The sequence below is a fragment of the Mixophyes fleayi genome, chromosome 7 (assembly GCF_038048845.1).
Source record: "Mixophyes fleayi isolate aMixFle1 chromosome 7, aMixFle1.hap1, whole genome shotgun sequence".
NCBI lineage: Eukaryota > Metazoa > Chordata > Amphibia > Anura > Limnodynastidae > Mixophyes > Mixophyes fleayi.
Window position 1 is genome coordinate 90,733,456 of NC_134408.1, and position 72,089 is coordinate 90,805,544.

A 72,089-nucleotide genomic window follows, 5' to 3' on the forward strand; every position below is an offset into this window, starting at 1 on the left:
CTATTGAAGAGGCAATGGAGGAAAAACCTTGAATGAAGCGTCTGTAATAGTTTGCAAATCCTAAGAAACGTTGAATTGCTCTGAGGGTAGTTGGCTGGGGCCAAAGTAGCACTGCATTAACTTTCTCCGGATCCATCTCTAGACCTACTCCAGACACAATATATCCCAAGAATGGAATCTGGGATAATTCAAAGGAACATTTTTCTAACTTGCAGAATAGCAAATTCCTCCGGAGTCTAGAAAGGACTTCTGCCACATGTTGATGATGAGAAGAAAGATCCTGAGAGAAAATTAATATATCGTCCAGGTAGACAACGACACAAACGTACAACAAGTCCCGGAAGATCTTATTCACGAATCCCTGGAAGACAGCTGGGGTGTTACACAACCCAAAAGGCATAACTAGATATTCATAGTGTCCATCCCTGGTGTTAAACGCTGTCTTTCATTCGTCTCCAGCCTTGATCCGGATTAAGTTATAGGCGCCAAGGAGATCAAGTTTGGTGAATAACCGGGCTCCCTTAATGCGGTCAAAGAGCTCGGTAATTAGCGGGATAGGGTACCGATTTTTAATGGTTATAGCATTAAGCCCACGATAGTCTATACAGGGTCGTAATGACCCATCTTTCTTTTTAACAAAAAAGAACCCCGCTCCAGCGGGAGAGATGGATGGTTGGATAAATCCACGATGGAGATTCTCCTTGATATAATCAGACATAGCCTGAGTCTCTGGTAGCGAGAGAGGGTATACACGGCCCCTAGGAGGGTTCTTGCCATGCTGTAAGTCTATCGGACAATCCCACGCCCGATGGGACGGAAGGCGTTCTGACTGGGCATACTGTGGAGGAAGGCCCAGCGGGCAGGGTGTTATAGAAGATTTATTTACTTTGAGTGGAACAACTTGAGTCAGACATTTATGACGACAATCCGGGCCCCAGGACTTAACCTGAGGAGTGTTCCAGTAAATCTGTGGAGAATGGAGTTGAAGCCATGGAAGGCCAAGTACAATGGGACTAGTGGTAAAAGGAAGGATCAGTAAAGAAATTTTCTCTTGATGTAAGGCTCCGATTTGAAGGGTCAAAGGAGTCGTACATTGAGTGATAAGTCCATTAATTATTCGTGAACCATCTATAGCGGTGACAGCAATAGCTGCTTTTAAAGGAATCACTGGTAGGGACCACTGATTCACTAGGGAACTAGAAATAAAATTTCCAGCAGCACCAGAGTCCAGAAGTGCTTGAGACATAAATGACTTTGTAGAAGTGGAAACAGTAACATCAAAAGTACAAACTTTAGAATCCATAGAACATGGAGAGGATTCCAGAGACCCTAACCTTACCTCTCCAGAACCGGTTAGGACCTGGCATTTCCCGACTTTCTGGGACATGAGTTCAGCATGTGAGTAGAGTCAGCGCAATAGATGCAGAGTCTATTTTTCACTCGTCGCTCCCTCTCCTCAGATGTTAGTTTAGAACGTCCTACCTCCATGGGTTCTACTGGAGGTGGGAGAAGACGAACTTGAGATGCTGGGCGAACGGACCCTTTAGAAGAACTTACTCTTTTGGAATCTCTCTCACGAAATCTCATGTCTACTCTGTGGCACAGAGAAATCAAATCGTCCAAGGAGGAGGGTAACTCTTGTGAGGTCAGTGCGTCTTTGATCTTGTCAGCAAGACCCTGCCAGAAGGCAGCTATCAGCGCCTCACTGTTCCATTGGAGTTCAGAGGCAAGTATCCGAAATTGAATTACGTACTGGGCCACTGAACGGGATCCTTGGCGTAGTCGGAGAATACTGGAGACCGCAGAGTTAACACGACCAGGTTCGTCAAAAATTAACCAGGTGCTGCAGCATCTCCATAGCTGTTGGTTCCAATCCTGGGTCTGTCATGGCCTGATCTTACTGTCACGGGCACTAGGAGTTCTACCCAGGATTCACCAGATGATAATGCTTACCAGAGGGGCGGATTGCACAGCGATCCTCTGGGCAGCAGGGTGAATAGTTGGAACTCTATACAACAACTGGTGGAGAAGGAATGTCAATGTAGTAGATAAGAGTCAGCGACTTGCAGCTATAGTGGTAGGAAAGTCAGCGACTTGCAGCTATATTGGTAGGAAAGTCAGCGACTTGCAGCTATAGTGGTAGGTAGCGGGGAGAGTCAGTGGTCTGCGGATAGCAAGTTGTACCACTGCTGTGATGGGAAGACTTGTCCAGGTGCAGGTAGGTAGAGTAACAGCAAATAGTCTGTAGCTGTATGTATACAGCAGTTGAGCTGAGAAGCTTGTCCAGGTGCAGATAAGTAGAGTAACAGCAAATAGTCTATAGCTGTATGTATACAGCAGTTGAGGTGAGAAGCTTGTCCAGGAGCAGATAAGTAGAGTAATCCAGCAGGAAGCTGAAGACACGGGCAGGACACAGGAAACACCTTCAGAGACTCACAGGAAGTGAGATTCAAGATCAGGCAATGATACAAAGAGCACAGGTGCCTTAAATAGGAAGAGGTGATTGATCCACCAATTAGATTTAAAGCAAGGTCATAAGAGTTCAGGGATTCTGCACATGTGCAATCCGATCAAGATGGCGGGCGGCCGCGGCTCAGGACAGGCACCGGCAGAAAGGAGAGAGAACCACGCACAAGGGCAGAGGCACTCACGGTCCGGTGAGTGACAGGTGGCCTGGATTGAAGAAGGATGTGGTTTCTTTAATTTCTGCTTGTGTGGTCTGTTCCCAGACCAAAGTTCCTAGAACCCAACTCCTGCCACTGTCTATTCTTCATAAGCCTTGGTCTCACATTTCAATGGCTTTTGAGGTGGACCTCCTTGAGTTTCGTGGGTGCAATACAATACAGGTAGTTGTCGACCGATTCAGCAAACAAGCCCACTTTGTTCCACTTTCTCGGCTTCCCAATGCCAAAGCTCTTTCAAATCTATTAGTGAGGCACATCGTCAGACTGCACGGTATTCCAGAGGACATCATTTCTGAAAGAGGCCCACAGTTCATCACTGCCTTCTGGAAAAATTGTTGCCTTTCCCTTGGCATTAATATCAGTTTGCCCTCTGGATATTAACCTCAATCTGATGGTCAAACGGAAAGGGTGAATCAGTCCATGGAACAATATTTGCGTTGCTATATCTCTAAAATGCTTCCGGTGTTTCCCCTTTCTACTGTAATATGGGGTTCCATCCTCGTTGCAATTCGATTTCTCAAGTTCCAAGTTCAGATACACCTAACCCTAGATCTCCTGCCCATCATCTCAGGGCAATCTGGAGAAAGGTCCATTCTGCTCTTCACGCTGCCTCCATTACCTCCAAATGATTCGCTGACTGACATTGTATCCCGTGGTCATTTAAAGTCGGAGATCGTGTTTGGTTATCCATATCAAATTAAGACAGCCATCTCTAAAATTCGGGCCTCGTACATCGGGCCATTCAAGATCATCAAAAGAATCAATCAAGTAGCTTTTCGATTGGAGTTGCCCAAATCCTTGAGGATTCCGTCAACATTTCATTGTTTGCTGTTCAAACCAGATATATTTTCCTCCAGGTTCTCACCCCGTGTCCAGACCAAACCTCCCCCAATTATGGTCGAAGGAGAACCTGAGTTCGAAATAGAGAAGCTAAGCTTAGAAGAGGCCTGCTGCATTCCCTGGTACACTGGAAAGGTTTTGGCCCAGTGCTGATATCCATACGGATAGGCTCAAGTTTGACTTTTTTATAGAGTTTCCCAAGAAACCAGGTTTTAGGGGTTTCCTAACCCCTCGTCAAGGAGGGGGTACTGTTATGACTCGCCGGGCTCTCTGTCAGAGTAACTAGATAGATAGATAGGTAGATAGATAGTTAGTTAGGGATAGGTAGGTAGTTTGGTAGGTATTAGATAGCCACTTAGGTGTTTAGATAGGTAGTTAGTATAGTTCTTAGATAGATTACGTAGATTAGTTTAGGCAGATCAGATAGGCAGATAAATTAGCTAGATAAATTAGATAGGTCTTAGATATGGTCAGTAAGGTATGTTCTATTTCAGAATCTGCCCTCATTCAGGCTGTCATTAATATGTAATGCCTTACCTGGCCAGCCTGTTTCTCTGAGCTCACTCACCTGGCTCCTCATTATCACCTACAGCCCATTGGCTCTGCTCTCCTAAAATAACACAGGTCGGCAAAAAAAAATTTTGGACAGCTGTTTTGGTCTAGTTGACTGATTCTTACGTTTTTGGTGCACGGAATCCAGAAATGACAGCCGTTTTGTCCTGGGACGTCAGGTTTTTGAACAAATGGGTGGTCATCGTTTAAAAAAATCTTAACGCAAATATTTTATTTACATGAAAAATATTAACTCATTTGCACAGGTGACGACAAAATGAACACCACACTCAAGTAGATTGCTTGTGAAATCGTCTTTTTTTAAACTCTAGACTTCTTTTTGAGCTTTTCCTCTTGTAGGTGGCTTCCGGAAGATCCCTGTACAACATCCAGCAGTAGTCAGCCATCATCGTAACACTGCATTTCCCTTGATACCTTCTTTCCATTTCTTTTATATCTTGATGGAAACGTTCTCCCTGCTCTTCACTCACTGCTCCCAAATTTTCAGGAAAATAGTCAAGGTGTAAGTTGAGAAAATGGACTTTTAAGCTCATGCAGCATCCAAGCTTGTGGAACGCTTTCAACATTGTTTCCACCATTTCCTTGTAATTTGGGTCCTTTTGGTTTCCCAAAAAGTTTTTTATGACCACAGTAAAGGCAACCCACGCTTCTTTTTGAGTTGGAGTCATTACACTGATGAAGTCTTTGTCGGATATGAGTTTTCTAATATCCGGGCCAACAAAAACCCCCTCTTTCAGTTTTGCCTACGTTAAACATGGAAACTTGGATCCCAAGTACTTAAAGGATTCGCTATCTTTGGGAAGTGCCTTAAATTGGTTCATTAATCCTAATTTTATATGAAGTGGTGGTAATAAAACCTTGTCAGGGGGTACCAATATATCTCTGAGAACATTCTTTTCACCAACAACTAGACTTCTTGATGGCCAATTTTTTTGCTTCCAGTGATTTTGTCGGTCTCTACTGTCCCATAAACATAGAAAACAAGGGTATTTGTGTACCCAGCCTGTTGTCCCAGCAGCATACACAATACTTTTAAATCCCCACATACCAACCAGTTTTGGTTTTGATAACCCATTTTTTTGAGTACCAACTCCAAGTTCTCATAAGTCTCCTTCAAGTACATCGAATGAGCAACAGGAATGGACGCATAACGGCCACCATTGTGAAGTAAAACTGCTTTTAAGCTTCTTTTGGATGAGTCAATGAAAAGCCTCCATTCAGAAGAATCATACTGAATGTGGAACTGAGTCATCAACCCCTCTAAATCAGAGCAAAACACCAAATTGCCCTCATGAAAAAAGTAAGATAGAAAGTCTTTTTCCCAATGTCTGTACCATGCAAAAGATGTACCTTCCATCAACAAATTTCTGCTTTTAAGTCTAGAACCAAATAATTCAGCAGATTGCTTAGGTAGATCTAGGTCTCTCACCAAATCATTGAGTTCCTCTTGTGAGAAAAGTTTTGGTTCGTCAACTTCAACATCTGAAGAACTTGATCCATCTTCAGGCTGAGGTACAGTTCCATTCTCATCAGGCCAATTGACTTCATCCAGGTTTGTAGGAGGGTCGGGCACAGGGACGTCTGGACCATGGGGAATGGGACGAATAGCAGAAGGAAGATTGGGATATGTGATGGTGCACTTCCACTTTGAATTGAAATAACAATCACTATGATTCTTTTGCTCGCGCCACATCATAGGAATTCCAAATCAAAAAGCTTTTAACTTGCCTTTTGACCAATTACGAAGATCTTCGACGCACCGCTTACATACTTTGTGAGGAGCCAAAACTTTATCTTGGTCACCAAGTTTTAATTTAAAATAAACTAAATAAACTTTCTTAACAAAATCCGTAACATTCAACTGCTGCTTTTTCACCATAGAAAACCAACAGAAACTGTCAGGCGAATTTACACACTTTCTTGGAGGCATTGCACTAATTTTGAACCACACAGAAAATAGCAGGATGACGACTGAAATGAAATACAAGATTGTGGAGGAATCGGAGAACAAGTTAATGCATGAAAGAACATGTCCGGGCGGGCCCTAGCAAGCACACTCAACAATGCAGTGATCACCATCAGGACCAATAAACATGTATTTTCATGTTTTTGGGAGCACTGGCAGTGAAAAGAAATTTGTTTTTCCATGTTCAGTTTTTTCCCCCCAAGTATGATGAATTTGAAATGTAGTGATTTCCAGCTACCTGTTTGACCAAGGCAAAAAAACCTGACGTCCCAGGAAAAAACAGTGGTCATTTTCGAATTCAACGCACCAAAAAACATAAGAATCAGATAAAATTATGAAAACAGCTTTTTGGTTGCAGACCTATGTAATCGGCTAATCCTCTGCAGGATTGCCAGTAATACGTTTACCATAGTGTTATGCTCCCTTGTGTTTTCCCTGTTACCTGTTCCTGTTGTTTCCTGCTGGCTTGTGGTATCCCCGTATACCAGATCGTTACCGTTCCTGCCTACTTTTCGTTGGATTTCCCTGTGTACCAACTTGACTCTGCTTTGACTCTTCTTCTATTTGAATTCTGCGTGTTTGGACCCTGCTTCTTCATTGACTATTCTACAATCTACTCACCAGTTTCAGTCAGCTATCTTCTGGACCCCGGACATGGCTCCGGCGTGATCTCCAGCTCCTCTGCTCATCCTAACCTGTATACAGAGACGCAGCCCCTGCAGCATTTCTGTGCTCTGATTTCTAAAAATCTCTCTCTGGCTCTGGACTCACCTTGCCACAGGTACCTTTTGATTGTTTACTTATATCACCGTGTGCCTGTAGTTGTAGTTACCCCTGGCAACTGCCTAGGAACTGTTTCCCTGAAATCTCCGGACTCTCACCGGTACTGTGGGTTGTAGTTACCCCTGGCAACTGTGTCTTTGTTTATTAGTGGCCACGAGTGATATATCAGTCTTGACACCATCCACTCGGTGTCTCTCCTGTCTCCCTCCTGCACTTCCTACTCTACGGCCTCGGTAACTCTATATAATGTATGAGCAGTGATAGTAAGTTACATACTTTTGATCAGCCACAAACAAGTGGGAAAATAAACGGTACTAGCTAGAATTAATTGAATGGAATGAGGGTTGAAACTTGATTGGAGTGGCTGGTAGCTTCGGCCACTAGTCCTCCCCACTATCAAAATCACTCCTATACTGCCCCTTAACCTGTCATCTTTTGAAATGTTTTTGACTTTTCTTGTGATGCGTTTGCAACGGGGAGACTGTTCTCGACCTTGAAAGGCAAAGCAAACAGTGAGACAGCAACCGAGAACGTTCGAAACACTGTCTCCTGAGGTGTTACACTTACTGTTATGATGTTGGACTGGGAAAGTAAGTTGTGGAACTAATTTCCTATGCTCAGGTTGTTTGACAGACAGGTACCAAATGTTGACGACCAGCATCACGTCCTTAGGGGTAGCAGAGAGACACTGGTACCCATTCCATCCACTGCAGAGGAGTCAACACCCGGAGAAGGTTCCAATTACACTCGTGAATCTGGTCTGGGAGACCCCGATTGCAGTTAACAACACCTGAGTCAAGGACTTTGCAAAGACAGTTGTCCAGCATGAAGTAGTAGTTTATCCTGTTTTTTTTCCCTGTCCCGTGTTTCTCTCATTCTCTTTTCAGGACAGTCAATTATTTAAATTGTGAACAAGTGACAGAGGCTGGTTCAGGTAGTGATATTGAGGATCTGGGGATGAAGTAGAAGCTGTTAGCACAATCAGTCCAGCCAATTATTCTATTCAATTCAGGGATAAAGGAAAATTTGGTAACCTTGGAGCTTGGAGACAATGTGAGGGGCTAGTGTCTGAGGAGTATTACGTCCGTAAGTACGATGACCCCATAGTTGAAGAGAGGTGCATTCAGCGATGCCAGTCCATTAATATTCAGATTTGAGCAGGCATCCCTGAGAATGATTATCATTTTTGGGTGGGTAAGGTTGTAGATCAAACTGAGTGCTGGTGTGGTCTCACGTGCCTTAGAGATTATATTGAGTAGGACTAGTTCTCTTTCCACTAAATATTCCTGAGGTACCCGAATTATGGGGTGGAAGGTCATTAGGGGAAAGGTAAGACTGCTAGGTCCCTTAGTTTGGAGTTGCTCAATATTCGGCAGGCTGATCACTGTTTCACGTACAAAAAAACTTGAGTAATAGGAGACTGGAAAGAACGAACAGACAATATCCCGCCCCACAAGTGTTGATGAAAAGAACTGTTGATATTATTAGAGTGTACATACTAACTCAGGTTGAAGGAGATCATAACTGACATTGTTGATAGACATAGGATGATGTTATTGGTGAACATGAAGGGCCTGATTCATTAATGATCTTAACTTGAGAAACTTCTTATTTCAGTCTCCTGGACAAAACCATGTTACAATGCAAGGGGTGCAAATTAGCATTCTGTTTTGCACATAAGTTAAATACTGACTGTTTTTTCATGTAACACACAAATACTTGATAGCTTATTTGTACACGGAAATTTTAAGTTGATATTTGTGTGCTACCTGAAAAAACAGTCAGTATTTAACGTATGTGCAAAACAGAATGCTAATTTGCACCCCTTGCATTGCAACATGGTTTTGTCCAGGAGACTGAAATAAGAAGTTTCTCAAGTTAAGATCCTTAATGAATCAGGCCAAAGTGTTTAAATGTTGTCTGAGCTAAAAGACATACTTTGGACAGATGAACATGTTAGGCATGAAGAACTGTTGTAGAATATTCTATATTATTGATGCATGTTCTATCTCACTCTTGAAGGGCATACAAGAGGCTATCTCCGAGCTCGAGAGCTATAGGTTCCATAATAAAAGAAAATTGTTTCTAGGATTGTGACTCTCTTTTATGGTAACCTGACTGAGCTCTACAGACAGTGTGGTCATACACAAAGGGGGACATACATTACAGAACAATTAAAAGTACATCTGAGATCCTGCAATAAAATCTTTAAGGTGATAGTTTTGTGTACTATCAAAGGGTGGAGATGTCAAAGTCGAATAATTGGATGAAAGAAAGTATATTGATTAATATTGTTTTACCGTGCCATTGTGATCAGTACGCCACATGTCATGGTGCAATTGCACGATAAATAATGCACGCATACACTCGCACTTACACATTCACTTGTATATAGTTAATTTTTATAATAGTTCCAATCCACAGTAGTTTATGTACAGATATTATTTGGTTTATAGTTAAATATTATAAGGTTATATGTACATGCTAGTGAGATCTAAGGTTCAGGTCACAGGAAACATATCATGTCTGGTATCATTCTAATCCCCCATTTATCCGCAGACGTCCGGTTCATTCACCGAAAGTATCGCACATTGCGTAGGCTAGTTATGGATGATAGGAAATAAATTATTAGAATGGTATTGTCTGTGTAATGCTAATAGACGAGTTTAAACTAGTTCTTGGCGGGAGGGTTAGTATTCATCTTCTGGAGAGGTGACCCTCACCCTTAGACAGTTAAGCACCACTCTTAGAGGTTGTCATTTGAACTGAACTATGGACTGCATTACACTGGACATTCCTGAAGCCTGAACCTATGGAAACTTGCCAAGTCATCTCTATTGTATTTACTGTAACACCAAATGTATATATATCGCTCCCTGAAATCAGCTTGCAGTCACTCTGACCACAGTCTTCAGGACTGAAAGACTGTACAGCTGGATCCAGCACAGCACAGCACCGTGCAGCATATGTATTGGCTGTACTTATTTATTGAACTGTTATTCTTTTTGAATTTGCTAAATAAATTACTTGTGTTTTGGAACCACACAAATCGCATAGACAATGGTTATTGGAAAACAATGAAATAACTTTAATACACTAGACAGTATGTGGTCAATTTAATCAAGCAGCCCTTTCATTCATTTCGAGGGAGGGAGACAAAAAAGAAAATAATTACTATGGACTGACCCAGTCTCCAACAACCTTGGTTGGAGGCTGGATTTCAAGGTACGTGGAGGACTGGACACTTACTACACAGGACCACTGGATCCAGAACATTGTGAGCAATGGGTACAAAAAATTATTTTAGACAGTGCCCAAAAACATGTTTTTGCAAAATCAAGGAGTCAAGAATCTATGGTGCAAACGGAAGCATTATGTAGACCTTTCACCATAGAGAGGGGAGAGGAGATGTTGAGAGCCACATACTTTGAATAATTGATTTTTAGGAAGTTTAGGAAACCAAATCAACAGATGCGATATGTTTTTTTTGCGATAAAACATGATTGTGGGAGCGTGCATACCTATGTAAACTTACTTCATATGCAATTTTTGTAATGATTTCACCAACAATTGAAAGCAGCCCATTCCTACGTACACACCTACACAATTTACCTTTAGATCTGTGATCTTCACCTTGCATAACCATCTGTTGAAAAGATTGTGACTCACACTACAGATATCTGTCTGCAATGCTGATCGTGAGTACGTACACACTTCCATTTTCCCAACATCATTCCATTAATTCCCTCCAGGGTACCTTGGTATCTTCTCAGGTTGCACCAGGCACGTCAGCAGCCTCAGTGGGCCCCACTGTAGCTGTGGCAGCCACTCCTTCAGGAAATGTACTTATTCATTCTCTGGAAAAGTACGGCGGGGATCCCAAGAACTGTTCCTGAATCAATGCACCATCCAGTTTGAGTTAGCTTCCGGGACTTTCTCATCTGAGAGATCCAAAGTGTCACATATGATTTTGCTTCTCATTGGACAGGTGCTCACCTGGGCTTCACCTCTCTGGCAATGTAATGACCCGATCCAGCTAAACTCTGCTTCCTTCATAGAAAACCATTCGGAAGATTTGTGATGAGCCCGGGCATGTTCCCTCTGCTGCCATCTTCTCTCAAACTAATACATTTCATATTTCAGTGTTAAAACCTCTGGTCCTTGAACAAATTCTTCAAGGAACCATCTGTTTCATCTATTAGGGCGGATGCAAGAGACAATTATGAAGTTAAGAAACTTTTGGATTTTCGAGGGGCCATGGAAAGCCGTAGTATCTGTTACGGCTAACGGTCTTAACATAAACCCGTAGAACCTGGTAGAGAGGTCTTCACCTATAGCAGCCACCTTTCCCGTAGAGCCTGTTATGCTCACAGGCACTCAGATGCCCCCAGGTCTTATACTCAAGGTTGTCACACGCCGGTCCCATAGTCAGGTCCCGGCTCTGTGACTTTCCCTTTAAGAACCATGATTCTGCTTGCTTCTCTTTCAGAGACATTACTTTCACAGTTGTTCCTAGCTACTGTAATCTGGACCACTCCCTAAACCTCATTGGTTCTGGAGCACTATATGAACCTCCCAAGGTTATTGGCTCAACTACCTCTCTGCTCGGCTGCCTGTATTCTTTACTGAACTACAATCAAGTTACCTTGTCATCTGTGATTCTATGTTTGGCACAGCTATTATTATTACTCTGCTGATTATTAGTTGCTGGACTGTTATTAAGAATATATTGCCAAGCTAGTTGCCAGTTCCGTTATTCAAGTTGTTTGCATTCAATCTTCATGCCGTTGCTATTGGTTACCAACTGAACTTCTTTTGTGATTTCATTGTATTTTGTGAACTGTCGTGTACTCAGCTTGCTGAGTTCTACATATCTTTCACTGTTGCTGTTATACCATCTACCAATATACTATATTGCAACGCTACTATTATCTTCTGTGTTTTGTTCAACCTCCACCATCCACTGCTAATAACATCCAAGTAGTGGCAAAACGGGATCCATAAAATATCCTTAGCTGTGACAGTAAGATCAGGCCACAATGTCTGATCCCCCGGTGGAGCCATCTGCAAGGGATATGCTACAGCATTTAATTCTTCGAGCTGAAAAATTGGAGGACACACTGGCTCTGGTGCTACGATGTCTTCACGCACTCACTGGTCGTCTGGATGCGTTGCCAACAAATCAACCACAGATGTCAGCCTCCCCTCCTGAGCAAGTTTCGGAACTTCAGGCCTTCCTTGTGACTTCCGGACAAATTTGATGGGGACCCTAAAATGTGGTGGGTTTTCTCAATCAGTTTGAGCTTCAATCACAAAATTTTCCCACTGATAGGTCTAAAGAGGCATATGTGGTTTCTCTACTGAATGGGAAAGCCTTAGCCTGGGCATCCCCACTCTGGGAGAGGAATGATCCACTTCTCTCTGATTATGCATCTTTTCTTTTGATGTTCCGTCGCATCTTCGATGAACCTGGTCGACTCTCCTCTGCATCCATGGCTATACTCCGTTTGCGACAAGGGAATCTGTCAGTGGCTCAATATGTCATTGAATTTCGCATATTATCCTCTGAATTATCTTGGAAGGATGAAGCACTGGTGGCCGCATTTTGGCAGGGGTTATCTGACCGTGTTAAAAATGCTTTAGCCTCTTATGAACTTCCTACGAATTTGGATGCGGTCATCTCATTGTGTAACAAAGTGGATTTATGTTTCAGAGAGAGAGCTATAGAGGAAGAGATAGCTCGCCGCCCAATCTATAGGCCAGTTCTGCACTCTGTGTCACTTTCTTCAATTCCTGATGAGCCTATGCAAATTGGGAGATCTCGATTGACCCCAAAGGAACGTGGCAGAAGACGTCGGGACAAGTTATGCATTTATTGTGGTGACTCTGGTCACTTTCTAGATTCCTGTGGTAAAAGACCGGGAAAAGGTCAAACCCCGATCTGCTTTGGGAGAGTCAGATTGGAGCCTAGGGAAACCAATTCTCCTGTGGCTTGTAGCCTTTCTGTTTCCTTGATGTACAATTCCAAAAGTCATGCTACTCAAGCTTTGGTGGATTCTGGTGCGGCTGAGAACTTTATTTCACAGACTTTAGTTAATGAATGGTTAATTCCATCAGTTCCTTTGGAGGATCCTGTTGTCATCACAACCATCGATGGATCCCAGCTTTCTCAAGGGGTGGTTCATGCCCAGACCGAGCCACTTTGTCTTCATGTTGGTGCTTTACATTCTGAAAGTATTTCTTTTCTGATTTTACCTCGTACTGCTTTTCCAGTTGTCCTGGGCCTTTCATGGCTTAAATTACATTCTCCACAACTGGATTGGAAGACTTCTGAGATTCTGTCCTGGGGTCCTCATTGCCATTCTGGATGTCTGACCAAGGGGAAACCACTCCAGTCTCCTAGACTCCCTGCACCTTTGGAACCTTCTGCATTACCTTCTCAATATCAATCATCTGCTCCAGAGAGGGCCCTGTCCCTCCAGTCTGCTCCAGAGAGGGCCCTGTCCCTCCAGTCTGCTCCAGAGAGGTCCCTGTCCCTCCAGTCTGCCAGGCGGTTCAGCCCGAGTTGCCAGTCCATGCGGTTCAGCCCAAGTTGCCAGTCCATGCGGTTCAGCCCGAGATGCCAGTCCATGCGGTTCAGCCCGAGTTGCCACTCTATGCGGTTCAGCCCGAGTTACCACTTGGTGCTGTCTGCTCTGTGGCTCCTCACAGTGCTGTCTGCTCTGCGGCTCCTCACAGTGCTGTCTGCTCTGCGGCTCCTCACAATGCTGTCTGTTCTGCGGCTCCTCACAGTCCTGTCTGCTCTGCGGCTCCTCACAGTGCTGTCTGCTCCTCACTGTGCTGTCTGCTCTGAGGCCGTAATTCTTCCTCAACAATCTCCTACTAATCATTACAGTTTGGATCCTAAGTGCCTACAGATGTCTATGGTTATTCCATCTTCTCCTGCTGCAGAACTTGTTCAGAATTTTTCAGATACTTGGAATCCAGTTATATCTCAGCTTAAGAAGACTTCTATTCTATATAAGTCAGCGACTGACAGGAGACATAGAGCCGTATCTGTTCTTAAAGTGAGTGACAGAGTTTGGTTGTCCACTCGGAACATTCATCGTAAAGTCCCTTCTAGGAGGTTCGCCCCTCGATTCATCGGACCGTATAAAGTTTTGAGGTCATCGCTAAGAGACATTACTTTCACAGGTGTTCCTAGCTACTGTGATCTGGACCACTCCCTAAACCTCATTGGTCCTGGAGCACTATATGAACCTCCCAAGGTTATTGGCTCAACTACCTCTCTGCTCTACTGCCTATATTCTTTACTGAACTACAATCAAGTTACCTTGTTCTCTGTGATTCTATGTTTGGCACAGCTATTATTATTACTCTGCTGATTATTAGTTGCTGGACTGTTATTAAGAATATATTGCCAAGCTAGTTGCCAGTTCCGTTATTCAAGTTGTGTGCATTCAATCTTCATGCCGTTGCTTTTGGTTACCAACTGAACTTCTTTCGTGATTTCATTGTATTTTGTTAACTGTCGTGTACTCAGTTTGCTGAGTTGTACATATCTTTCACTGTTGCTGTTATACCATCTACCAATATACTATATTGCAACGCTACTATTATCTTCTGTGTTTTGTTAAACCTCCACCATCAACTGCTAATAACATCCAAGTAGTGGCAAAAGGGATCCATAAAATATCCTTAGCCGTGACAAAGGTAGTACAGGTATATGAGTGTACCGTAGTGCAGGGTAGCGGGGAGAAGAATCTAGCGTAGTCAGGAAACAGGCTGAGGTCATAGGTCAGAAGCAGGCAACGTGGTGTGGTACAGGCAAGATGTCAGGGCTGGCAGCGATCAAAGGAGGTCCGGGTCACAAGGCAAAAGGTCAGGGCAACAGGCAAGAATTAAAATCCAAACAAACAAGGGGTCATACACGGAAGTCCAATAGAGATATAGGTTCACACACAGCAGCAGACTAGGTACACAGTAAACTGGAACTATAACCGGCAGGGAGGCTAAGCCCTCCCTGCCTTATATACAACTACTGACCAATGGCAAGCAGGGGGGAAACCAGCCAATTAATAAGCCCCAGAAGGTGAATAATATAATTAATGATTCCCCAATGTTTTGCGCATGCGCCCGGCTGCCCCTAATGCCGGGACACGACGCTTTATACATAGAGTGTCCCGACCGTTGTTTAGGCTTCCTGCTGGGCACAGAGAGTGGCGCAGCCTGAGGCACCGCCGCGGCTCATAACAGTATCTGTTCGATTGAAGGGGTTATGGTCCGGAGGAGAGATCCTTGGTTAATGAGAAATATCTTAATGCTCTTTGCCTCTTTGTTAAATTCAAGAGAAAGAGATTCCAGGACACCATTCAGACGAAGAGGAAGAGATGGAGTACTGTCAGATGCCATCCCTGCATCTTCTCTCCTGGACAGGAACAGACGCCTCTCTCTAATGACCTGGTGCATCCTGTTGCTTAGCAGCTTTCTTTGGATGTCTCCCTTTGCTAGGCAATGGGACACAATCCCTCTCTTTGTGATATTACTGACTGCCGAGGCCCTAATGAGCTCCCCTATTTAAAGGAGAGTCTGACACCCCTAGGGTGCCACAATGTTATTTCTTACCTTGCTACAGATTTGTCCTGACTCCTGTTTCCTGACTTTGGCTTTTTACTTTGGCTTCTGTAATTGACTATTATCTTTGGTCCTGATTTTGGCTGCTGTACTCGTCTGGCTTTGACCTTTGGCTTTCCCTGACTTCTCTTTGGGTACCGATTTGGAACAACGCTCATGTTTGGCTTTTGATCTCGGACAGTCTGACTTTTCTATTTCACCGACCTGCTTCACCAGTGACTGATTCTGAGTATCACGACCTGCACATCTTATGTAGTGAAATCCATACCTCCTTGAGGGGTCCCTGGTGAACACTGGGGGCGTGTTAGACTGCGCGCCTCTTTGTCCAGTTGCGCTAACTACTGGCAAGCATCTACCATCTCGCACCTTGGTTTGTGACAAATGGTTTGTTTATACTAATAATACATTGTTGTTAATGTATTGATAACACTGTGTTGTTACACGTGGAAGTGGGTTAACTTTGCGGAATTGTCAAGCATGTGTGATACTTGTTAATATGGAGCAAGTTCTGAAATAAAACCAACAAATTGGTTAAGTCTAAAAGCTTTGTGTGGTTTAACATCTACCATCAATGCCGCTGACACCTATTACAAATAACAGCACAAGTGCTCAGATAACAGGTTTCATCCCAATAGGTTATGGGCCCAGGAACTTATGTTGAAAAAAGTGCTTAGATATAAAGAACAGTAAAGAAATACTCAAAAATAAAAGGAAGCTGTTTTTTCAGAAAAAAGTCCTTTATTTTAGTACACAGTAAAAATGCAGAGTACAGGAGCCAGAATGAGCTTCACATAACTGACAGACTCAAAGAATTATGCATGGAAATTCAGCTTAAACGTGAAAACATATGGGTGCAGACTAGTGAGGAGGGAAGTAATTAGGGGAAAAATTATGGGAGTGGGCAAAATACGATGCTGGAGAAAGAAGATGAGCTTGGAGAGAAGTTTTATGAAATTGAGTAGTAGAAGTAGAGAAGGTAGCTTCTTCTTGAAGGGTTTGTTAGCATAGTGTTAAAGACAGTGGGGAGGAACAATTCATTGAAGCAATGCAGGGCTGTAGAGGAGATGAATGCTTCATTGCCACCCTTCCATCTCTCTTCCTGATCTTGTGCTTTTCACACTTCTCAGCTTCTTTACCCATTCTTAAACTCCGCCCTTCCTTTCTGACAGTTTTTACTTTGACACTTAAATCTTCTTTGCCTCTGCTATCTATTTTATTCACTTTCCACTCTGACTTCACTCTTTAAATTCTGTCTCTAACTTTCATCTTTGTTCGATCACTTCTAATTTCTTTAGTCCAGCTCCCTCTGATGGCTAATCGGCATGTTACTATTTTTTTTTTTGTGGATCTGAATAACCCTTACTCTGTCGGCCAGTAATAACAACTCAATCACGGATCACCAATGGCAGTCAAATCGCATTAAAGGGTTTATTTAGCAAGCAATGAAGTGCCAAAATGCTAGCATAAACTCTGGCAAAAGGCTCTTTCACCTTTGTTTCTTATCTGACAAAGGATTAATGTCAGAGAAATCAGAGATTTCACTTAACCTATTTATCGGCTTTAACCTATTTTCCAATGCTTTTTGAAGTAATATTTAATGATACACATATATGGAATAATTACACTTTAAACTTTTACACCTCAATATATCAAACCTAGGACCAGGTGTCAATTAAAAGGGTATAGCCCATTTGTAGGGCACTGCAGTTAAGCATATGTGATAATCTTGCTGCTACTAACTTCTGTATAAAAATATATCTTCTGCTTGATTTACCCCTTGCTTGACTCTGATTTATCACACATCCCTTGGATTTGTGTGCTTCACAGGAAACCTAAAGCCTTCTTTTAATGTTATCACTAGCATTAGTCTAGCACCAGAAGAGGCAAAGTGCAAAATGTATCAAGGTGCGATTGTGCTAAATCGCTGTTGCTTCGCGATTTTTAAAGCGATTTGGCAGCAGCATATGTATGAAAGACTGTGGGTATGGCCATGTTTCAGTCCACAGGTGTCCCGCTGTAGTTTCATATTGTGGATAGTAATGTCAAACCTTTGCTAGGTCTGACGGACATTATAAAACTGGGGTTAATAACGTTAAGTGCTGATGTGCATGTGCTGCAACAGAATATTCCAGAATTAAAAGACTTTGCTGATCTGTTCGATTGCAAGACTTTTAGAAAACTCTGTCACATATCACATGTGTCATGATGAGACTGTTCTTCTAACAGTGTGTGCTCCCAGAAGGGTGCCTTTGGCCATGAAAGATAAGGTGATAGCGGAAGTAATTTGTATGACAGCATTAGGTGTCATCGCTCCAGTGGTAAAAGCCACCCCGTGAGTGTCGGCCATGGTTGCTGCAGTTAAAAAGGATGGTTCAGTACACATCTGCATTGACCCTGAGCATCTGAATAAAGCTCTGATGAGACCGCAACACCCCCTCAGAAACGTGGAGCAAGTCATTGCTGACATGCCAAATGTAAAGATATTCACCACTCTGAATGCCAAATGCGGGTTCTGGCAGATCGCATTGGACAAGGAGTCATCCTTTTTCACTACATTTATGACACCTTTGGGCAGACATGCATTCCTCTGAATGCCCTATGGCATCTGTACTGGCAGTAAAGTGTGCCAACGCAGCATGGAACACCACTTTGAGGGATACTCTTGTGAAATCATCATTGATGACATCCTCGCATGGGGTCCCACCATTGAGGAACATGACATGTGCCTCTGCAAAGTCCTCCACAGGATTTGTGAAATCAACATGCGGTTAAACACTGACAAGTGTCGTTTTAGAGTTACTGATGTCTGCAATTTTTTACGAGCAGCAGCTGCCTGAGATACTGAAGGAGGAGACGTAGTCAAGCCAAGGCCCAGTTCAGCAGACAACTTGCTGACCAATAGCTCCTTGCAACTGTTTTGATCTCGGTCCATTGGAAGCATAGAATCGATGTAGGTCTTAAACCTCGGATCAAACACAGTTGCCAAAATGAAGTGATCCGACTTCAAGATTTTAATAACTCTTGGATCATTGTGAATCAAGTTAAGTACTTCATCTACAAGGCCAACATACTTTGCGGAATTGCTTTCTTTCATCTCCTCCTTCAGTTTGTCAAGCTGCTTTTCCAAAAGATGAATTAAAGAAATGACTTGGCTCAAGCACGCAGAGTCTGAACTCACTTCACATGTCACAACTTCAAATGGTTTCAGCACCTTGAACAGCACAGAAAGGATTCTCCACTGTGCAAGACTGAAATACATTCCCCCTCCTTTCCCAATGTCATAGCTTCTGCAATTGGCTTGTATGGCTTTGCGCTGTTCCTCCATCCTCTGAAGCATGTACAGGGGAAAATTACACCTTGTTAACACCTCTTGCTTAAGTTGGTGGCAGGGCAAGTTAAATTGTTCTTGGAGCTGCTGCAATCTCCTACATGCTGTGGCAGAATGCCGAAAATGTCCTGAAATTTTACGGGCCACCGAAAGCATCTTGTCACTCACCAGACTGTGAGTGCTTCTTCCCGTGTGTTTAGAAAACGTGGCCGTCCGCCATCCTGAGGGTCTGCGCATGCGCAGCCCTTTCAAACCTTCAGTACCTGTCCCTTTAGTTAATTGGCTGATCAGGCAACACTCCCTATTTAAAGCACCTGAGTTCCATACCTCGTTGCCTGATCTTGGAGTCTCATTCCCCATGAGCCTCTGAAGGTGTTCCTGTGTTTTCCTCGTGTATTCAGCGCTGCTGATTCCTGTGTTTTCCAGACCACTTCAACCCTCCTGTGTTTCATCGTGACTGTTAGCTGATTCTTATCCGCTGCCTCCGTGCACTACAGTCTTCAGACCACTTCAACCCTCCTGTGTTTCATCGTGACTGTTAGCTGATTCCTATCCGCTGCCTCTGTGCACTACAGTCTTCAGACCACTTCAACTCTCCTGTGTTTCATCGTGACTGTTAGCTGATTCCTATCCGCTGCCTCCGTGCACTACAGTCTTCAGACCACTTCAACCCTCCTGTGTTTCATCGTGACTGTTAGCTGATTCCTATCCGCTGCCTCCGTGCACTACAGTCTTCAGCTCACCTCAACACTCCTGTGTTTCATCGTGACTGTTTAGCTGATTCCTATCCGCTGCCTCCGTGCGCTACAGTCTTCAGCTCATCTCAACTCTCCTGTGTTTCCTCGAGACTGCAACAGCTGATTCCTATCCGCTGCTCTCCGTGCTCAACAGTTCCAGCTCAGCTCTACTCTCCCGTGTTTCATCGTGGCTGCACCTGCTGATTTCTATCCGCTAACTCCGTGTACCTGCAGAGTCCTGCTGGCTGCTACTCCTCAGTTCTACTCGTGTCTGCAGCAGCTGATCCGCTCCCCGTGCTTCTCAGTGTTCCTGCTGGTGTCTACTCGCCAGTCTGCATCGGATCTACGCCTCGCTGCTTTCATCTCGTCTAGACAATCGCTACTCTTCAGGGTCCTCCAGGAGTCCAGTTCTACATACTACTGCTTCCTGAGTATTTGTGCTATCCCTGCTGGTCTACCTACCTGTGCGCTGCACCTACTTGATTACCGCTTCACCCTCCAGGGACTTCGCATCCTGCCGGCCTCCAGCCGTTCAGGTATCTCTGCACTCCTGTCTGACAGCCTGCTCCTGAACCACGGTATGCATACTTCTCATTGACTGTGCTGGTGTATTGCATATCTTGCTGGACTGAGTTGTTCTCCTCTGGAGCTTACTATCCGCTGAGACTTTTGCCATCATTGACTGTGTTATCTTTTGCCCGGATAGTTTCTGTGACTTTGTATTATTGCAGTGCTGTTCGTCATTACTATATTGTGCATGTCATTGTGGATCAAGTTCAAGGTGCCCGTGTATCCTCTGTATTGCAGTCTCTCCCCGTGCTCCTCCTCACATATATATTCAGTGGTACAACTTGCTAGAGGCAGACCACTGATTCCTGTTTCCTGTGTCACCTGTTCCAGTGTCCTCTCACATAGCAGTGGTACAACTTGCTAACGCAGACCGCTGACTCTCATCACCTCCTCGTTTCTGTTGGACATTCCTCCTCACTATAGCAGTGGTACAACTTGCTACCGCAGACCACTGACTACCCTCACGTGTCCTTTGTCCATTCAGTTCCTCGTGTATTACTACATATATATTACCAGTGCTGCTAGTCATAGACTTTCCCGAGCATCTCTATCATCTGCTGTCTCCTGTTCCGTGATCACCCCGCTACCAGAGTACCATATTACCATCTATACTCCTCTGGTAAGCTTATCACCTGGTGATCCCTGGGTAAAGACTCCTAGTGCCCGTGACACATCTCCTGCACCTCACGGTTATTTCTCAAGAAGCTCTGCACCACCAAGTTTATTATGTGAGCAAAACAGGGAATGTGATGAAATTCACCCAGCTGTAATGCTCGCACAATATTGTTGGCGTTATCAGAAATAATATATCCTGTGGAGAATCCAAGTGGTATAAGCCATGTACCAATGACATCTCTTAGTTTTCGTAACAAATTATCAGCTGTATGTCTGTTAGTGAAGCCGGTGATACAAAGAGTAGCCTGCCTGTGAGAAATGTTACGTAGTGGTGTACATTCTGCTGCTGTTCCTGCTTCTGAAGGCGAATGACCAACCACTTCCACTTGTCCACATATCTGTGGTTAAGTGTACAGTTGTTAGAATGGCATTTTTGAGCCCAATTAGTACATTTTTGCGAATGTTTTGGTACAGTTGCGGAATTGCTTGTCGTGAAAAATGGTGTCGCAATGGTATTTTGTAACGGGGACACAAAACATCAATTAACTGTGAAAAACCAGCTACATTTATAGTGGATATTGGACGCAGATCTAACACTAGCATTGTCGCCATGGCGTCTGTGATCCGCTTTGCAACTGGGTGACTGCTTTCATATTTGCTTCCTCTAGCAAAAGATTGTTTCACAGTTAATTGTTGCGAAGTACTAGTGCTCTTCTTCTTTGGCTTTTTATGGGAGGAAGATTCACCCCCAGCAGCAGCAACAGCAGCAGCAGTGGGACTAATGCTCAAACATTCTTCAGAGGAATCAATTATAGTGCAGGATTCAATGAGCCTTACCAGGTGGGATGCAGGGCTAACTCCCATCGCTACTGAGGATATTGATGAGGATGGTGTTGTGGGTGTAGATTGCAGCCATCGGGATGTAGGTGAGAGAAGGGTCCTAGCTGATGATGTAATGCTTGTTGTTATTTTTTTGCTATAACTTTCAGCTTTTCCCAACACCTTGCCATGAACTCTCGTCAAATGGTGTAACATGGATGAGGTTCCAAGATTGTTAAGGTCCCTCCCTCGACTGACTGTGGCTTTACATACACTACAAATGGCTATACAACTGTTGTCAGAATTTGGGTAGAAATAATTCCACACATAACAAGTGGCTTTTTTTGGTCTTATGCCCAGGCATGACAATGGGCTTCTTCTTGTCATGTGCCAAAACTTCTTCCACTGCTGCAGGACTTACACAAACAACCTCATCCTCATCAACATCCTCATTAGCGCCCTTGTCGGCTACACAAATATCCCCCTCATCCTCTTCCAATTCAAAAGTGGCATCCTCAATTGGTGTATCACCGGCTACACTCGAACTGTTCAGGGACACATCAGCAGAACTGCTGAAAGGGCCCTTCTTTATGGATACACTATCAGAATGGTCACGATTACACATACCACTCGTGGATGGACTCTCCTCAGGGATTGGTGTCATTTCTGATTCTGAGCATACATTTTCCTCTAATGTCTTACTGTTTTCTTCCAGCTCGGCTTTCACACGTAACAGTAGTTGTGCACCACCTTTGGACTCCGAATTACTTGGTCTAGCTTGGTCACGAGTGACCTTACAAGAAGAAGTAACATTTTTAGATCTCGCACTAATAGAGAAAGGCGAAGGCCTCATTCTTTCTTTGCCACTGCGTGTGTAGAATATAGTAATTCACGGCGCTAGCAGGATCACATAAATAATGCCAGCATCATAAATGGATAACTGTAACAAAATTGCAAATATGCACATAGAGCAGTAAAGTCCCAACAAAATAATGGTGTAATGCTATGATTTTATTCTTGTGCACATGTTTTTATCGCTGGAGATTTCAGTGGAGGAAGATATCGTGTTCTCCATCAGGAGTTTGTTTGATTTGCTGTGGCTCAAGAATTCATCTTGTAAGCATATACCCTACGGGGACTCCCTCACGTGGTTACCCAATATTTGGCCACTCAGAATACACTTGGAAGAGGGATTAACCTCGAGGACACCTTAGAGACCCCCTATTATTTTACTTGGGACTTTACTGCTCTATGTGCATATTTGCTCTTGTGTTACAGTTATCCATTTATGATGCTGGCATTTTTTATGTGATCCTTCTAGCGCCGTGAGTTACCATTTTCTATTTTGTTATTGTCTAACCTGGGAGTAGGTGGCTCCTTTTTGTGTTAACTTAGGCTGCTTTTTGGAGACGCATCAGCGCTCATTCTTGATAATATTGTTATACTATGCGTGTGTAGAATGGCATGTTGTCAATTATTTTTTTTATCGGCAGTAAACTTTTCCTCTATTACACCTCTTTTTCTCTTCAATACTGTAAAAAAAATTTGGGGTGGATTTTTTCCCTGACTTCAAAAGACTATGTACTTTTACATAGGCTTTACCAGATGACGTACAGGGAAGACTACCATCAGGACTGATGCCAGGAGCTGCTTGCTGATCCTGCTCATATATGGACTGCTGTGAATCCATTGTAATGAGACCCCAAACACTTGTAGTGCAAATTCAGAAAGATATAGTGCTGGTAGGTTACAATTTCAGCACCAGAAAATAGCTTTTTTAGAACAGGGGAATATGTAACACCCCTAAAACTTGTAGTGGAAATTCAGAAAGATATAGTGCTGGTAGATTATAATTTCAGCAACAGAAAATAGCTTTTTTAGAACAGGGGAATATGTGACACTCCAAACACTTGTAGTGCAAATTCAGAAAGATATAGCGCTGGTAGATTACAATTTCAGCACCAGAAAATAGCTTTTTTAGAACAGGGGAATATGTGACACTCCAAACACTTGTAGTGCAAATTCAGAAAGATATAGCGCTGGTAGATTACAATTTCAGCACCAGAAAATAGCTTTTTTAGAACAGGGGAATATGTGACACCCCAAACACTTTGTAGTGTAAATTTGGAAAAATGCCGCCCATCCGCCCACCTCACGATGACGTTTTGCCTGCTTTTGGAATCCGACTCGGCTCGGTACCTCGGATTCCGGAAGTTCGGGCGGATTCGGTTCTCGGGGAACCGAGCCTGCCCATCTCTAATTTGAACTCTACAGTCGCAATATGTTCAAAAATAGTACACATACGCAGTTGGCTATGATGGATGTTATTCATCCATACTGAGCTGTCTTTGGATTCTCCTTATTGAATCTTGATGGAAGATAAGCAAATTGTTTTGCACTTCCCTAAAGTGCTCAATAGAAGTTGCCAAATTTGGAATACTTGCTGGTTCCGCTGGTTTGGGTGGAGCAGTTGCAGGAAGGATCTGTGGTACATTTTCAGCAGACTCAACTTCTTCTGAGAAATGATGTACACATTCCAGAATAAGTTCAGTATCATTATGTTAGGAACCCTTCCAGCTGGCACAACACAACCCGGAGTCTACTCTGCCAGTCAGGTGTTCACTGGAGCCCCTGATGGTGGGGACAGACTGGGCTGCAGACTGACAGAGGGTCGTGAAGTGTGTACCGGCTGGGGAGAACCCAGGCAAGAAGAGTCAGGTCCACGCAGAGGTCAAAGGCCGGCAGCAGGTATCAGTATCGATGAACAAGCTGAGGTCAGAGGTCACAGGCAAAGTAGCGGAACGGGTAAACGAGCCAAGGATCAGGGTCACAGGAAACACAAGCGAAGTCCAATACAAAGCCAAGGGTCAAACACGGGAAGTCAAAACGTAGATAACAGGATACAGGAACTGGAACAAGCAGGTCAGTAGACTGGAGCACAGAAGCTATAACCGGCAATGAGGCAGCAGACCTCATTGCCTTAAATACAGACACAGACCAATCAGCTGTTGAACACACTCCTGCAGGTTAATTTCCTAGTATCCAGCAGAGCCAATCAAGGCTTGCCCCTGACCTACACAGTTGCAGGCTAATGCCTGTTAATGCTTAATGAAATCAGCCCACCTGCTGCCTGCTATGCGCATGCGCCCGGCTACCAGCACCGCCGGGACGCAGCGCTTGTGTGGTAGTGTCTGGCAGTTGCCTTGGCGACGGCCGGGCAGAGGGAGGAAATGACGTCCCGGTCGTCAAGGTGACGGCCGGGACGCCAGAGGGAGCCAGAAGCGAGCCGCGGCGGCTGTGAGTACCGCCGCGGCTCGTGACACATTAGCGATGTCTGGTGCTGGTGATGTTTCTGCAGATTCCATATCAGACTCTTGAGACACATACAGTTGTGATGTTCCTTTGTTAAAAAATAATAATATTTAATATTACCCGTTCCAAAACATTTACAGGGCTTTATGTCTACAGGAAAATGTGTACTTTCTTTTTATCCTGGGTGGATTCACCTCCTCATCATCATGCAGAGCGATTGGTGACATTGGCTGCATTTGAGATGAACCTGTGTATTTAAAATTACAAAATGATTGATATTAATATATTTAATTTAAATAATGTTTTGAAACTGAAATAAAAACATGATATCCACATGACATTATCACATTATCTTATATGTGACAAGCTTCTGAATTCAATGTGCAAAAATGTATAACATTTACATGATGCTGGATTATTACGTTTGTATAAAAAGTTTTTTACATAAAACGTAGACAGTATTCACCAGCCTTAGGTTGGGACAGAGACCTGTCTGTGTCCCGGACATTGATACCTTCTATAATCTCTTGTGGTATCAGATGCTTGAATTCTTCATCATAGGAGGTAATGTCAATGACCAGGGCGGGACCACTGCCAGTCCCTGCTGCTGCTCTCCTCTCATCTGACATTTTTTCTTTTACCCTTCTCTTTATATCTGATAAGCGCTTCTGGCAATTTTTGAATGGATTATTTAATAGGGCCAACCACAATAATAGCATCACATACAGAAGACCAAAACTGTTTTTTATCTAGAAAATGGTGTGTTTGCAGCTTGACTGCCCAAAATCCTGTCATACAATGGCATTATGTTTGTCACAAGCACACAATTTTCCCCAAAGCTGAAGCGGTCATTGCACCCAGATTTAGTTTTCCCACTGGCAGCAGAAGCCTCTGCTTCTTCACGCAGCTCATGACCCTCTTCACCTACTTACTTTTCTCTATCGCTCTCCGCCTCCCCATTGGCCCTAGACTGCTCCCTCTTCTTCTCACCATCAGAAACACAGAACAGACGAGCACAGGTTTAATAAAAAATGCCAACCACCATACTCACACACAAATTACATAGTCTAATCAAATAAATGATGATGATAATAATAATAATAATAATAATAATAATAATAAATAGACAGCCTACAATAGACAATAAAATCTATCCAACAGGTACATAAAATAACACTCACCCATCTCCTGCTCACTCCATTACTCTCACTCTAACTCCTGCAACCCCTATCAAGTAATATAAGGAAGTAGACAGGAGTTTACAATGTTATGCTTGCAATCAGAAATGATTATTTTAAAAATATTCACAATTTGTTAAAAAAAATGCTGTCGATTTCAGGCTTTTGTGGTTGTGTGAAAAGATCAATGATGATTTCAATTTTGACCTCTAAACACATAGTATAATACATATGGCGGCTTTGCGCTTAGAACTGCTGTTGATGTATTGCTTGCTCTTGCAATGTTGTCAAATCGCTGAATAAATCGCATCTTGATACACTTTGTCCAAAATGTTCATTAGCTTATTGCTTCAGAATTTATTTAAATTAATATAAACACTTTATAGGCATATATATATATATATATATATATATATATATATATATATATATATATATATATAAAAGCACAAAATCAATATAATAAGGCGCTAGCAACCACACTGTAACCATAAATTTATAAATAATTGGTATAAAAATATACCAGATGATCAGTCCCGTAATGGAAAAACACACATAGCTCAATTTAAGAGCGGCAGCCGCAGATGACTTGTGTCCAGATGGTTAGTCCGGAGGAATTAGAGTAACTGTTGATAGAAAAAACAAGTAGGGCGCCCAATGTGTAATATCAGATAGGAATGGGGACGATGTAATAAACTGCGTACCGTAAGGATTCCAGGATCATGTAGTATGGTAGGAGTTCCTCTTCAGAGGTAATACCTCCCCCTCGCCCACAGGATGACAGCAATGTTGATATATAAAAAACACATATAGTGTGGTATGGTTGTGTAATATAACACCAATTGTGATGAATCCTCCACCACTATCAATAGTGGATGCCCAGAAACCAAATGAATTAATATTAGGTATACACCTCCAAATGGAAACAAAAAGTCTGCGTACCAGAAATCTTGTTATATAAGCCACGTAGATAAGCTCAAGATCAACAGTCCATCATAGTAAAATCGATCAAACAGATGTCATAGGCAGACAGACAAAAAACAGAATTGCCATGTCAGAGTAAAAAATAACGATTTAATAAAAAGAGTAATATAAACTCACATGAAGTACAGAAATGATGCCAGTAGAATGCCAGTAGAATCAATAGCTCAACGCGTTTCGTCCCAGCACCGTGGGACTTCCTCAGGAGCAAATGCACAATGACTAAATCCGTCAAAAGCACCGACTTTTAACCGGGCGGACGCGCCATATTGGCGCATGCGCAGAACCAGCGTGTATCGCGCAAGCGCGAGAATAACTTTATTGACAAACACACTAGTGGTCAAAAACGGAGTAAAGAGTTTGCTCTATACTTTTTAAAATACGAGCTCTATTGGAATCCCATATGGGAAATTAACTTAAAACACAGTCATCAACCCACAATCTAGCCATATTAACTCCGAAAACACGGAGTAGCACAAAGAAATTAAAACAATAGTATATAAAAAATACATAGTAATATACTAACTTCATACATATAAATATAACAGCATATCCAATTCAATATCCATAGACTACATTACTATTAAAGGATATAGAACAACTGTAATGTCTCCCTTCCAATATACAGTAAACCGAACAAAAATATATATGCATTAGTATACAAAGTATACATAAAACAGGTTAACCAAGTATATGGAACAATTATATCCCCTAAGGTCATATGGTCATATAAGCAAAAATGCATGTAAATCTAATACAAATCATTATGTTGAAATTTGGTAAGGACGTAAGATAATAAAATAATAAAATTCAAGGGGATAGTTATTAAAGAAAAGGGGCTATTTCGTACATCTCAATTAAACCAGTGGGTATTAGAGTCCCCAGTTGGAAAATCCAAAACATTTCCCGTTGGGAAAGTTTGCGTTGTAAGTCACCTCCTCTTGATTTAAGTGATACTTTCTCCAAGGCCATAAATTTAAGATATTTTGGATCACTATTATGTTTAGATACAAAATGCCTGGATACCGAATGACTCTGCACACCATTCTTAATATTACGTATGTGTTCCTGGATCCTTAGTTTAAGTGGGCGTTTTGTTTTGCCCACATGCTTCAGGTTACATGAACACTCTAACATATAGATGACTGATGTTGTTAAACAGTCAATTCTTTGTTTCACACTAAATTGTCTACTATTGTCAAAATTAGAAAAAACAGTTTTCGTTGTACTCATGTATCGACAAATGTTACAATGGGTACATTTCACAGAACCTATATTATTTATTAACAAACCTGAAGGTTTTGATGGAGGGATATCCTTAAGAAGCAGACTGGGAGCAATTAAATCCTTTAAGTTGCGATTTTTTCGAAATATTAAAGATGGTTTAGCTGGAAGGATTTGGGACAAAATCGGATCTCTTAGTAGAATACCCCAATGTCTATTGAGTGTTGTTTTTATTCGATTCTCACCACTGCTAAATTCTGTGATAAACGGGACCATATCCTTCTTGTCAGATTTCTCTGTGTATTTTAATATTTCACCACGATCCCTATTCCTAATTTTGTTCCTAGCCTCATTAAGTAATTGATGTGGATATTGCCTTTCTTCAAAGCGGCCCAAGTAAACATTAAGTTGTTTCTCAAAATCAGAATTCTGACTACAGTTTCTTTTTAACCTGTTGAACTGGGAAAAGGGAATATTATCCTTCCATCTTTTATGATAACAACTGCCATAGTGTAGATAACTATTGGTATCCACATGTTTTATAAAATTTCTAGTGATAACTTCTGTACCATTAGATGTTAAAATAAGATCAAGGTATTCAACCTGTGTCTTATTGATATTGGCGGTGAACTTAAGGTTATATTCATTTTTACCAATGTACTGAAAAAAATCCTCAAACTCTTCACAAGTACCATTCCAAATAATTAGAATGTCTTTAATATAACGTTTATATAGTTTGATCTTATTTGTAAATGGATTTGGTTGGTAAATATATTTAGACTCCCAGCTTCCCATATGCAGGTTAGCGAAGCTGGGTGCAAAAGTGGTACCCATGGCAGTACCCCAGGTCTGAAGGTAGAAGGTATCCAAAAAACTGAAGTAATTATGAGACAGAACAAAACGGATGAGGTCACAGATGAAGTTTTTGTGATCTAATGTAATAGAGTCACCTTGATCTAAAAATTCCCTACATGACTCAATACCCTTCTCATGCTGTATTGATGTATAGAGGGATTGTACATCAATCGTGGTCCAATAAAAAGAAGAATTATCCCAGACAATATCTTGTAATATTTGTAGGATACTATTTGTATCCTTCAAAAAGGACTCCAAAGTAATTACATATTTTTTAAGAAAAATGTCGATATATTTTGATGAATTAGACGTTAAAGAGTCTATGCCCGATATAATGGGACGTCCTGGAGGTGCTTGCAGGTCCTTATGAATCTTAGGAAGGTAATAAAAGGTAGGGATAATGGGGCAAGATGTATATAGATACTGAAATTCATCCTTATTCAAAATGTTTGAATGGAGTCCCTTAGAAAGAAGCTCTCGTAATAAAATGACATAGTCCTGGGTCGGATCTTTATGTAATTTCGAATATGCTAACGGGTCCCCCAAAAGTCTGTTAGCCTCTGCCACATAATCTGATCGAGTTAGAATTACTGTCCCCCCCTTATCAGCTTGCTTAATAACTATGTTACTATTCGAATGTAACTCTTTTAATGCTTGTTTCTCATGTATAGTTAAATTACCTTTTACTTTAGTATCAAATTCAGAATGACAAAGATCTTGAATGACCAGGTCCTGGAAGATATGTATATGGTTGCTTTTTGACTCAAGAGGATAAAATTTAGATGTTAATTTTAAGCCAGACTTAGAAAGTGACTCAAAATTCTGAAGACACCCTGTATCTCTCCTGGCAAAATGCCTTTTTAATGTAAGTTTTCGTACAAATTTCTGTACGTCAACATACATCTGAAACTTGTTAAGATGTTTAGTAGGGGCAAAGGACAGCCCTTTTTTAAGAACCGAAGCTTCTGATTTCGATAATATATGTTCAGATAGATTAAATATGCCTTTAGTTCTCAAAATATCATTAGAATCTAGAGGAACCTTCTTTTGTGAGATTTGAACTCCCCCTCGTTTTCCACGTCGTCAGTGTATCTCCTTTTTAATGGAGAGGCTACCCTTGTACTCTCTTTGAGCTGGGATTTGTAATGCAAAGGTCTCTCTCATTTTGACGGACCTGGGGATAAAAAAATCATCTGTGTCGCTGTCTGACACTGACAAAGTAGAAAATCTGTTTCTCAGTATCGGTTCAAAATGAACCTGTTTACTCATTTTTGGGCTAGATTGAATGGGTTCTCTTCTTATTGGAGCATTCTTCCATTTGTTGTTAACTGTATGTTCTTGCTGTCGAAAATCTCTATTCAAAAATTTACCACTAACTTTAGGTTTTGACCATTTTTTAACATTATCATGTACATAATCTTTTTTATCCCTCTGGAATTTACGTTCCTTAATTTTTATCACTTCCGTTTCAATCCTATCTAATTTTTTATTCAGCACCAACTCATTGGCCTTAAAATTTATATCCTCTTTAAAAGGTTGCAGAAGAACCTCTTTAGTTTCAAGTTCTTTTTCAACTTCTTTGAATATATTGGTTTTTTCAAGTATAATCAACTTAATCAGTTTTAGTGAACAATCATGTAATACATTGTCCCATTCTTTCATAAAGGCATGATTATCTTGTCCAAAAGTAGGTATCTTATGTAATCTAAGACCTCGGGGAACTCTATTTACCTCCAAATAAGATTGCAAACATTTTATATCCCACCATGCCTTCGTTTCTTTGATCAATAATTTCTCTATGTCCCAAAACAGCTGATCTAGATCACTGTTTTGGTCAGATGTCTCCACATTATCATCAAAGATTTTTTGACAGAATTCATTTCTAAGATTAATTCTATTTGCCGATTTCCACATTGTTGAGAAAATATATATCTATATACACAGGAGACGTGGGTAGCAGCAGCCTGTATCGACAACCAAATGTCAGAATAAAAGCACAAAATCAATATAATAAGGCGCTAGCAACCACACTGTAGCCACAAATTTATAAATAATTGGTATAAAAATATACCAGATGATCAGTCCCGTAATGGAAAAACACACATAGCTCAATTTAAGAGCGGCAGCCGCAGATGACTTGTGTCCAGATGGTTAGTCCGGAGCAATTAGAGTAACTGTTGATAGAAAAAACAAGTAGGGCGCCCAATGTGTAATATCAGATAGGAATGGGGACGATGTAATAAACTGCGTACCGTAAGGATTCCAGGATCATGTAGTATGGTAGGAGTTCCTCTTCAGAGGTAATACCTCCCCCTCGCCCACAGGATGATGGCAAGTGGATATATAAAAAACACATATAGTGTGGTATGGTTGTGTAATATAACACCAATTGTGATGAATCCTCCACCACTATCAATAGTGGAAGCCCAGAAACCAAATGAATTAATATTAGGTATACACCTCCAAATGGAAACAAAAAGTCTGCGTATCAGAAATCTTGTTATATAAGCCACGTAGATAAGCTCAAGATCAACAGTCCATCATAGTGAAATCGATCAAACAGGTGTCATAGGCAGACAGACAAAAAACAGAATTGCCATGTCAGAGTAAAAAATAACGATTTAATAAAAAGAGTAATATAAACTCACATGAAGTACAGAAATGATGCCAGTAGAATGCCAGTAGAATCAATATCTCAACGCGTTTCGTCCCAGCACCGTGGGACTTCCTCAGGAGCAAATGCACAATGACTAAATCCGTCAAAAGCACCGACTTTTAACCGCGCGGACGCGCCATATTGGCGCATGCGCAGAACCAGCGTGTATCGCGCAAGCGCGAGAATAACTTTATTGACAAACACACTAGTGGTCAAAAACGGAGTAAAGAGTTTGCTCTATACTTTTTAAAATACGAGCTCTATTGGAATCCCATATGGGAAATTAACTTAAAACACAGTCATCAACCCACAATCTAGCCATATTAACTCCAAAAACACGGAGTAGCACAAATAAATTAAAACAATAGTATATAAAAAATACATAGTAATATACTAACTTCATACATATAAATATAACAGCATATCCAATTCAATATCCATAGACTACATTATTATTAAAGGATATAGAACACCTGTAATGTCTCCCTTCCAATATACAGTAAACCGAACAATAATATATATGCATTAGTATACAAAGTATACATAAAACAGGTTAACCAAGTATATGGAACAATTATATCCCCTAAGGTCATATGGTCATATAAGCAAAAATGCATGTAAATCTAATACAAATCATTATGTTGAAATTTGGTAAGGACGTAAGATAATAAAATAATAAAATTCAAGGGTATAGTTATTAAAGAAAAGGGGCTATTTCGTACATCTCATTTAAACCAGTGGGTATTAGAGTCCCCAGTTGGAAAATCCAAAACATTTCCCGTTGGGAAAGTTTGCATTGTAAGTCACCTCCTCTTGATTTAAGTGATACTTTCTCCAAGGCCATAAATTTAAGATATTATATATATCTATATATATATATATATATATATATATATATATATATATATATATATAGTGTGGGATTGAACCTGAATTACCTGAATGCCATTGGTCCTGAATCTTCAGGTAAAAACAATTCACTTCATGCATGATTTGCGCATGCGATTAATTGAATAGATTTCTCACATGCAGGCAATGCTTTAAAATAAGCAGAAGCTTTGCATGCAAAAAAAACTATTCTTCTCCTTTGCTAGAGCACAAACTTATGAAATTGAATAATGGTAAAATGAGCCTTTTCACTTTTACGTGATAGAATAATTTTACACCCCATAAAGGGGAGTTGAATAATACCCTGTATGTATTTTTGTGACCTAAATATGTAGTCTTTGTACTCATGCAAATATGGAGGAAATCCACTATTGCATCCATATTTGCCTTTGGCTTTGTATGGTTGTCCACTGTACAAAACTTGTATGGTGCATACACAGGTTAATGAGATTTATCTTTAAAATGTGGCAGGTGTGTCTCTCCCTCCAATCATCTATAATGTAACACCACATCAGAGGTGATGGAGGTCAGCTCAGTTCTGTGATTGCCATTGCAGAGACCCCCATTAAAGTTTAACTCACTATGCTGCTCAGAGGGCTGGAGGAACAGGCTTAACTCGATAAGCACTGCAGCAGGGCACCACACTTACTGGACTTAACGTGCTCCTCCAGCGCCTCTGAGCAGCGGACAATTTGAACCCTTAAGTTCCGAGTCCCCGTTCTGAAACGAGCAGGTATGAAAGTAGATATGGAGGTGTACAGAAGTGGCACCTGCACAGTGAAGCGAAAATGTCTGTTAGATGAGCATGAAAGCTTCTGTAGCAATAGAAAGTCACAAGCTCTCTGCTTGCGGCTTCCCATCAGCCATATGATCACAACCCCTTAAGTTGTACAGGCATGGCCAAAAGTTTTGAGAATGACACAAATATTGTTTTCACAAAGTCTGCTGCCTCAGTTTTTATGATGGCAATTTGCATATATTCCAGAATGTCATGAAGAGTGATTAGATGAATTGCAATTAATTTCAAAGTCCCTCTTTGCCATAACAATGAGCTTTATCCCAAAAACAACATCTCCACTGCATTTCATTCCTGCCACATAAGGACCAGCTGAGGTCAGGTCAGTGATTCTCTTGTTAACACAGGTGAGATTGTTGACGAGAACAAGGCTGGAGATCACTCTGTCATGCTGATTGAGTTAGAATAAAACAGACTGGAAGCTTTAAAAGGAGGGTGGCGCTTGAAATCATTGTACTTCATCTTTTAACCATGGTTATCTGCAAGGAAACACGTGCAGTCATCATTGCTTTGCACAAAAAAGGGCTTCACAGACAGGAATATTGCTGCTAGTAAGATTGCACCTAAAGCAACCATTTATCGGATCATCAAGAACTCAAGTAGTGTGGATCAATAGTTGTGAAGAAGGCATCAGGGCACCCAATAATGTCCAGTAAATGCCAGGACCGTCTGCTTAAATTGATTCAGCTGCGGGATTGGAGCACCACAGTGCAGAGCTTGCTCAGGAATGGCAACAGGCAAGTGGTAGTACATCTGCAGCACAGTGACACACAGACTTTTGGAGGATGGCATGGTGTCAAGAAGGCCAGCAAAGAATCCACTCCTCTCCAGGAAGAACATCAGGGACAGACTGATATTCTGCAAAAGGTACAGGGATTGGACTGCCGAGGACTGGGGTAAAGTCATTTTCTCTGATGAATCCCCTTTCAGATTGTTTGGAGCATCTGGAAAAACATCTGTCCTGTGTCATGCCAGCAGTAAAGCATCCTGAGACCATACATGTGTTGGGTTGCTTCTCAGCCAAGGGAGTGCGCTCACTCACAATTTTGCCTAAGAACACAGCCATGAATAAAGAATGGTACCAAAACATCCTCCAAGAGCAACTTCTCCCAACCATCCAAGAACAGTTTGGTGACAAGCAATGTCTTTTCCAGCATGATGGAGCGCCTTGCCATTAGGCAAAAGTGATAACTACGTGACTCAGGGATCAAAACATCGAAATTTTGGGTCCATGGCCAGGAAACTCTCCAGACCTTAATCCCATTGAGAACTTGTGGTCAATCTTCAAGAGGTGGGTGGACAAACAAAAACCCACAAATTCTGGACAGCCATCAGTCAGTATGTGGCCCAGAAGTTGATTGACAGCATACCAGGGCAAATTGCAGAGGTCTTCAAAAAGAAGGGTCAACACTGCAAATATTGACTCTTTGCATAAACTTAATGTAATTGTCAATAAAAGCATTTGACACTTATGAAATGCTTGTAATTTTACTTCAGTATACCATAGCAACATCTGACAAAAGGTCTAAAAACACTGGAGCAGCAAACTTTGTGAAAACCTTATACTTGTGTAATTCTCAAAATTTTTGGCCATGACTGTATACCCAGCTCTGACTTTTGCTGTACTAAAGCAACACTGGAGCCCACTATGAGGGAGGAACAGCTTAGTTTATTAAAAATACAAAAACAAAAAAAGCTGAAAATAAGGGAATTATGTACAGGACGCCACTCATGCATGGGGCATTGTGCAATGGCGCCCTTCAAAAGCCAACCATTATTCCCATCAATAAAGACAGCATCAATTAATGCACAATGCCCTAAAAACCCAGGATATTGCCAAGGAGAGCCCCGATGGCCTGGGTCGTGGCTCAGTGTGAACGGAGGTCTCTGCATCTACCCAGGTCTGATGGGAACCAAGGAATTAGACCCAGGACTTTTGCAGGGTTATTCCGGGGCCCGTCCCAGGTAGCTGCCAGTGTGAACGGCATGACCCGGGTCTCACAGAAAGGAGCTAATTGGGAGGATTAGGGGCGCTGGCACATGATGTCTTTTAAATGCTGCAGGGGAGAAGTAGAAAGCATGGCACAGTGGCAGGAGAAAAAAAGTTCAAGAGCTGCTTGTAATTAGAGTAGAGGAGGAAATTCAAAAACAATTAACTGGCACTGTATAGGTTTCCACAGTGTATTACAATATTGCTAAAATTTTGACTGACCGGTGGATCAATTGCACCCTGCGGCAGGTAGTCGACAAGTTGAAGGCACTAAGAAAACAATACTCAAAATTGCATGACCACAACTGCAGAAAGAGTGGTGCTGGCAGTATGGAATGGCCATTTTATGAGCAATGTAATGTGGTGTTTGGCAACTCTGGCCTGGCAAATCCTATAGCAATGTCTGCCTCAAGCTGCCCTGATGCTTACAGTGCAACACCTGAAAGCAGTCAATAAAGCGTGCCCTCCCTGCTGATTAGTTATGAATCACAGCAAAAAAGTGGTGAATTGGAGTCTTCTGCTGTAAATGAAGACAACAATTCACAGCTTTCACCAGCGACAACACTTCCCCAGCAACTCAACCATCGCCAGCGACCCAACCTTCGCCAGCGACGGAGACCCAGTCGTTACGTTCCAAAAGTAAGTTATTAACTTTAACATTAAAAAACTATATGAAATAAATAAATGAGAGATGCACATTAAAAAACTAAACATAAATAAATATTAAAACATCAACATATGTTGCAGCGTAAAGCTAGTGTGCAGGAGGGAGCAGGCCTCAAGCACATATCAGCTTACAACACTGTTATTTTATTTTGCAGCAACATTCATTCTTCCTCAATGGTCCTTATGTGCTTTGTTTGTTTTTCCCATTCCTAGTTTACAGTGTTCCTAAAAGGAAGAAAATGCTCACAAAGATTGAACAAATAACAAAAGCCATGACCACAATAATGGTTGAACAGCTCAAGGAAATGGATATGGCTATGTACGCGCAAGAAGACGCACGTCTCAAACACAACTTTGATACTGAGCGCGAGCTGCAGAAGTCTTTCCTTACTCAAATTATGGATATGAAGGAGCATATTAGCAGGGAAAAGAGAGAATCTCAAATCTCAATACTGACTGTTTTTTCATGTAGCACACAAATACTTGATAGCTTATTTGTACATTGAAATTTAAAGTTGATATTGGTGTGCTACATGAAAAAACAGTCAGTATTTAACTTATGTGCAAAACAGAAAACTAGTTTGCACTCCTTGCATTGTAACATGGTTTTGTCCAGGGGACTGAAATAAGATACCTCTTCATTTAAGATCCTTAATGAATCAGGCCCTAGGATCCTAACACTCATCTGTAGGAATCTGGAGATTGGGTTGTTATAAAGAAAGTTACTTAAAGGTCCAAGGAACACCAGAGAGTGGTGTTCAATGATATTAGCAGGAGGTATATTGATTGCAAGTTATTTTCTTTTGTTGTGGGCTTATCAGTCTACAAAAGAAAGCAAGGTCTGGAAAAACCAGACTCACGCCAATAGTAGTGTAAAGATTATTATACATAATGAGAAAAATTCCAATATGAAAGTTCAACTCAAACACTATTGTGGACACCCTCCTGAAACAAGGTGTATCAGATAGTGCCAGAGCCCCACTAGCAAAGAGCCCAGTGTTGCATCTTTTTCATTAATGACACAGATGACCCAGAGTAAATAATTGGTGAACTCTTACAATAAATAAGAGACATGAAATGTAAATTTTTAAAGGATCACGCTGGAGATGCTTATCTAGAAGGATGGTTTATTTGACTGAACCTGCCCAATTGATTCAAGGGTATAGGATTATGGATATCAGATCTCATACATTTTGCATTTCAAGGACTGTTAATAATCCTTATATATATATATATATATATATATATATATATATATATATATATATATACAATATATACCCACAAAACAAACTGATGATGTGGCTTATCAAAAAGTGTATTAAAGCTTAGTGTTTATCTTCCAGAAAAATTAAAGTTACCACACCTTAACTGCTGTACTGTACACCCCGCTAAAGAAATGTGCTTTGTGTGGAACTCCAAGCACCACTTCCATTTGTGAACAATACAGATGCCAAGAACCTCTTTCATGGAGTCCACATGAATATTACTGATGATGGAACCTACCCAAATGAAGATATTCAGCACAATGGACAATCCTTCCTATTGTGAAATAAGTGACATATAACACTTGCTGAGCGCACTGTATATTTTCTCCTTCCCTTTCCTTTTTGCTTTCCCATGAAATCCATAGTTAGGGTGAGATTCTATTTGGTACGGCCACTAGGCTTGAATGAATCTATAAGATTCCATTGTATAATACCTTTAGGGAATCATACCGGGAAGTAAGGTTTATACAGGAGCCAAATAGGACTACAGGCAGGGTATAGTTTAGAGGTTCTAGATTTAAAGGTAAATCAAAAGAAGGGAATGATAACGTATTTTATATGAAATATAGTGTACCTTTAAGAATGCTTCACATTTTAATATGCTCAGGGATATATTCTAGAATTTGTAAGAAGTTTTGCAGAGAATTTTAGAAGCAGAATTAAAATTGGCATCTGCAGAAGTAGCTGATTACTAATAACGTACTACCTTAACCTTCTTGGAAAATTGCACCTAGCGCTAGAACAAGTACAACCGCAGGCTTGTCAAGAAAGTGATCTTGTGATTCATCAACTGTTTTTGCACATTAACAAGTTCTTCAGAACTACTATAAAAATGTGACCTGGTATGCATTAAACAGAGCAGATTCTATACCGAGGAGAGATGGTGTTGTGTATATACTGTTCTCCGATCAATCGTAATGCATGCAGGAAGATTTCCTATGATTGTGTATAAGCTCGGCATCAATCTACGGATAGCATACATTCGATTTGACATTTGTATCTTAAGCGCTGGGACAATAGTTTACCTGGCAGTAGTTTTATTGGCATTTGTTTGTAAAAACTGTCATATGTATATTTTTTTAAGATATAATGTACAGACCTTTGTAAAAACACACACACATTCTTATTTATATTGGTACATATGACTTTATATGTAACCTATAATAAGGTCTTAGAAATATTTAATAAAAATATTTTGTTCTGGTTACTCTTTGTCTGCTCTACTCCATTAGAGATGAGAGATTGGCGGTGATGGCAGTGCAAATGACTTCTGCACAGGTATTTGTACGCTTGCCCTCACATGTTGCTGAATCTACAGAAATCTGAGATAGTTCAGACTCATGCACGTTCCGCTTAGGTAGAAACTGCTCTTTCTGTATTTCACAAATATTATGTAAATACAGTAAGCAGTAACTACATGAGGCAGAAGCTTGACATCAATGTAATTTATCTTCAATAAACACAGCCAACGTCCTTTAAGTCGTCCAAAGGCATTTTCTACCACCATCCAAGCAGAACTGAGGGTTTGGGTGAAGCGAATTTGTTCTGCAGAAAGTTGATGGTGCTGAACGAAACCCTTCATCAACCATCGCTGGAATGGCTAAGCTGCATCCCCGATGATGTGTACTGGGATGTCCACCCCATTAACAGTCTTGGATTTCTGTAAAGCAATACAACAGATTAAATTTATAGTACAAAATGAGAAGGGGCGCTGTATCCATCAACAATATTTATTAAAATTTGAAATATATTATATAAAATCAGTAAACAAACTGTAAATTAATATAGTAATTAATCAATACTATGAACACCTAATACCATTAGATACCGCTAAATAATGCATATATGAATGGTGATTAGCGGAAAACAGATCAGCTGCTATAAATAAGCATTGCGGAATACATATCAAAAACACATAGATTCCCAATGGGGGATCAAAAACTCTTGTAATATTCAGAAACCAATTTGAGCAAATGGTAACTGCTTTATAGCTTGCAATTGACCATTGCAGCAATAAGAATCAATTAGGATCCTTAATGTGGAAACAGTTCTGAATGCGGAGGTTACAAAACCCTCCTCCTTTGTAAAGTGTTCCCCTGTTAAACAGCTGAAGCCAATTTAGAACCAGTCAGATTCTTTAATATACACGGAGAGTTAGCAGTTTGATCTACGGAGGTTTAAATGGCTCTCCTTATGTCCAACAATATTCACCTATCAGACAGGTTTATTTGGCATATAGCAACCGTAATATGACAATCAGTAGTACGGTATTCCTCGCAAAGAATGCTGATGACATATAGGTGGTCACTGAAAAATTTATACGGTGAAAATCCTTTTTGTATAAAACAAATAAGAAATTGTTTTACATACGTGAGCTCTCGAGATTTCATCTGATTAGTATGGCCAGATAGATGAGACTTTAGTATGCAGGGAAACTGCAGCAGTAGTAATGACAGTCTTCAGCGTGATGTTCAGGCGCTTAGTGATCAGTATGAATCACACGGAGGCAAACTTGGGAATCCACCTTATCCGGTCCGAAACCCCGGGGTTCAAAAAAGAGGTATGTGTCCAAAAAATAGTATTAGTAGCGTTGATTATCCTGACGCGTTTCTCCTTGATAAACACGGTTTCATCAGAGGAGTATTCACATTAGGAATTCCACATACTATTTAAAGCTGGTATGTAGATCACATGACAATAACCGACCAATAGAAACTTGATTCCAATCGTTCCTTGTTTAAAGCAGTGTGTAGATCGTTTGAATATAATTAATCAAAACTAGTACTGAAGTTTAGTATCTGCAAGAATAGTTCTCCAAGTTACATCAAATATAAATACCAACAACGATCATACATGAATATTAACAGATCACTAAATACAATTAAAAATAAAAGTAAGAACAATGAACATCCTGAGCTGTATAGTTCAAAAACAATAATAATAAACCATATTGATGGTAAATATCAACATGCAAAATATGTCCACTTGTATAGTTATAAGCATCTAAACGGGAGATAGACCTGATAACAACAGAGGGTCTCCCATCCAAAAAAGCAGCCCAACCTGTCTGTGCTTAGCTTCACGCTTAGGGCTGTGGGTATGCGCATAGAGCCAAAAGGCTCTTCTCAAACAAATAAATAAATGCGTATATGAACATAATATATATAAAAAATGTAAAAATATGTGTATACATCCACCTCAAGATCCGCAACTGACACGTCTGCAAAAGTAAAAGTAAAAATAAAAAATATATAATAGAAATAAAAATAGAAATAAAAATAAATATAAAAATAAAAATAAAACCAGCAACATATGATACTCATAGGGAAATAATTTCATTCTACATAAGAAAGGTAACATATGAGCTATATGTTGAATACAACACAAAATAAATAGTCAATTCTATAAATATGAACCAACTAAAAGAATACAGTAAAATAATTAAATGTAGATGAAGAGTCAAATTCATATGTTATTCAATTCTATGCTGTCATTGAGACCAAAGGGAACTATTGTATTTTATCTAAATATCCAATATGCTTCCCTACGACATAAAAGATTAAATCTGTCACCACCCCTAGGGGTAATATCGATTTGTTCAATAGCTCTAATTTGGAGACCTTCCAAAGAGCTGCCCATACAGAGATTAACATGTGATGATAATGTCACTCACCGGACCGTGAGTGCCTCTGCGCTGGTGCGTGGTTCTCTAGCCTTCCTGCCGGCGCCTGTCCTGAGCCGCGGCCGTCCGCCATCTTGATGGACTGCGCATGCGCAGCACCCAAGAACTCTTATGACCTTTGCTTTTAATCTAATTGGAGGATCAGGCACCTCTCCCTATTTAAGGCACCTGTGCTCATTACATCGTTGCCTGACCTTGAGTCTCATTCCCTGTGAGTCTCTGAAGGTGTCTCCTGTGTCCTGCTTGTGTCTTCAGCTTCCTGCTGATTACCTGCTCTACTCATCGGTGGTTCCCATACCCGCTACTGACTCCTGTGTTCTGCTCGTGTCCTCAGCTGTCTGCTGGATTACCTGCTCTGCTCATCAGCGGTTCTCATACCCGCTACTGACTCTTGTATCCTGCTCGTGTCCTCAGCTGTCTGTTGGATTACCTGTTCTGCTCACCTGCGGTTCCCATACCAGTTTCAGCCGTTCAGCGCTCCTGCTGTGCCTGCATATCCTTGTGGACAAGCTTCTCTACTCATCAGCGGTATGCTTACTTGCTATTGACTATTAGCTATAATGCTGCATATCTGTTTGGAGCAAGTTCCTCTGTGCTCTCATTGTATTCATACAATTATTGACTCTATTCATTCCTCCACTTATCCTCACCTGGACAAGTCCTCACCTCCTCGCAGTGGTACAACTTGCTGTCCGCAGACCACTGACGCCTCCTCTACCTACCTGCACCTGGACAAGTCTTCTCATCACAGCAGTGGTACAACTTGCTGAACGCAGACCACTGACTTCCAGCTACCCTACCTGCACCTGGACAAGTCTTCTCATCACAGCAGTGGTACAACTTGCTGAACACAGACCACTGACTTCCCGCTACCTACCTGCACCTGGACAAGTCTTCCCTTCACAACAGTGGTACAACTTGCTGAACGCAGACCACTGACTTCCCACTACCTACGTGCACCTGGACAAGTCTTACCTTCACAGCAGTGGTACAACTTGCTGAACGCAGACCACTGACTCTCCCATTACCTTCCTTCACCTGCTCACGTCCACCCGGCTCTCCGTGGTTGAAACCTGCCTTCCATTATAGCTGCAAGTTGCTGACTTATCTACCAGTATAGCTGCAAGTCACTGACTCATCTACCAGTATATCTGCAAGTCACTGGCTACCATCAATTCCATTGGCATCCTCTCTCCATCTGCTGTTATATACGTTCCACTATTCACCCTGCTGCCAGAGGACCGCTGTGCAAGCTCCGCCCCTCTGGTAAGCATAGTCACCTGGTGAATCCTGGGCAGAACTCCTAGTGCCCGTGACAGATAAACTATGGGTTTTTATATTTTTAAGAATGTTTCTATGATGTTCAGTGAATCGTACCCCTACAGAACGAATAGTACGACCCACATACTGTAACCCGCAGGAACAGTTGATCAAATACACAACAAACGTAGATTGGCAATTCAATAGTTTGTCAATGGTAAATTTTTCTCCCGATGTATGTGAGAAAAAATTCATACACTTGTGGTCTGCCGACATGCAGGTCAAACATTTTTTCCTACCACAATGATAAAATCCATTAGGTCTGGTGGTTAACCAATTACTGGTCATAGAGTTATTGGGTAACTTATTTAAAGATTTCTGATTAAAGAAGCTAGGTGATAGATATTCTTTAAGGTTGCAAGGTCTTCTAAAACAACATTATTACCTTTTGGTATAGAAGAGCTCAATAGATCATCAGCCATCAAAATCATGGAGTTCTTATTAATGATATGTGGAATCTGATGGGCATAGCTATTATACTGTGTAGTAAACATCAAAGCTCTTGTATCACTCTTTATTTTCCGTTTATTTATAGAGGAATGGTTGATCAGATCAACTCGGTCAATATCTTCTACATCATTAAAGGCCCGTTGTAACACTTTAGTCGGGTAGCCCTGTTCAGTAAAGGACTGATAAATTATGGCAGAATGCTTCTTAAAGTCACTTTCAGTGGAACAATTCCTTTTCATCCTCAGGAATTAACCCTTTGGAATATTATCTTTCCAGGGTCTGAAGTGGTCACATTTGTAATGGAGATAACTTTGGGCATCAATCGGCTTTGAAAATGTTTCGGTACAAATAGTATCATTACTTACCTTCAATGTGATGTCCAAAAAATTTATAGTTGTAGCACTATGGATACTTGTAAAGCGTAAACTCGTTAGAATTAAGATGTGACAGAAAAAGAGATATAAAGAGATCATCCCCATCCCAAATAAAAAACAAATTGTCTATGTATATGCCATAGAGGACCAGGCTCGCCCCGAATTCAGAACCCCAAATGTACTGCTCCTCAAAGAGCCCCATATAGAGGTTAGCAAAACTCGGGGCGAACCTGGTCCCCATGGCCGTGCCGAGTGTCTGTTAGTAAAACTGAGTGTCAAACAAAAAATAATTGTGTTGAAGTAAATTTATAGTAGCACTGGTGCAAGTACGTTCATGTGGTTGTCTGAAATATTCAATGTTATGCACAGAAGAATATATGTGCGCTCAATTTTATTTTTAACAATTCTTTCTATAGTGCACACATATTCTGCAGTGCTTTACAGTGAATATTGGAACTTTGACAACAATCACTACACCTGTGGATCTTGAAATCTATAATACCTAGCACAAAAGAAGCACAAAACATATACACGCTAGCCATATTTTGGTTACAGGACACAATTCGCCTGCTGGTATATTTTAGAATTGTATTTGGAAAGCTGAACATCTACAGATGGACAGGGACTGTAAACAAATAGCAATAAATACATGAATGTATTAGCTTGCTGAGAAAAACATAATTAAAAAAATATAGATATTTACCTCTCTAGGGAACAACCAGCCATCTTGCTTCTCCTTTGCAATCTGGTACAGATCCGAATTGGTCAGAACTCTGGCGTCATGGGAACGCCCAGCTCAGTAAATAAGGACTTCTGTGAAACAGAAAATAAAATATATTTAGATTTGATTTACAATACACATCATAAGACACAGTCACATTAAAATAAAAAATGATGCTTACCAATACTTGTGGTCAACTACAGCCAGTAGAATAATGGAATGCCAACCTTTGCGGTTGTTGTAATCCGCAGGGTTGCTTGTGGGGGCAATGATGTGTGTCTATGGCTCCAGCACACTGTGGATATCCACGTCACAGGAATCCAGTGATGGTGTCATCTAGTCGCTGTCCTTCAGGGAAGGAGATGAAGCAATGGTAAAGGGCTTCCAGCAATGCCTTTGTGACTTCATGCACTAGAGTGCAAACCGTGAATTTACCCACTCCAAATAAGAAGGAGATTGTGCAATATTCGCCTGGGGTAGCATACCCCCACAACACAATTGCTAGTCTCCTATTTGGTGCAATGGGTTTTCTGCAGTTTGTGGTCTGTCTAGAAAGTGCTGGGGTGAAAAGGTGCAGCACATACTGAAATGTCCTACATGACATGAAAGTGTGCCATCCTCTGCTCATCCTCAAAAGCTTCCACATTAGACCAGATAGCTACTCCGTGACTGCGGTCTCGGGCCCACATTTTTCGGTTAGTCACCGTGCTGAATCTCAATATGGAGGAAATGCTGGACCTGACAAAAGCTCTCCTCCTGCACAAATAATGACGTTGTGTATTCTCCCTCTTCACCATAAATTGCGCCTTCCTCCTCCTGAAATGACACTGTGCAAGGTAGCACAGAGTTAGCAGCTGCATCAAACTCTCATTTGCTGTATGAAACAGAAAAATAACGCAATTAACCAGGAACTCCAGGCTACACAATAGTAACTTGTCGGCAATGATTAAAGCAATGCAGTGAACAGTCACCACCCACTTTGGCTTCATCTTGGTGTGCAAAAAAAAAAATAATTCCCCTTTAAATTAACTCATCTTTGTCAGCCAATCAAAGCTCCTCTTGTGATGACTCACACTTATTGCCAGTGCAGACTCGGGTTCTGTATGAACGGGGTCGACTCCGAAATTTCCTTGTTCCCAGGTGCGGCATGAATAGGGTCTGATGAGCTGGGATGCTCTGTGACACAGCAATATCTTAGGTTCAAAACCCGTAGATATTGCCGGGGCGGCAGTGTGAACAAAGTATTTGTTATCTTACTCAAGTTTTCTGGACAAAACCATGTTGCAATGCAAGGGGTACAAATTAGTTTATTATTTTGCACATAAGGAAAATACTGTTTTTTTCATGTAGCACACAAATACTTGAATGCTTGATGTACTTATTTGTGCACTGAAATTTAAAGTTGATCTAGGACATGCCCATCCCCAAATATAAATCTGCCATCACATTTTAAATTTACCTCCCCATCCAATGCAACATGGTTTTTCCTTACTTATTAGTTTTCCTTAACTTTCTTTAATGAATCAGGCCCAATGATACTATATTTCACATACTAGATATTAATGTATCATAAATATTCCCAGATGAATGAAACATTATAAGATAAGATAATAAGATAATAATATTACATAATAGCACAGAAATGAAAATAGTTAAAAATGAAGAACTCATAGATGATATAACGATGTCAAATATGAAATCATTTGCAAATTGAAACCCAGAGCTTCTTTTAGATCTTGTTATAAATTCCTGCAGTAGAAATCGCAGGCTTTTCTGAAAAACCTGCCTTGGTAAAGATGTCATGATTGAAACGTGTTGGTGAGCTAGAATGCTTCCCCTCCAACACTAAATCTGTCTGCACATTCTAAATTTGCCTACCATACTACACTGCAACATGGTTTTGTCAAGGTGCGCAAATTGCATCAATAATGGGATTTACTCATAGCACTGAATGTGGCTCATACTAGTGGTTTAACACAATATACTTTTTTGGCCAATGGAAAAGGGTGGGTTCAGTTATTTTGGAAACTGTGTACATAAACTATTAATATATTCTGTAGTGGATTCACTGAACAGTGAAAGCATTAATTCACACAATTAACAACCACATACATTTGTCTCATTATAGTACTACGCAGTGGTCAAAGTGGAACTTTCACTTTGAAATGAATAGCAAGGGTCTGGGGGCCTCTTATGCCCCCTCAAAAGTTTAGAGGGTTGATAAAGTTAAATTAATTTTAGATGCATTTTAACAATAAATTATATAATATAACACATATTAAATGATACCAGACTATCCGCCTTGTGCCCCCCACCTCTCTTGTGTTCAGTTAACTTTCCTCCACCTCTCCCTTATGTCTTCTTTGTGTAACTACATTTTCTCTCATATCTCCATAATATTATAATAAAACTTTCCAAAATATGTCCCTTTTATCTTCCACGTTACTCTTTATATTTCTCTTATCTGTTTATTTTCTCTGTTCCTATGTGCCCTTATATTCTTAGCAGTTATTCCCCTCTTTCCCTCCCTTCCTGCTCTTCTCTGTGCCTCACATCCTGCTTCTCTCATTCCTCCCTTACTCCTTGATATTCGGTCTATCTCTTTCCCTACTCCTATTATTCCTTCTCACTAGAGAATTCACACGTCTGCCCCTCCTTCATCATACTGCAGCCTCCTTCATCACACTGCACCCTACTACATTACACTGTGCCCCCTCCTTCATCACACTGTGCCCCTCCTTCTTCACACTTTTGCCCATTCATTACATTGTGCCCCCTACATCAGACTGTTGCCCCTTTCATTCTTTACTTACATTTCTATGACATTTTTTTTATTCTGTCTTCTTCTCTTTCTCTTGTTCATTTCTTTGGTCTTCTGGCTCCTCTCTGCACCGTTCCACACTGACAGTGTCAGAATGTGATGATGTCACACCCAACAGTCTGTAACAAGGGAGCAGGGAGGAGGGAGCAAGGCGCCGACCCCGGCACTGAGAACATATTTACAGTGCCGACAGAACGCTTGTCCACCGGCCCTGGCTGCCTGCAAGAAGTGGGGCGAAGAAGTGATGGTATGTCATAACAGCATATACCTCCCCACTTCGAGCACTGGTGCCTGTTCCTGGTGTAAACCATACTTTTGGCTATTCCATTTTTGCTATATGATCTTTAAAAGTCCTCTTAATACCATTTTGCAAACACCACCAAAATGAAGTCATGACCCATTTCCAGGGCCAGACTGGGACTAAAAATTAGCCCTGCCATTTAAAGTACACAGGCCACCTTAGTTTTAACAGGAAACAAACTGTATGCCGCCGTGCGGTGCCGGCGCCGAAAAGGCCGTGATCACATTGTGTTGTGGGTGTGGCCAACATGGTGCATTGATACATACATTATAATAAAACATTATATTTATCACGCCCTCCCAGCCACATCACGCCACCCCCCCAGGCATATTATTACACCCCCAGCCCACTGTACTTATCTATGCTTCTGGTGTTGCTGACATCCATCAAGGTGGGAACTTCTTGTAGAGTGACCAGGGAAGCTCTTAGTATCACGAGATTGCCAAATCTTGTGAGACTTCGAGCTCTTCAGGCTTGCTCTGTAGGCTGTGTCCTATCCAGGGACTGGGAGAAGCTATCCGCTCCCTCCTGCTAACCATTGCTGGATTAACGCTCGGGGTGCCCGGGGTATTTAAGACAGGGGGCCCCTATAATGTAACATGGTTATCATTTTAGACAAATGTTAGACAAATACACAGGCAATACTGTGTGCAATACTGTTAGTTGCACACAGCTCTGCCTTCACAAGCAGTACAGTGTGAAGTGGGACATACCTCCTAACTGTCCTTGTAGTCGGACCAAATCTCACTTTCACCACCTGTGGCTGCTGATGTCTTTAGTTGCTGCAATGGCTTTAAAGGCACTGTTTTGCCTTTAAAACTATTGCCGCTTTAAATTTTCACTGCAAAGTTGACGAATAGCGGCGAGTTGAAAACATCAGCAGTTGATGCATTTACCCCCTGGTGTTTAATCAATACAACCCATGTTTTATAATTAGGCCTCCCTCCAGCCTCAACATTAAAATACTAGTATTCATATTTAATAAATAAACCTATTTCCCTGCCTCCAAACAACCCCAGCAATAAATTAAATAGCATTTACGTTTAAGAAATATACCTATTTCCCGCAACCATCACTGCCTACATAATTCATATTCACATGTAATAAATAGATGTTATTTTTTTCCTAAACAGCCCCACTTTTAATTAATAGCCCCCAAACCACCCCAGCATTAAAATAAAATTCCAATCACCCCTTTTTAAATTGCTAGGCCACAATACTCATTATCAACACCAGCTATTTATATAACGCTACTAATTCTGCAGTGCTGTACAGAGAACTGAATCACACACACACACACAGACAGACAGAGAGAGACTAGGCTCAATTTGATAGCAGACAATTAACCTAGTAGTATGTTTTTGGAATGTGGGAGGAAACTGGAGCACCTGGAGGAAACCCACGCAAACACGGGGAGAACATACCAACTCCACACAGAAAATGCCATGGTTGGGAATCGAACTCATGACCCCAGTGCTCTGGGGCAGAAGTGCTAACCACTAAGCCACCATGCTGCCCAATTAAAGTGACCCACATCACCCCACAAATAAAATAGCACCAATTAAATATTTAGCCTCAACCTAAACTCCAGCATTAAATTATTAGCCTACCTCCAACATCATATTAACACATTCCCCCTTCCCTCATGCCTGAGTACGTGCCCCCAAGTGATATTAAGCCACCATAGGGCCCACAAATCATATTATGATATACAGTTGTGCCCCCAAATCATATTATGCCACAATAGTGCCCCCAAATCATATTATGCCACAATAGTTCCCCAGTTTATACAATAGTACACCCAAATCATATTATACCACAATACTGCCCCCAGTTGATATGCCACAATAGTGCCCCCAAATCATATAATGCCACAATAATTTCCCAGTTTATATAATAGTACACTTAAATAATATTATACCACAATACTGCCCCAGTTGATATTATGCCACAATAGTGCCCCCAAATCATATTATGCCATAGTGAACATATTAACACCACTAAATTATATTTGTATAAACTGTGAGTTTATATAAATATTCATTAGGAATAATTATGGATTATACAGCATCCTCCCCCCCTCCCATTTTCTGTATGGCACCCTCTCTCTCCCCCCCCCTTATTATGTGTGGCATCCTTTCTCTTCCCCCACCCCTTTTTCTGTGTGGCATCCTTCCTCTTCTTCCCCCCTGTTTTTCTGTGTGGCATCCTCCCCCCCCCCCTGTTTTTCTGTGTGGCATCCTTCCTTTTCTCCCCCCTGTTTTTTTGTGTGGCATCCTTCCTCCTCTTCCCCCCTGTTTTTCTGTGTGGCATCCTTCCTCTTCTCTCCCCCCCCCCCTGCTTTTCTGAGTGGCATCCTTTCTCTCTCTCCCCCCGTTTTTCTGTGTGCATCTCTCCCCCCCCCCTCATTTTAGTGTACTTACCTTCTCAGCTTCTTTCCTATTCTTGTTTTTGTCTTCTTTCTTCTGCTCCTGTCTGCTCCTCTAACAGCTGCCTTGCAGAACCCAGCCAGACATGTGATCTGGTGGCTGGTTCCTGAGGAGGAGCCAGCCACCAGGAAGCCTGTCACTGACACGCTGCCAGTGTCGGTGCACGCACAGTGAACTGACTGCCTGGGACCCGGCCCATCTGACCATCGGCCCTGCTGGCATTTGCCAGTAGAGCCAGATTGCCAGTCTGGCCCTGCCCATTTCACACAGTGGTGTCCTCCCGGCTTTTCAAAATATTTTCTATTTGAAATAAACTGGGCTGAATTAATTAATTGATGTTAAACTGTTTTACATCAGTTATTTAAATTGTCCAATAATGATAATAATATGGACAGGACACTAGACAATATGACATAATTCAAATTCATACATATCATATCATGCTGTTGCTGGAGGAACTCAATTTGTTGCGCACATAATATTGGCAAATGCTTTGAATATCTGCATAGGAATATACTTAGATGACCTGGACCAAAGTGATAACAATCCCAGGTTATCTTGCCAGCTTCAAACATCCCATCGACTTCATTGTATCACAGTACAACGCCTTGCACAGCAAGAACCAGATCATATACAACTGGCAAACTGGCACTTTTGCCCAGCAGCTGCAAAGGAGGATATAATGAAGAGTATTCTATGAAGGTAAAAATACTTTAGCTAATCTTTCCCTTGGTAACCAGTGTTTGTGTCTGCTCAGTGCTCTCTTCCCAATCATCAATGGACCTTCAGGAGGATATACATTTTCTCAACTCATTATAGACCTCCCACAGCATATGTATTGTCTAACACAGTAAATCTGACAATATGAAAACCAGTGAAATAACATATTTAAAAAGATCATTATTGTCCCATAGCAGAAAATTGTAAAACAATATCCAACAGCATAGAAATAAATACCTGTATATGTAAAGCAAATGCATAGGCATAGTACAGTAGGTAGAAATACAAAATATAGAAACAAATAGATTCATACATAAATAACTGAGGGCCTTGTGCTGAGTTGGACCTTCATCTGTTTTGTTATCAAAAGTTAGGATTTCCGTAATGCACATGCACATCAAAAAATGCATGTGCATACAAACGTATACAGACTTGGTTAAATCTTACACTAGCGCCTCCATGCGAGTGGAGGGGCCAAATGGAGAATTGAAGGAGCTGGCAAGCATGATCACATAATTGCAACTAAAGTAGACCTGCATGCAGTCTACTATACAGCTTCTAGAGGGCTGGTGCAACGAGATGCAACGATAATGATGATGACAATCAATAATTATATGTTTTGGGATTCACCTCTCCAGCTGATATTACTTAATTCATTTGTGTGGCAACTATATTATATGAAGTCATGACCATCTATTCACATTACATAATTATTTATAGATATTATATAGATATTATAGATATTTTCTATTTGTATTATCAGAAACGAATTGTTAAAGGTGGATATGAGAGCAAATAAACATCTTGATTCAAGACCTGTTTGAAAACATCTTCAATATTGCTGTATTCCTGTGATCTGCAGATTAGACCTAAAATCTAATCCGTTCTTCGACTGTCTGAGGTTTGGACCCAAGCTTTTCCAGTACCACCACTCTGCCTGCTACCCATGCAGCCCTGGTTAGTGTGAAAGGCCAGGGGGGGATCCATCCACAGCAACCCTGATCTATAGTGAGAGGTCAGGAGTACCAGCCCGGGTACACCAGCAACAAGGTACACTAGTAGCATCAGTTACCCAGAAGGAACGTGGTTCTGAGTAACATAGAAGGAGCTCAGTGGTGACAGCATTTTAAGCCCCTCGTACTGTGGCAAGAGGGCGCATTTGGGATAACGAAAGGGAACGGTGGCAAAGTAAGCCCAGCCGGTTCCCAGCAACAACAGACAGGGTGGCATAGACGGTCCATCCTGTCACAGTGGAAATAACAGATGTTTGCATTCAATTTCTCATAATTAAATACATTTTATTATATTTGTATTTTTATAGTTAACTCTATCCAGACATAATTATAGTGTATACAAATAGGGTAATGGTATTTTGGCATATACTATTAACACTGTTAAGCCATATCTCCACTTTCTATACTTGTTGCTCCTGAAGTAAAAATGGTGTATCTGCTAATGTTGTACAGCCGAAAACATTGTGATATATGTCCAACTGTGCATATGAAGGTAAATACGTTTTTTTCATTTGTGAGTCATTTCCTGCTAACATTTGGGACACAAATGTACTTGATCCCTTAAGTTGCTACAAGATAAGTAAGCAGTTCATTTAAATGTACAACCAACAATTATTTTACAATAAATACTGCAAGTTAATTCTGAATAAATTTACTTAATTTACAGAACCAGAATGAGAAATTACATGTTGGCATGGACATCAACAGAGTTAAAAAAAAACAAAAAAGCATCAATATAGTATATATAAAATATGTTCATGTGTACACTGTCATTGTCTAACAGTCTAAGAGTAGACGAAGCAATAATACAAATAGCTATGTTCATGCCACATCACACATAATAAGCCCAGATTCAAAATAGTAACATTTGTCTGCTATGAGTGCACTTAGGTTTGAAGCCAGAAAAATGTAAAGACAAGCACTGTCCATAAGTGTACTCATTTAAGTACCACTTCCTTCATTAAATAAAACTCATTTTTTTCTGGTAAAATATTGCTCATTGTCTTGTTTTTCATTGGACAAAGCGTGCCTAGAAATGTGTGAAGTGCTAGCAATATGTACATGAGAGGGTGAGCAAATTTAGCCTGGGGGGCAAAACTCTACTCAGCAGCCTATTAGGAACATTTTAAAGGAAAAAAATGCAAGTTGCCCAGTGTCCTAGCCCAAGGCCCGGGAATCAGATGCCCCCCTGTCCCCCAGACCAGCCAGCCCCTGGATATGTACAAGTATACCAGGTGATTGCCTATTTCAACTATTTTTCGGGCAAGTTTGAACCCGCCGATGTATAAAAGTGCAAATTGATAGTAATACGTTAATAAATGGATGTAAACCAAAAACAACATGATACAAATCGTTGTCCCCATGTCTTGCCATTCTAAGAATTCAAGTTGTCAAATGTATGAAGCTGCAATTTTGCCACAAAAAAGAGGTTGCTCTAAGAGATAGCTCGAATGGCCTCTGCTTTGAACTATCTGGCCAATGTTAACATAACAGGAGGTGCAATACAAGTTTTAATTATGAGGGTAATCATGATATCTTGTTTAGAGGGGCAAACATTATTATTAATTATCTTACAGGGACAAAATTATTTTTTTAATAGATTATTGGGCCAAAATTTATGTAAGGCTGTATGTAGGGGTAACATTTTTATTTTATTATATTATGAGGGCAAACAAAGCTGCAATGTATTCACCGGTGACATATGACGAGGCTGCTATAAGTCATGTGATATGGTAAAACTCGCTGCGCTAGCTAAACTGTACAGGTCGCCTGCCAGCGATTCATTAAATTTCTGATTATGGGTGAATATAAAAACTATTCTGCAGGCTGCAAGCAGAAAGCGATTGTGTTCGCTGAACAGCATGGAAGCAGGTTGCAGAAAGACAGTTTTCAGTGACTGAAAAGTGGGTGCGAGACTGGCGGAAACTAAAAGACAAACTAGAAAATGCAAACCTTTCTAGATGTGCGTTTAGAGGTCCTAAAACAGGCAAGTTTCCACAAATTGACGAAGTAGTGCTTGTGTATGTCAATAATATAATAGAATAATAGAATAATGGCTGCAGTGTATTGTATGAGATGTTGCAAATGAAGGCACAGGAGGTAGCGTTCAAACACAACATTCTTACAACTCAGTTTAGGCGAGTCGTGGCTGGGTTATGAGGTTCATGCAATGACGCAATCTGTCTGTGCGATGGAGAACCACAATATAACAAAAATTGCCACCTGATTACACTGACAAGGTTGAAAGCTTTCATCGATTTGGTTTGAGCATGCACCAGGAAATTTCATACTCGCTTTCTCAAATCAGTAATGCTGAACAGACTCCAGTGTTTTTTGATATGCCTTGCAACAGCACTATTGTGCTAAAAGGATCATCAAATGTATCAATAAAAACCAGTAGTAATGAGAAATTATGGTGCATGGTAATGCTTGCCGCTACAGGAAGGAAGTTAGCAGCTTACAGAATTATCAAGAGGAAAACAAAGCCTAAGGGAATACAATTTCCTTACGGAATTCATGTATGAGTGCAACCAAAGGGTTGGATGGACTTATAGCTCATGGTGGACTGGATTAAAATTGCGATGAACAGTAGACTGGGTGCACTACTGAAACAGCTGGCTTTGCTCATTTTAGACAGTTTCCGAAGTCACATTGTGAACGAAGTGAAACATCTTTTGACGCAACAGGTAGTTATTCCCGGTGGCCTAAAAATTTTGCAGCCACTGGATGTATAGCGGGTGAAATAAGTATTGAACACATCAACATTATTCTCAGTAAATATATATTTAATGTGGCTATTGTAATGGAATTTACACCAAATGTCAGCAACAACCCTTTCAATCCACACATGCAAAGAAATCAAACCATAAATGTATTCACTTGCTTATTTTCCACAGCCAGTTCTTGGCATCATTGTTGAAAACTACCCATTAAGTTTTAATATTTTTGCCTCTCTGAACATTGTATGTATCTTACAAAGAAAGATGGAGAAGAGATTTGCAATTGAGTAGAGGAAAAAAGAAGAAAAAGAAATGGATTAAATGACTCCTTTAAATAAATGTAATTAATTTCATTTTCCAGAGCCAGCAGATTCACTAGTAACCCGATCAGTAACTTCACACAGTTCTGCCGGTTATCTAATTATCCTGGAGGATACTGGCTTCTCTGCCAGAAATATAAAGTCCTTTTAGGCTGTTGATAAAGGATAAGAGGTCTTGTTTTTCTGACTTTGGAATGTGGACTCATTAACCTTTTAACTGCAGTATGACCTCTGCATCACAAGAACATTACATTCCCCAATTCAATCATAATAAGATTTTTTTTCTGGTTTTCTATTTCTTGGTATAACATTTATTGTATAAAAATAATGAAATTTTTCTGTAAAAGATGAAAAACTGTCTCGTTGAAAGAATATTTGAAGCCAATCTTTTGAAGACAACCCTTTATTCTGTAGGTCAAGAAGTTCTATCTTTCAAGCCTTTTGTAAATATAAAACTACTAAAAATAATAGAATTTAATGCATTTTCAACCACTTGAAACATATTCATGTACTATCCAATCTGTAGGCTCATAATTTAACATGGCCACATGTCAACAAATTCACGAATGTGAATGTACTCATTCTCTCAAAGCCCAAATTTTCTTAGGTCAGGTTCAGCTATCCGCTTGCTATCCTTATTTCTCTCATTCAGTCTCACTCTTGAACTCCTCTCTTATTCTGCTAGTGCTAATGACTCCGGAACTCAGCATGCTCCAGTATCCTGTAGGGCAGTGATGAACAACCTGATACAATTCAGGGGTTGCATGGTGCGGTCCGCTAACCTTCAAAAGTGCCTCACCTTACTCTTAATCTCAGTAATAAGTTAAAACAATGCATTTAATCAAAGAAGGGGACACAAATTTTAATATGAAGTACAGGGTAGAAATATTGTATGCAGATTCCATTAACTAGTCGGATATATGTTGCACAAGGGATAAAAAAGATCTTCATCTAAGAAGTAGGTGTGTAAAGATTGAAATGGTGTGAATGTCCTTGTATAGACGATGTTAGGATGAATCTGTGTTTTAGACAGGTTGTGTATGCAGGCTATGTTTCTACTAAATAGAAGACAGACAGCTCTGACGAGTTTATGGTGAATGTACTAGAGAAAGATAAAGTATTAGAACAATGAACCATAAAAGCGTGATGAATAGAACAAACAGGTACCGCAATACAAAAAATAAAAATAAAAATACCATGTTTATAGTTCATTTTAGGGATATAAATGATGTGGTAAAACCAATAGGTCAGGCAGAGATGCAACCATTAGAACATCAATGGAGAGCTTACCTTAAGGTTTTTTTTTCTTTTGTTCTGTCTGGCTCTGCCGTTTCAGTGTCGTCTCCCCGTGCAGTGAAGAATCTCTGTGGTTCCTGCTGCTGCTGGAACAATCGTGGAACTCGGAAGTATGGGTTTTACAGAAGTCGACAAAGGAGGAAAGTGTTTAAGTTCTTCAACGCGTTTTGTCCATTGAGGCAAACTTTTTCTACCTATTTGTTATAACCTATCAGTAGTCATTCTTTACAAGAGTTACAAGCTATAACAAATTAATCTGACAATAAAGCAGGAATGAGCTGGGGGCCACAGGTTAAGGCTCAGAGGGCTTCCTGTTACCTATCACTATTTTAGGGAAATAACATGCTCCTAAAGATATGCACAAAAACACAAAATTCTATTTTATTTATTTGTCCATAACATTTTATGAACCTCTAAGTTGCAACAGTTAATGTCAACTGTCATTGAGAACTGCTACATATTTGTGTTAAAATAATAATAATAAAATTAATAAAGGTTTGAATAATGTTTTCTTAGCATAAAATAAATCATATTATCCTTCAAGTAAGTAATCACCCAGTATACAGTTGTCATTTTCACTATACATTTAATGACAAAATACCGACCCAGTATTGAAGGCAAAAAAAAGTCACTTGATAAATCACAATTTCCCCAATTGTCCCCAAAAAATCTGGACTCTGGGTATGTGGCTATACTTTTGCAACTTCTGTATACAAAGAGCTTCTGGGCCTAATTCATTAAGGCAGCAAAATGAACGTATTGTGCATTTTTTTAAACGCGCACATAAATCAGGCATAAACGCAACTGTGGGTCTAGGTATGCTCTACTCTAACAAACAATACACGGGATACGTCCAATACATATGTGGAATATAAACTCCCAAAAGAGCAGAAAGAAAAACCAAAGAAACTATTAATGTCACTTGTCACTAGTCATTAATGCCAAAACATTAAAAAATGTATTTTCCTCTATAAAATACATTTATAAGGATGTTATGAATGTCTACTGTACATAAAATGCATTTTTAAGTTGTTCCTGACTGCAAACACATGTTCTAGCTTGCATACGTGACCATGGCCGGATTAAGGGGGGGGGCACAGGGGGCACGTGCCCCGGGCCCCCTCTGTCCGAGGGCCCCCCGCTGATCGGATCACCTCACCTCTCATTTGGTGATCCGATTATTCTCTTGTTTGTGCGGGTGGTCTCTTGCTGTGTCGGGTGCATGAGGGTGCATGCGCACCATCCTCCACCCAACAGAATAATGTCTAATAGATGTACAGCAGCACCGCTGCTGCTGTACATTTTAAAATAGCCAGAATGGAGCTGCTGAGCATGCGCAGCTGCAGCAGCTCCTCCCAGCATTAGAACTGTGAAGAAAGTGACTGGGTAAGTGTCACACTTCTATTGGCCATGTACATATTTAAACAGATCAGATTAAAAAAAACAATCATATCTATATACTTATTCAAGAAGACCCTCAACATTGATTATTACTTGATTGAATGTTAAATGTAGCCTATAGCAGCTAGAATAATATTTGTATATATATATATATATATATATATATATATATATATATATATATCTCAATCATTCTAGTTGCTATAGGTGGCTACATTTGAGATATTTGATCAAGTAAAATAGTAACACTATGAAGGGTCTTCTTGAATGTGTATATACATATAATTTTTTTTCAGCAATGTTTTACTAAATATACTGCATCATATATATATATATATATATATATATATATAGAAATACACTCATACATACTCTATATATTGTCAAAATTGGTGTTATGTTATCAATGTTTAGTTTTTTTTAATGTGCAGTATTTTTGCTTTAATGTGCGGTATCAATTGTATTTTTAATGTGCAGTATCAATGGTATTTTTAATGTGCAGTATCAATGGTATTTTTAATGTGCGGTATCAATGGTATTTTTATTGTGCGGTATCAATGGTATTTTTAATGTGCAGTATCAATGGTATTTTTATTGTGCAGTATCAATGGTATTTTTATTGTGCGGTATCAATGGTAGTTTTAATGTGCGGTATCAATTGTATTTTTAATGTGCGGTATCAATTGTATTTTTAATATGCGGTATCAATGGTAGTTTTAATGTGCGGTATCAATTGTATTTTTAATGTGCGGTATCAATGGTATTTTTAATGTGCGGTATCAATGGTATTTTTAATGTGCAGTATCAATGGTATTTTTAATGTGCAGTATCAATGGTATTTTTATTGTGCAGTATCAATGGTATTTTTATTGTGCGGTATCAATGGTAGTTTTAATGTGCGGTATCAATTGTATTTTTAATGTGCGGTATCAATTGTATTTTTAATGTGCGGTATCAATTGTATTTTTAATATGCGGTATCAATGGTAGTTTTAATGTGCGGTATCAATTGTATTTTTAATGTGCAGTATCAATGGTATTTTTAATGTGCAGTATCAATGGTATTTTTAATGTGCGGTATCAATGGTATTTTTAATGTGCAGTATCAATGGCATTTTTTATACGCGGTATCAATGCTAATTTCAGGGGCAGGCTGGGGAGCAGGAGGGCATATGCCCCCCGGGCCAGACACGAAAAAGACTAATTTGGGCCAGCCCAAGTCTCTATTACTTGGTGGCTGGCCCCTCCTCCAGGGCCAGCTACCTTCTATCATTGGCAGCGGATCCTTACGATCCCCCCCCCCTTCCCCCATGTGTGGCCTGCTATTGGTTTAACATGGGACCTGCACCACGTGACAGGTGCCGTCCCATTTGTGAAGAGAAACAAGGTCATACAGCGTGCAGATAAAACAAAGTTAGTGGGGGTAGTACATTAATATAATGTGTGTGTGAGGGGGGTAGTATGTTAATATAATGTGTGTGTGTGTGAGGGGGGTAGTATGTTAATATAATGTGTGAGGGAAGGGGGGTTCTTAATATAATGTGGGAGGGAAGGGGGTTCTTAATTTAACTTGGATTGCAGGTGGATGCTAATTATTTCATGGGTGCTATTTTATTTGTGGAGTGATGGTGGGGCAATTTAATTTAATAGTGTGGGCTATCAATTTAAGATGGGGTGATTGGACCTTTAAATTTGATGCTGAGTGGTTTGGAAGCTCATAAATGACTGTGGGGCTTTTTGGGAAAATTAGGTCTATTGAATGTGAATATGAATTATTTAATGCCGTGGATGATTGTGGAAAATGGTTATATATTTTAAACATAAATGCCATTTAATTTATTGATGGCGCTTTTTCGAGGGAGAGAAATATGTTTATATATTAAAAGGGAATACTATTGATTTAACATCGGGGTTGGTTGGAATTTTCTAATTTTCATCTACCCATTTTTTTTTCCAAATAGGGCCCCCAACATTCCAAGATCCAGACAAGCAGCAACTGAGCTAAAGACACCAGCAGCCACAGGTGGAGAAAGTGACAAGAACAGGTAGAAGAGAGCAGGACAGTCTGCCAACTGTCTGAGTTGGGTGACTGTCTCGCGTAGTCAGGATTGGGTCCGACTACAAGGACAGTTGGAAGGTATGTCCTGCTTCACCCTGTACTGCTTGTGAAGGCAGAGCTGCGTGCTCCTAACAGTAGTGCACACAGCATTGCCTGTGTGTTTGTCTAAAATGATAACCATGTTACATCATAGGGGCCCCCTTGTCTAAAGTGCCCCGGGCCCCCCAGAGCCTTAATCCAGCTCTGTACGTGACCGTCATCACTAGTAATTGGCACTTACAGCTGACCAGTAGCTGGTGCAAGTGATAGAGATTGAAACGGACGCTGCTGCATGCGCTTGAGCTTGGCACGCCCTTACTGTACATTGACTTCATGCTCGTGCCCAGTCCCCTTCCGTTCTGTTCCTGAAATCAAAAGATGAGTCAAAAGATGAATTTTATACACTTGTGTTCTCTGGCATATAGTTAGTTTCTGGGCATGCGCAGAGCAATTTAATGCAAAGTATGGCACAAAAAGGCATTAGCGTTCCTTGGTGAATCAGGCCCTCGTCTTGATGACCGGGACGTCACTTACAGTTTTGGTCCTGGCCGTCACTATGGCAATGGCCAGGACGCTCTATAATTCACCGTCGCGACCCGGGCAGCTGGGTAGCTGGGTGCGTATGCAATGCACCTAAATTAATTAATCCTGCTGGGGCTAATTTCCCCTGCTGTGTCTCCCTGTTTTCCATTGGGCATTTCATGTATTTAAGGTAGGGAGGGCTTATCCTCCTGCCCGGTTATAGTGTCTGGTGCCTGTATGTTGCTGGCCTGCTTGTTTCCTGACTATCCTGATTGACTCTTCGTTGTGACCTTGCTTGAGCTTTTGGATTTTGCCTGGATTTTGGATATTGCTTCTCTGCCTGTGACCCTGACCTTTGCCTGAATTTTGGACCTGCTTGATTGCTGTCAGCCCTAACCTTCGGCTTGTATTCTGACCCTTCTTCTGGGCATTATTCCGTCACCCAAGTCTGGCCCCGGCCTCCGCCTCTTGTCTCCCAGTTAACTTGTCCTACACCTCGGTTGTCCTGATAAACCTCTACTACCATAGAGATAAGTCCTAGGGGCATCCAAATACGAGCGAACATGTACAGATCTATGGGAAATGCAGCTGCTATAGGTGAAGACCTTTACTAGCTTGGTTCTAAAGGCTTATCAGTGGCCGCGATCCTAACATTATAACTGCCCATAAAGTAATCCTGGGAAGAACTGGCTTGATGGATGGATGAGACCGGGACTGATCCTACTCTAGCAGAAGTGTTGGCTGGTCAGATCCAGACTCTGTCCCAGATGGTCCAGGGACTGTCGCACCACTTATCAGCACAAGAGGAAGCCTCTAGATTCTCACAGGCCACTGGGGCTCTGGCGGTTGAGCCCAAACTAAATCTGCTGGATTGCTTCTCTGGGGATAGAGCCTTGTTCCGCAATTTCAAGGAAAGTTGCAAATTATATTGCGCCTGCGGCCACGTTCCTCCGGCTTTGAGCAACAGAGAGTGGGAATAGTAATTTCGCTCCTCTAGAGAGTTCCCCAAACCTGGGCTTTCGGTTTGCTTACTGATAGCCCCACCTTGCAGTCGGTGAATGTGTTCTTTAATGCAATAGGTCTCTTGTATGATGACCCAGACCGTGTGGATTCTGCTGAGTCCCACTTGAGATCCATAAAGCAAGGCTAGCGCTCCACTGAAGAATACTCAGCTGAGTTCCGAGGGTGGTCCACTGACAGCGAGTGGAATGACCCTGTCAGTTTCGCCTAGGCTTGTCCGACCAGATTAAGGACTCTTTGGTTCAGTATCCTATCAATATTGATAGACGTATCAAGGAGAGAAGAGCTGAGAGAGAAAAACTCACTCATCCATTACACCTCTTTTCTCATCTCCCCCTGCAATAGAACCTACAGAGCCTATGCAGTTAGGGGTTTATCGACTATCTCAGGAGGAGAGAAGAGAACAAGGAGACGTACCTTGGGCCTTTGTTTATATTGTGGCAACAAAGGTCACCTTCTCCGCTCCTGTCCTAACAAGTCGGGAAAAGGGCAGACCTAGAGAGCGAGGAAGAGGTTTGTCTAGGTCTGCAGATCAGATCTGCCAAAAATGCTCTTTTGGTTCCAGCTTCCATTTCAGGTCCATGGGAATTACTCCCATGAGGGTTGATCCAGTCATTACTGTATGCAGGCTTGACGTGGCCCATTACATGGAGGCAAAATTTGCTCTCAAACACCTCAGTTGCAACTCACTGTAGGGGCTCTGCATTCTGAGTATTTGTCTTTCTATCTCATTAAGTGTCCTTCTGTTCCTTTAATCCTGGGACACCCCTGGCTCCAGCTTCATGTCCCAGTCATTAATTGGAGCAAAGGAGAGATTGTTCAGTGGGCTTCTACTTGTTCATCATCCTGTTTGTCTCTACCTGTTCTGATTCAATCTCTGCCAGACCAGTTACCTCTGCCATATCAGGACTTCCTGGATGTATTCACCAGGAGAGCTGCTGACACCTTGCCTCCTCATCGTGATTATGATTGTGCCATAGATTTAGTACCTGGCTCCAAATTACTCAAGAAAAGGTTGTACTCGCTTTTTATACCTGAATCCAGGCTATGGAAGAGTACGTGAAGGAGAACCTTCAGAAGGGTTTCATTAGGCCCTCTAAGTCTCCTCTAGGAGCCTGATTCTTCTTTGTTTCCAAAAATGATGGAACACTTCGGCCTTGCATTGACTTTTGTGGCCTAAATAATATCACCATAAAGAACACCTATCCGCTTCCGCTCATATCTGTTCTCTTTGACCATCGCCAGGGTGCTACTCTGTTTACTAAGATTGATTTATGTGGGGCATATATCCGGAAAGGTGATGAATGGAAGACCGCCTTTAACATCCACTCAGGACATTATGGGTATTTAGCAATGCTGTTTGGCCTATGTAATACTCCTGCGGTTTTCCAAGATCTAATCAATGACGTCCTTTGTGAATTTCTGGGTCAATTCGCTGTAGTGTACCTGGATGATATACTAATTTATTCCTAGTCTCTCAAGCAGCATCATCTCCATGTTAAGCACGTTCTCTTAAAACTCAAAGACAAACAACTGTACGCTAAGATGGAAAAAAGCTAATTTGAAGTCCAAAAGGTGTCGCTTCTTGGATATGTGATTTCCTCCTCTGGCTTCTCCATGGAGCCTAGTAAAGTTCAGGCAATATTGGATTGGGTGCAGCCAATCAATCTTAAGGCCATACAAAGGTTTCTGGGCTTTACAAATTATCGGAGATTTATTCATAACTTTTCAGATTTGGCAGCGCCAATAACTGCCCTGACTCGCAAAGGAGCTGATACCATTAATTGAACTTCCAATGCAATTAACTCATTCGAGGCTCTGAGAGCTGCATTTATTTCTGATCTTATCCTGAGGCACCCTAATCTGGATCTACCTGTTGTGGTGGAGGCAGATGACTCCGATGTAGGTGCAGGAGCCATATTGTCTAAGACCCTTGTGGCATTAAATTGCATCCATGTGCCTATTTCTCCTGGAAATTCTCTACTGCAAGGCTAACTATGATGTGGGCATTTTAGCCATAAAACGGGCATTTGAAGAATGACAACATTGGCTGGGAGGAGAAGTACACACTGTTTCTATTATTAAAGATCACAAGAATTTGTTGTTTATTGAGTCTGCTAAATGTCTGAATCCCAGACAGGCTCATTGGGCTTTGTTTTTTACTCGCTTCAGGTTTAACATTTCTTATAGACCAGGTTCTAAAAATGTTAAGGTCGATGCGCTTTCCCGGAGTTTCGACTCTTGTCACTCCCCACCGGCAGAACCTCTCTCTATGATTCCTCCTACTTTAATTCATGCCAGATTAACCCAAAATCTTGGGGAGAATCTTCAAAGTTTTCAAAAGCTGGCACCTCCCGAGACCCCTAAAGACCGACTGTTTGTGCCTGTCCATCTCAGGGAAGTGGTACTAACTGAAGCCCATGAAAGTAAAACTGCTGGACATCCAGCAATTTTCAAAACTACCAAAATCCTTCCTCGCACTTTCTGGTGGTCTTCCCTGTCCTCCGATGTCAAAGATTTTGTTCTCTCCTGTGAAGGTTGTGCCTGTCAGAAGTTTTTTTTCGGGTCAATTTATGCCTCTGCCTAGTCCAACTAAACCTTGGTCACATCTCTCAGTGGACTTCATTGTAGACTTACCTTGGTCATCCGGACACACCACCATCTGGCACATTTTCTTCCCTTGGCCAAGTTGCCCAGTGCTCAAACCACGGCTCTATTATTTGCCCGGCATATCTTTCACTTTCATGGACTTCCTGAAAAATGACCGTGGCTCGCAAATTGTCACCCAGTTTTGGAGATCTTTCTGTGCACTCCTTGGCATCAACATCAGCTTGTCATCTTCATACCATCTGCAGTCTAATGGACAGACAGAAAGAGTCAACCAATCATTGGAACAATTCCTCCATTTATACATCTCCAAGTTTCATGACAATTGGGCTTCCTTGCTTCCCTGGGATGAATTTGCTTATAATAATCCGTGCCATTCCTCCACCCACCTGTCTCCATTCTTTTGTAAATATGGCTTCCATCCCAGGGGTAACTCTCTTTCCTCCATTTCTCCTTCTCGTCTGCCTGGTATATGTCCTACAGCCTCCTGTTTAAGGACTAATGAGAAAAGGTCCACCATTTTTTGCAGACCGCCATCACAGGAACTGTTCTTTCCAAGTAGGTGACAAGGTCTGGCTTTCCACCCGGAGTATTAGGCTCAAACAACCATGCAAAAAAGATGGATCTAGATTCATTGAACAGTTTGCTATAATAAAAAGGTTAATTCTGTTGCCTTTAGGCTGAAACTTCCATCTTCATTAAGAATCCTGAATACGTTGGATTGATCACTCTTAAAACCCGTTGCCTCCTCTAGCAAGTTCAGAATCCATGAGTCACGAAAACTTCAGCCCATTAACGTGCATGGACGTCATGAATATATTGTGTAGGTGTCACTCACCGGACCGTGAGTGCCTCTTCCCGGACATTTAGGAACCGTGGTCGTCCACCATCCTGAGGGTCTGCGCATGCGCAGCCCTTTTCTATACTTCAGTGTATACCCCTTTAACTCAATTGGCAGATCAGGCAACCTCCCTATATTAAGCACCTGTGGTCAACTCCACGTTGCCTGATCTTGGAGTCTCATTCCTCATGAGTCTCTGAAGGTGTTCCTGTATTCCTCGTGTATTCAGCGCTGCTGATTCCTGTGGTTTCCAAGCCACTTCTATTCCTGTGGTTTCCAAACCACTTCTACTACTGTGGTTCCCATACCACTTCTACCATCAACTGTATCATCATGACTGTTTGCTGATTCCTATCCGCTGCCTCCGTGCACTACAGTCTTCTATACCACTTCATCGCTATTGTATATCTTTGGGACTGTTGCTGATTCCTATCCGCTGCCTCCGTGCACTACAGTCTTCTAAACCACTTCAACGTTATTTTATATCAAGGTGACTGTTTGCTCATTGCTATCCGCTGCCTCCGTGCACTCCAGCTTTCTCTTCACTCACCTGCTTCTCATCAAGTCTGTTTGCTGATTCCTATCCGCTGCCTCCGTGCACTACAGTCTCCTGCTTGCAACTCGCCTGTGTTCATCATCGTGACTGCCAGCTGACTACTATCCGCTGCCTCCGTGCACTACAGTCTCCTGCTTGCAACTCGCCTGTGTTCATCATCGTGACTGCCAGCTGACTACTATCCGCTGCCTCCGTGCACTACAGTCTCCTGCTTGCAACTCGCCTGTGTTCAACATCGTGACTGCCAGCTGATTACTATCCGCTGCCTCCATGCACTACAGTCTCATCTCATCTTTGCTGTGGCTTCCTCGAGACTGCCGCTTTCTTTACCATCTGCTACACTTCGTGATCAACAGCTCCTGCCCTGCGCTGCACTCCTGTTTCCCATCGCTGTTGGTTCCTGTGGTTGCTACTGGTTACCTCCGTGTGCCGCTGAGTCCTGCTGCTGTGGTCAGCGCTATCGTCCATCTCCTGCTGATCCACTCTCCACGCCTTCACGTGTTCCACTGGTCTCTACCCTCCTGTCAGCATTGGATTTGTATCTCATCTACTACCCTCTGCTGGATCATCTCCATTCTCCTGGGTCCCCTATGAGTCCAGTTCCACGTGTTGCTGACTCCTGTGGATTCGTGTCCCTGTTGGTCTACTCACCTGTGCGCTGCACCTGCTAGACCGCTGCCTCACCTATCCAGGGACTTCCTATCCAGTCGGCCTCCAGCCGCTCAGGTACCGCTGCAATCCCATCTGACTGCTTCTGCTGAACCACGGTATGCATACTTCTCATTGACTGTGCTGTGTATTGCATATCTTGCTGGACTGTGTTTGGTTCTCTCTGGAGTCTGCTATCCGCTGAGTCTATTGCCATCATTGACTGTGTTATCATTGTGCTGGACTACTTCAAGAGACTTTCTAGATTGCAGACCTGCTCAGTCATTTATATCTATATATATATCTATATTGTGCATATTACTGTGGATCGTGTATAAGGTGCCTGTGTATATCCTGTGTTGCAGTCTTCCCCTGTGCACCTCCTCACATATATATTCAGTGGTACAACTTGCTGATGTCAGACCACTGATCCCTGTTTCCGGTATCACCTGTTCCATCCTCCTCTCACATAGCAGTGGTACAACTTGCTACCGCAGACCACTGACTACCTGGATACCTCCACTTGGATTCCATTCCTTCACTCAGACAGCGGTACAACTTGCTACCCGCAGACCGCTGACTCTCATCACCTCCTTGTTTCTGTTGGACATTCCTCCTCACTATAGCAGTGGTACAACTTGCTATCGCAGACCACTGACTACCTTCACGTGTCCTTGTCCATACAGTTCCTTGTGTATTATTATCTCATTATTACCAGTGTTGCTAGTCATAGACTTTCCTGAGCATCTCATCGGCCATCATTTCATGTTCCGTGATCACCCAGCTACCAGAGTACCCTATTACCATCTACATTGCTCTGGTAAGCCTACCATCTGGTGATCCCTGGGTAAAGACTCCTAGTGCCCGTCACAGTAAGATCAGGCCATGACAGACCCAGATGCGGAACCTACCGCCAAAGAGATGCTGCAACATCTGGTTAGCCGTGTGGAGCAACAGGATGCCCGCCAACAGCTGTTACTTCAGTGTTATCAGTCATTAACCTCCCAAGGAACATCTGGACAGACTGTGACAGCTACTACTGAAGCTCCTGTGCTTTCCTCCGTTTCCCCATTGCCATCCCAGGTGTCTACAGCTTCCACGCTTCACCTGCCTACTCCGTCAAAGTACGATGGAGACCCCAAAACTTGTAGGGGTTTCCTTAACCAATGTTCAGTCCATTTTGAGCTCCAACCTCAAAATTTTTCTACCCATCGTTCCAGAGTGGCCTATCTTATCTCTTTGTTTTCAGGACAAGCCCTGGCTTGGGCCTCCCCCCTGTGGGAGAGGAACGATCCAATATTACAAGATAGTGCCAAATTCATTTCTATATTCCGAAGTGTGTTCGATGAACCAGGTCGTGTGACCTCCGCTGCTTCCAGCATCCTCCGTCTGCGACAAGGATCTCATACTGTAGGCCAGTACGTCATTCAATTTAGGATCTTAGCCTCTGAACTTCAGTGGAACACTGAAGCCCTAGTTGCCGCCTTCTGGCAGGGGCTTTCCGATAAAATTAAAGATGCACTGACTACTCAAGAGCTTCCTTCGTCACTTGAAGATTTGATCTCTCTATGCCATCGTGTTGATATGAGATTTCGTGAAAGAGAGGCTGAGAAAACGACTTCTGCTAAAGCACCTCTTCGCTCTAACCCTCAATTTCGTCCAGTGTCACCCGCTGTGATTCCCATGGAGATAGGACGTTCCAAGTTATCTTCTGAGGAGAGGAAACGAAGAGTCAAGAATAGACTCTGTATCTATTGTGCTGATTCCACTCATGTCCTCAGCTCCTGCCCTAAGAGATCGGGAAATGCCAGGCCCTAACTAGTTCTGGAGAGGTGAAGTTAGGGTCCCTGGAGTCCTCTCCATCGTCTATGAAATCTAAAGTCTGCGCTTTTGATGTGACTATTTCCTTTGCTACCAAAACCTTTGAGTCACAGGCATTGATTGATTCCGGAGCAGCAGGAAATTTTATTTCCAAATCATTAGTAAATCAATGGTCTCTACCAGTGATTACCTTAAAAACTCCCATTACTGTGACGGCTATCGATGGATCACGTCTCATCAACGGTCTCATCACCCAGAGTACGTCTCCAGTAACCCTTCAGATTGGTGCTCTGCATCATGAAGAGATATCGTTTTTAATTCTTCCTGTTACGACGAGTCCGATTGTCCTAGGCCTTCCATGGCTTCAGTGTCACTCTCCCCAGATTGACTGGCGCACCCCTCAAGTCACGTCTTGGGGGTCTGAATGTCACCATCATTGCCTTTCCCAAGTCATTCCTCTCAAGGTACAGCAAGCTTCCATCTCAGCTATTTCACCGGGACTCCCTCCTCAATATGCTTCATTTACCGATGTTTTCGATAAAGCTCAGTCTGAACGTCTTCCTCCTCATCGTTCTTGGGATTGTCCGATTGATCTTCTTCCTGGCAAGACTCCTCCCAGGGGCCGGGTCTATCCACTCTCGTTACCTGAAACTCAAGCTACATCTGAATATATACGGGAGAACCTCCAGCGTGGGTTCATTCGACCTTCCACCTCGCCCGCTGGAGCTGGGTTCTTCTTTGTCAAAAAGAAGGATGGATCATTACGCCCTTGTATAGATTTTCGTGGACTCAATGCCATTACTATCAAGAATCGGTATCCCATTCCGTTGATCACTGAGCTATTTGACCGCATCAAGGGAGCCCGTATTTTTACTAAGTTGGATCTTCGTGGTGCCTACAATTTAATCAGAATCCGTTCCGGTGACGAATGGAAGACAGCGTTTAACACCAGAGACGGGCATTACGAATATCTGGTAATGCCTTTCGGGCTATGTAATGCCCCCGCTGTTTTTCAGGGCTTCATCAATGAGATTTTTCGGGACTTATTATATGTATGTGTCGTCGTCTACCTGGACGACATATTGATTTTTTCACAGGACCTGCCTTCTCACCACCAACATGTGGCAGAAGTCCTCTCCAGGCTACGGAAAAATTCATTGTTCTGTAAATTAGAAAAATGTTCATTCGAATTACCCCAGATTCCATTCTTGGGATATATTGTTTCCGGAGTTGGTCTGAAGATGGATCCTGACAAAGTAAATGCTGTACTACATTGGCCCCAGCCAACTACTCTTCGTGCGATCCAGCGTTTTTTAGGTTTTGCCAATTACTATAGACGCTTCATTCAAGACTTTTCTTCCATTGCATCTCCTATTGTGGCCCTGACTCGAAAAGGGGCTAATCCTAAGCAATGGTCAACTGAGTCTATTCAAGCCTTTCAAACATTAAAAGAGTCCTTCTCTTCGGCTCCAATCCTTCGACAGCCTGATGTGACACTCCCCTTCTTCCTAGAAGTAGATGCCTCTAATGTGGGCTTAGGAGCTATTCTCTCCCAACGCTCGGAACAGCAAAAATTCCACCCTTGTGCCTTCTATTCTCGGGGTCTCCTACCCGCAGAGAAGAATTATACCATCGGGGACAAGGAATTACTGGCTATTAAAGCCGCATTAGAGGAATGGAGATACTTGTTGGAGGGAGCTCGCCATCCGGTGACGATCTTCACGGATCATAAGAACTTGTCATATCTCCAGTCTGCCCAATGCTTGAACCCTCGTCAAGCAAGATGGTCTCTTTTCTTTTCCCGTTTTGAATTAATAATTACCTTCAAACCAGCTGCCAAGAACAAAAAAGCTGATGCCTTATCTAGAGCCTTTGTTACGTCCTCTGATATAGAAGAGGTTTCCAACCATACCATTCTAGACCCCAAATGTATCTCACTGGCTGCTTCATCCACCAGAACGCTACCATTTGGGAAGACCCTTGTGCCTCCTATACTAAGGAGGAAAATCCTTTCGTGGTTCCATGCCTCTCGTTTTTCTGGACACGCCGGTGAACACAAGACTTTTGAGATCCTCTCTCGAAGTTACTGGTGGCCTTCAATGAGGAGAGACGTCAAAGAGTTCATTGCTTCCTGTGAATTATGTTCGCAATTCAAATCCTCCCGCAGAACCCCAGCAGGGTTGCTGCGACCACTACCCATTCCGTCCAAACCATGGACCCATATTAGTATGGATTTCGTTACTGACTTACCACCTAGTAAGAACCATAACACTATTTGGGTGGTAGTGGACAGATTTTCGAAGATGGCTCATTTCATCCCTCTGTCTGGTTTGCCTTCCTCGTCTATCCTGGCTGAACATTTCATTAAAGAGATCTTCCGTATCCATGGATGTCCATCTGAGATTGTGTCTGATAGAGGAGTACAATTCGTGTCCAGATTCTGGCGAGCCCTTTGTAAAACCTTGGGCATACGATTAGCACTCTCATCTTCTTACCATCCACAATCCAATGGACAAACCGAACGTGTCAATCAAGATCTTGAGACTTTTATAAGGATATTTTCATCAGCCAATCAAGACAACTGGGTAGAGTTACTCCCTTGGGCTGAGTTCGCCCATAACAACATGTACCATGAGTCATCATCCAAAACTCCATTTTTTGTGGTCTACGGTCACCATCCGTCTTTTCCGGAATTTCCTGCCCTCCCGCCCACCCAAGTTCCTGCGGTGGAAACTGTTTGTCAGACCTTTAAAAATATCTGGTCTCAGGTCAGAACCTGTTTAAAGAAGACATCTGTCAAATATAAATCTTTCGCTGATAAGAAGAGGCGGGCTATTCCACCACTAAAAATTGGAGATCGTGTCTGGTTATCCACAAAAAATATTCGTTTGAAGGTTCCATCCATGAAATTCGCCCCTCGTTTTATTGGTCCATATAGGATCATTCAAGTTATCAATCCAGTATGTGTGAAACTCCTTCTTCCTAAGAGTCTTCGGATTTCTAATGCCTTCCATGTATCTTTGCTCAAACCTCTTATTATCAACCGTTTTTCAACTCCTCCCTCAGCTCCGCAGCCAGTTCAAGTTCATCAGGAGGAGGATTTTGAGATTACCGAGGTACTAGATGCAAAAATTTCGCGAGGAGTCCTCCACTTCCTCGTTCATTGGAAGGGCTTTGGTCCTGAGGAGCGCTCTTGGATCAAAGCTGAAGATCTTAATGCTCCTGCCCTTTTGAAGAAGTTTTACTCCAAAAATCCGGACAAGCCCGGTTCCAGGCGTTCTGTGCCCACCTTTAAAAGGGGGGGTACTGTCACTCACCGGACCGTGAGTGCCTCTTCCCGGACATTTAGGAACCGTGGTCGTCCACCATCCTGAGGGTCTGCGCATGCGCAGCCCTTTTCTATACTTCAGTGTATACCCCTTTAACTCAATTGGCAGATCAGGCAACCTCCCTATATTAAGCACCTGTGGTCAACTCCACGTTGCCTGATCTTGGAGTCTCATTCCTCATGAGTCTCTGAAGGTGTTCCTGTATTCCTCGTGTATTCAGCGCTGCTGATTCCTGTGGTTTCCAAGCCACTTCTATTCCTGTGGTTTCCAAACCACTTCTACTACTGTGGTTCCCATACCACTTCTACCATCAACTGTATCATCATGACTGTTTGCTGATTCCTATCCGCTGCCTCCGTGCACTACAGTCTTCTATACCACTTCATCGCTATTGTATATCTTTGGGACTGTTGCTGATTCCTATCCGCTGCCTCCGTGCACTACAGTCTTCTAAACCACTTCAACGTTATTTTATATCAAGGTGACTGTTTGCTCATTGCTATCCGCTGCCTCCGTGCACTCCAGCTTTCTCTTCACTCACCTGCTTCTCATCAAGTCTGTTTGCTGATTCCTATCCGCTGCCTCCGTGCACTACAGTCTCCTGCTTGCAACTCGCCTGTGTTCATCATCGTGACTGCCAGCTGACTACTATCCGCTGCCTCCGTGCACTACAGTCTCCTGCTTGCAACTCGCCTGTGTTCATCATCGTGACTGCCAGCTGACTACTATCCGCTGCCTCCGTGCACTACAGTCTCCTGCTTGCAACTCGCCTGTGTTCAACATCGTGACTGCCAGCTGATTACTATCCGCTGCCTCCGTGCACTACAGTCTCATCTCATCTTTGCTGTGGCTTCCTCGAGACTGCCGCTTTCTTTACCATCTGCTACACTTCGTGATCAACAGCTCCTGCCCTGCGCTGCACTCCTGTTTCCCATCGCTGTTGGTTCCTGTGGTTGCTACTGGTTACCTCCGTGTGCCGCTGAGTCCTGCTGCTGTGGTCAGCGCTATCGTCCATCTCCTGCTGATCCACTCTCCACGCCTTCACGTGTTCCACTGGTCTCTACCCTCCTGTCAGCATTGGATTTGTATCTCATCTACTACCCTCTGCTGGATCATCTCCATTCTCCTGGGTCCCCTATGAGTCCAGTTCCACGTGTTGCTGACTCCTGTGGATTCGTGTCCCTGTTGGTCTACTCACCTGTGCGCTGCACCTGCTAGACCGCTGCCTCACCTATCCAGGGACTTCCTATCCAGTCGGCCTCCAGCCGCTCAGGTACCGCTGCAATCCCATCTGACTGCTTCTGCTGAACCACGGTATGCATACTTCTCATTGACTGTGCTGTGTATTGCATATCTTGCTGGACTGTGTTTGGTTCTCTCTGGAGTCTGCTATCCGCTGAGTCTATTGCCATCATTGACTGTGTTATCATTGTGCTGGACTACTTCAAGAGACTTTCTAGATTGCAGACCTGCTCAGTCATTTATATCTATATATATATCTATATTGTGCATATTACTGTGGATCGTGTATAAGGTGCCTGTGTATATCCTGTGTTGCAGTCTTCCCCTGTGCACCTCCTCACATATATATTCAGTGGTACAACTTGCTGATGTCAGACCACTGATCCCTGTTTCCGGTATCACCTGTTCCATCCTCCTCTCACATAGCAGTGGTACAACTTGCTACCGCAGACCACTGACTACCTGGATACCTCCA